The 72089-nt window shown below is 44.3% G+C and overlaps 1 long non-coding RNA gene across 4 annotated transcripts; it reads right to left on the bottom strand.

The window, feature by feature from the left end:
* Positions 1–33150: 33150 nt before the first annotated feature.
* Positions 33151–51371, bottom strand: LOC104002607 (uncharacterized). Of its 4 annotated transcripts, XR_001710129.2 has the most exons (5): positions 51109–51371; positions 46651–46707; positions 43867–44118; positions 42096–42132; positions 33151–33390 (listed from the first exon to the last, which is right to left on the bottom strand). It is a non-coding gene; the product is annotated as an uncharacterized LOC104002607 (long non-coding RNA). The 4 variants fall into 4 exon arrangements; XR_001710130.2 differs by lacking the exon at positions 42096–42132 and having other exon boundaries at positions 51109–51363; XR_674968.3 differs by lacking the exons at positions 42096–42132; positions 43867–44118 and having other exon boundaries at positions 51109–51338.
* Between the last annotated feature and the right edge of the window lie 20718 nt (positions 51372–72089).

Below are 72089 nucleotides of genomic sequence, written 5' to 3'. Positions count from 1 at the left end.
TTTCAGCCTGGAGGAGCTTGGGATCCGCTTCTTTATGGAACTGTCTGAGTATGGGGAGAATACACTCTTTCTCTACTAGTGTCATACAGACATAAACTATGCTGCTCTCTTTTCCTTTAAGATGGTCAGAATTGCCTTAGGAGCTGCTGGGAACTCTGAGGGATGGTATGGTGGGAAAATTTCAGGCTCTTCTATTCTCTTCCCAGTTCTGACCACTCGCCACCTTCTGATTTTAGGCAATAGCCTTCTTTGGGTTTGACTCCTCATTTCTTAAAGGAGTGATTTGAGCTTGATCAGGTTTGACATTATTTATGTCTCACTCATCCCACACATTTCTAGCTGATCTCTATGCTCTTTATTGCTGAGCCTAAACACAGCCTCAGAATCCTTCTCCACACCAAGCTAGATGATCTCGAAGTTTCTCCTAAGACTTAACATTATATGATGTTAAGACTTCTGGGCCAAGAAATAGACATTTTCACTAGATGTAGATTTTGAAACTTAATTTGGAAACATTCTCCCTTTTCATTAGTATTTGTGATTCCTTTATCCAGAGACATGGGGGCAGGGATAGAGGCCTTGTATCCTATCTCCAGATTCAGGGATGTCAACAGCATAGCTCAGTATTGTGAGATGGTGGCTCACTTAACAGCAGAAAGATATTTCCATAGCTCCATGGAGATTTGGAGGCAAAAAGACTCCATCAATTAATTCCATTATGCAGTTAATACAATTAGTTAGATTTATGTATAAAACCCAACATTTGTGACTCAAATTTTTTCATTGTTTTTTTCCCCTCTCTTTCCAAAGGTTCCAGTCTCTTAAATTTGTACATTATCTGTGACTGATATATCATTTATCTAGAGAATACAGTTGTCATTCACTTCATTTAATTAGCTTATGGGTTCTAAATTATCTGCTACCATAAAATGGGATTTTATACTGCAGATTACAAAGGTTTTCAGAAATTTAATATGCCACTTTTAATTGGTGAAAAGTACCCTAAAGGATTCATAATATTTTTTACTGCACTTGCATTTAGGCTCGAGAGAGAGAATGAAGATATTTAGGAAGAAATGGGATCTGTGTCAGTGACATTGGTGATGATTTATTTGGAATAAAGGCAAATCTGGAGAGATGAAGTTGTAAATATAGCCATCAGAGGGTTGTGTTCAAGCAGTGAGACCAGTGAGTTGAAAACTGAATATCTCCTGGTTTTCATATCCCAGTTAGTCACTTTGATGGGCTAACAATGTATTTATGGCATATGGCTCCACGTTTGCAGTCATGTCTACGAATAGCCTATTTTCTGTTCTGCTTTTTCAACCATTAAATCCATAATCTTCTATGTATATGGTATTACCACACCTTCTTTAAATACATTCTTGGCCTTATTGATGCCTCGGCTCAGTTGTACAGCTGGGCGGGTGTTTGTTCAGCAAAAACAAACAGCTGTTTTTGATCCTTAGACTATGGAAATGCCATCCGTGGTGGGGTTAGGGGCATCATCAGAGGCTGGGTCATTGGGGCAACTTCAAGGATTTCCACGTGCATCTGTCTTAATGCACTGCCAGTAAAAGTTCATAAAACATGACAATGAGCTTTACAAATCTAGAGCCTTAAAAAGAAGGGTTGGGAGGGGGGAAAGTCAGGAAATGTGAGTGAGGCCGGTGGTTTCCACTCCTTTCTGGGACCCTCCCTCTCTCAGAAACTAGGTTCCCATCAGTCTGTAAAATCAGCAAGTTATGAAGCCTAAACTTTTGCTTTTAGGTTAAGGTATTGAAGATCTCTGTTCAAAGTGAGTGTGGACCCACTATTGAGTCAATATATTCATAGTAGTTAATGTCATTGGTTGAGTTTGGCTATGAGAATCTGATTATTGTCTGTAAGGTTTTCCTGCGGGAAAAAGAAAAAAGAGAAGACTTTGGTATTGGGATAGGAAAAAGACCAGGGCTTGGAAAGGTCGAGCTAGAGTTGGGACTGAAAGAGGGGAGGTGCAGAAAATAATAACAATAATAATATTATCATGAATATACCATAACATCACAGTGATAGTGATAATGAATCACAGTCATAATAGTATAAATGCCTATGTTTTATTGAGCACCTACTATGTGCCAGGCACTGTGCTGGGCTCTTACATGCATTACTTAGCTATATCAGCTCCACATCCTATGACATAGGGTAAGAATATAGGGTACATTTTACAGACAGGCAAAAGGGGACTTGGAGATGTGAACTGACTTTGCTGTGGTCTCACAAGTAATATAAAAATCCTTGAAGTTGCCCCATAATCTAGCCTCTGATGATGCCCATAACCTCAACACGTAGGGCACTTCCATAATCTAAGGTTCAAAAAGATCCTCAGATGATATTATTATTGTTGTTGTTATTATTATTATTTTTCGCACCTCTTGTTTAGCCTCTAGCTGGACCTTCTCAAGCACTGGTCTTTTTCCCAATATCAAAGTCTTTACCTTTTTCTTTCCCCACCATGATCTCACCATTGGCAGAATTGGGATTTGTACACAAGTCTGTCTACTTTGAAGGCTTTGAAGGCCCATTGGGCTAAAGAGAATCTTCAAGTGCTAATAAGAAACAATAAGAGGTACCCTAGGTGAGGTTTCTGGCTCAGGCCAGCCACTTCCAGAGGGCAGCCAGGGCTCCCCCAGGTTAATTCCACCCTGATGAAACGTGTCCTCCTGGAAGCAGAACACTGCTCTGGGAGAGGGAGTCTGAGGGGAATGAGAAAGAATCTCTCTCTTTTTTTTTTTTTTTTTTTTTTTCTTTTTTTTGAGACTGAGTTTCGCTCTGTCGCCCAGGCTAGAGTGCCGTGGCGCGATCTCGGCTCACTGCAAGCTCCGCCTCCCGGGTTCACGCCATTCTCCTGCCTCAGCCTCCAGAGTAGCTGGGACCACAGGCGCCCGCCACCACACCCGGCTAATGTTTTGTATTTTTAGTAGACACGGGGTTTCACCGTGTTAGCCAGGATGGTCTCGATCTCCTGACCTCCTGATCCACCCGCCTCGGCCTCCCAAAGTGCTGGGATTACAGGCCTGAGCCCCCGCGCCGGGCCTAGAAAGAATCTCTTTCAGGACACAACATCCTAGCTCCTTTTGATTTTCTCTGTCTGGAATACACTCACCCTTTTTTTTCAGTAGGTATACGTAGGGTATGGATTCTCTGTGGTAAGCTTTCTTTTCCAGTCTGAAAATATCTTTGCCTTTTTCTCATAAAAAGTAAATGTATGGCCTAATTTTAGAAAAATAAGAAATATAGGCTGGGTGCAGTAGCTCACTCCTGTAATACCAACACTTTAGGAGGGGAGGATCACTTGTGGCCAGGAGTTCGTGATTAGCCTGGGCAACACAGTGAGACCCCATTTGTAAAAAAAAAAAATTTTTTTAATTAGCTGGGCATGGTATTGCTCACCTGTAGTCCCAGCTACTCAGGAGGCTGAGGTGGGAGGATTGCTTGATCTTGGGAGTTTGAGGCTGCAGTGAACTATGATCGCGCCACTGCAGTCCAGCCTGGGTGACAGAATGAAACCCTGTCTCTGAAAGAAAGAAAGAAAGAAAATAAGAAATATAGATAAGTAGGCCAGGCATGGAGGCACACACCTGTAGTCTACTTGGTAGGTTGAGGTTGGGAGGGTCACTTGAGCCTGGGAGGTCAAGGTAGCAGTGACCAGAGATTGTGCCACTGCACTCCAGCCTGGGCGACAGAGTGAGACCCTGCCTCAAAAAAGAAGAAAAAAGAAGACAGCCATAAAAAAGAATGAGTTCATGTCCTTTGCAGGGACACGGATGAAGCTGGAAGCCATCATTCTCAGCAAACTAACACAGGAACAGAAAACCAAACACCGAATGTTCTCATTCATAAGTGGGAGTCGAATAATGAGAACACATGGACACAGGGAGGGGAACATCATACACCGGGGCCTGTTGGTGAGTGGGGTGAGGGGACGGAGAGCATTAGGACAAATACCTAATGCATGTGGGGCTTAAAAACTAGATGACGGGTTGACAGGTGCAGCAAACCACCATGGCACATGTATACCTATGTAACAAACCTGCATGCTCTGCACATGTATCCCAGAACTTAAAGTAAAATAGAAAAAGTAATAGAGATAATTAAAATGAAGAAATAAATACAATTCATTATCTCACCACATACGGAGGAAAACAACTGGCTAGGTGTGCACCAGCACAGATGTGTGTGTGTGTGTGTGTGTTACCTGCTACTGCATTTAATAAGAGAAAATATGACATGCAGTGATTTCAATTTCACCCCTTCTTAACCTCAGATTTCCTACCTATAAAATAGGGCAAGTAATAATGCCTTTCTTACATGATTTTTGTGATTGCTGAATGAAACAAGTTGGTAAAGGACTTAGCAGAGTGGCTGCATGTAATAGCACTCAATAAATATTATTTATACTTTTTAGTATTATTATTAACACCATAACATAAACATTCCTTAGTGCTATTAAGTATCCTTGCATAGCATCACTTTAGCACAATTTTATTGTTTTTCATTATGCAAGCAAATATGCTTACTTATAAAACTAGAGATAAACAAAATGATAAACAATAAACCATCTGTAATCTTGCTGATGAAGAAATAACTACTGTTAATTATTTTTTTCTTTGAGACAGAGTCTCACTCTGTCGACCAGGCTAGAGGTACAGCGATGCCATCATGGCTCACTGCACTCTTGACTTCCTGGGCTCAAGCCATCCTCCCACCTCAGCCTCCTGAGTAGCTGGGACTACAGGTGCATGTCACTAGTCCAGGTTAATTTTCAAATTTTTATATAGAGAGGGGGTCTCACTATGTTGCCCAGGCTGGTCTCGAACTCCTGGGCTCAAGCAATCTTCCCACCTTGGCCTTCCAAACTGTGGTGATTACAGGCATAAGCCACCATGCCCGGCCATGACTATTAAATTTTAATATATATATTTCCAACCTCATTGCGTGTTTATATATAAAACAGACATATAATGAGGCTGGAAACATATATATATATGTGTGTGTGTGTGTGTGTGTGTGTGTATGTATATCACAATATATAAAGTTTTATACATAAAATAGATATAAATGCATATATAATACATCTGAGCCCATGTAGCATGTGTTATTATGTTACTTACTTTTTTGTCTTAAAAGTATATTGTGAATATTATCTCATGCAATTATAGGATTTTCTACACATGAAGAATTCCAATGACTAAATAATAGTCCATGGACTAGAATTAACATAAAATACTGAGCCAACTCCCTGTTGCAGACGTTTATGCTGGTCCCAATCTTTTGCTTTTGTAAACAACGTTGCAGTGAACAGCTCTGTAACCAAATCTTTGGGTTACAAATCTTGTTAGACTAAATTCCTTGAATTGGGCTTTCTGCGTCAAAGCATTTGCAGATCTTTAAGGCTGTCAATGAAGAAGCACCAGGTGCTCTCAGGAGACGTGGCATGGCACCGTAAGGTGATGATATTGGTGCATGAGCTCAGGGATTCCTCTGCTGCTCTGCAGCATATTTTGAATCCCAGCCTGGTTACTGTATTATGCATTGTGCTTCTGGGCCACTAACCCTCATGGTCAGCTGAAGAGTAATCAGCAAATGCCTGCTCCCTTTTGTGTGTGTGTTAGTCTAAGGATAGCAGAGGGCATACTTGAAAGAAATAAATGATTAGGACCGACAATGGAAAGGTAAACAGAGTCATATTTCATGAGATTCCCCATTGTTCTTTTCTGACTTGCATTCTATAATCATAAAGCAGGCATAATCGGCTATTCAATTCAACAGATTCTTATTGAACACCTACTTTGTCTAAGTCTGGGGAGAGAGGTGTGAAAAAGTAATACTGAATATTTGTACAGTGTTCACACTTGACAAAGTGCTTTCATATGCCTTGGGGGGAAAAAAAATCCGGAGCTAAGACTCAGGAGACCTGATTTCTAGAACTGTCCCTGCCATTTAACTGACATATGACTCCAGGCCAATCTCTCTGTTTCTTGTAAATACCAGGCTAAGAATCCATGACTTTTCTGTTGTACAGGGGTTGAGTGATGCTCGTGTGAGGTGTTATAAATGCTCCACAAATTTACAGAATTCCAGAAACTTCAAAATGGACAGTGGTATTTAAAATGTTTTTCAGTTAGCCCTAACCTGAAAAAGACCTCGGAGATCATTTAGGGCAGTGACTTTCCTAGCTGTGTTCTGGGGAGCACATGGGTGCTGTGGGGACCAAGGGGATGGAGGTTGAACAGGCAGAGCGTGGCTCTCTGCTGCCCACCCAAACCTGGCCCCAGAACCAGGCTGTTCATGTGTAGTTCTGGGCAAGTTCCTTAAACCCCTCTGCAGTCTCATCAGCTTTCCCATCTGTAATATGGACACGGGGCTGTTGTGAAGCTTAGTGAAGTTAATAAGTATACAGTGGTTGGGACCATGGAAGGCACATAGCTAATATTGCTCTTATTTTATGGTCCACTTTGGGTTTTTTTCCTAGGGTCAAGTTTCACTGAAAGTAATGTTTGAAAAAAAAATCACTGGCTTCTCTAACTTCTTTATTTTACAGATGGAAAATTTACAGCCCAGAGAAGCCAGTGTTCAAATGCACACTGAGAATCTAGCAAAAGCGCCCACCGATGTCCTCCTCCTCCTTGGCATCATCATCATTGCAATCCTCTATAAATTGCAGCACCCATCACCAGCCCCTGGTGGCTACTCACTCACCTGCTGGTAAATAACAGGACACGTGTGATGACTGGTTTATGTGCTATTTCTGGGGCTTATGAGCGGCCTCAGAAGACCTCACCATCTACGTATTGAACAGCAAAGCTCTTGTAATTGAGAAACCAATATCCTCTCTGACCGCACTCATGTTTCCAAATGCCCAACAGATATTAACCTTTGAGATCTAGGGACAAGAACTTGGAATTCCTCAAATCATAAGTTATTCTTAAAATGCTTTGAACATTCTTCATACTCTTTTCTTTAGTAATTATCACAAATATCTAAAAACATTGATGGATATATAAGAAATAGTAAGTTGAATAGGATCTACTGAGAGCTTTACAAAGAATTTATTAAAAAATATTTGCCTCTAGCAAATATTTAAATCCTGGAAAGTGCCAGTGAACATTACTGGGTAATATCTGAATAATGTGACATTCAGTTCTCCTAGCAAGGTTGAAAACACTACACAGATTCAAGAAGTTGCCACAGAACTTACTTTGCTTCCAACCTTGTAATTTCTTGGAACTCCACCCACAGGACTTGAATAAAGTATACTATACATATAAATACATTAATATTTTATTTTCTTTGCAAGAATGGCTCACATTAGCAGCCTACAGGACCACAAACACACAACTGCAAACAAGCCTGAGTAGGCGATGACTGATTTGCTCCTATGTACTCTGGTCCTGGTTCCTGGAAATGTCTTCAGCTTGGGCTTCATGTGTCAGTGCCTCCTGTTCTGGCTTTCTGCTTGACATCACTAGATTCCTTCCAACAAGTAATGCCTGCATATTGATTGCTAAGCTGTCATTCTCATGGGGGAATTAGAATATTTCTCATTTTCTCAGTTCCTTGACTAATTATCCTCAGAAGTTGGAAAAACATAAATTTCCCTAGAAATGCTGGAAAGGAATTCCCACATGGAAGCCCTGCTTGGTACCACCGCCTCAGCCCCACTAGGCAGAGCTGGAAAAATTCCTTTTGTGTTGCTGTGTCATGCATTACTGAGGGTTTCAGGTGAAGGATGAATGAAGGCATGTGCGCCAGGCCAGGGACCTGGTTCTAGTGCTGAGTCTGCCATGAACTCACCCGTGGCTTGTGGAACCAGTTGTAAAACCAGAGGAGGGTGTATACACAGAAGAAGTGTACAATTGTTTTAAGGCTGGGGAAAGCATTCCAAAGGGGACCTACTCCAGCTGATCTCAGGATGGCAAATGGCAAGTGTGAGTATGTGCTCTTTGCCCCTCACCCGAACAGACAGTGTTCTAAGACACCTGCCCTCAGCCCCTGGATGCCATCTGCTACGTAAATGTACTTCCAAGCTAACAGGAGACCTTGTCATAAGATGTTAATTCACTTTAGTTTGATATCTGCAAAGGGTAGAATCATTTCTTTAATGATATAGGTAAATATTTCCAACGGGTGTGTGCGTGTGTGTGTGTGTGTGTGTGTTTCTTCCTCCCTCCCTCCCTCCTTCTCCCTTCCTCCCTTCCTCCCTTCCTTCCCTTTTTTTTTACTCACTCTCCCAAGTCAAAGTATCCAAAAGCTCATGGCTGGATCTTCAACAGGACTTGTTGCTTCCTCCCTGTGACTTGTGTGTCTGTTTCATGACCTCTCCTGTAAGTCACAGCCCCTGCTCTGAAGGTATTTTCTGCCTACTTGGAAAAACAAAACACAAACTTGGAAGAGAGGAAGGAAAATAAAGAAAATTGAGATTATAGACCATGTGTTTTGTACAACCACAGTTACTATAAGTGTTTGGAGAGGAAGGAGCTGGTTGTGAGCCAGAGTAGCCCAGGAAGGCTTCTGGGAGGAGTGGTAGTTGAGGTAGGGCTTGCAGGATATGTAGAGTTTGAAAAGGTAGCAGAGTAACGAAGAGGCATCCCAGGGAAAGGAGCAGCCTGGCAAAAAGGGGAGGAGGAGACTGACTGCGTTTAAGAGACGGGCACACTTTGGGGAAGAAGAGAGTCAGGTCAGGGTGGACCAAAGAAACCAGATGTTATTAATAATATCCCAAGGATAGTAATGGATTGGTTTGTTTGTTGGTTGGTTGGTTGATTATTTTTACTAGAATCTTTAAACTATAAAAGTAGCACATGGAAGAAAATTCAAATAATTCAGAAGGGTATAGAGTGAGAAACGAAGGCTCCCCCACTTACCTCTCAGACTCCCAGTCCTAACCAGTGTTCTCTTTGAGCCTTACACAAGCACAGTAATAAATGAATACTCACTTTCTTTTTAAGCAAACACGGTCACATCAAACATACTTTGTTGCTACATGCACTTTTAAAATAAGAAACAAAATTTTAACATTTAGACCTTTTTCTGTTTCCACAGATCGCTCCTTGCCCTTATATTTAACTATCCCACAGTATTTTGTTGCATTGGCATACCAGAAAATGTTTACCTGCCCTTTATGAAAAATCCAGTGACATTGCTTAGAATACTTTTTATTATTAAAAGCACAGCAATTACTTCCCTTTGTCAAGTGGAGTGGTTGAGTCACATTATATGTACATTTAAAATTTTGAAAGCCATTGTCAAATGACCCTCCAAAGAGATTTTACCAGCCAGATTTTCATTTCCATCTACAGTATGGGAAAATGTTTCTTTCCATCTATGGAAGGCACACTAGTCAAGAGGCAGGAGTGGGTGTCAGTGAGCCTGAAATGCATTATTTCTCCTTAATCTCATTGCTGCAGGACCTTAGGAAATGTATTTAACCAACCTCTTCATATCTCCGTTTGCTCATTTTAAAATGAGGGTAAAAGTAGTGTTTATATCATAAGGTCAGTTTAAGTATTCAATGAGATGACGATACACCTAAATACTGAATTTGTGCCTTACACACAGCAAGAACTGAACAAATGGAACCTTGTTATTTATTTATTTATTTACTTTTTATTTCCATAGGCTTTTGGAAAACACGTGGTATTTGGTTACATGAGTCAGTTCTTTAGTGGTGATTTGTGAGATTTTGGTGCACCCATCATTCAAGCAGTACACACTGAACCCAATTTGTAGCCTTTTATCCCTCACCTCCTTCCCACTCTTTCCTTTCCAGTCCCCAGGGTCCGTTGTATCATTTTTATGCCTTTGCATCCTCGTAGCTTAGCTCCCACTTATGAGAACATATGATGTTTGGTTTTCCATTTCTGAGTTACTTCACTTAAAATAATGGTCTCCAATCTTATCCAGATCACTGAGAATGCCATTAATTCTTTCCTTTTTATGGTTGAGTAGTATTCCATTGTGTGATACACACACACACACAGTTTCTTTATCCACTCATTGATTGATGGCGATTTGGGCTGGTTCCATGTTTTTGCAATTGTGAACTGTGCTGCCATAAACATGCTTGTGCAAGTATCTTTTTCATATAATAGCTTCTTTTCTTCTGGGCAAACTTTGATAGAAGACTCCGTTGATGTTCTGATCCTATACCCTTTTAACTTTATCATTTCAGGGCATGCTGTCCAATGTCCAACTTCCCACTGTCAGCACCCGCAGGTCTTTGTCTTAAGTTTTGCTGGCTGTCCAGGGCTCACTGCAGGCCAAAAGGCTGGGGAGTTAATCAGCAGCCTCCCTCAGCAGCCTTTGACAAGTGTGTGACGGGAGCTGGTGTGTAAGTACCTCAGCTCCCTCTCCCTCAGAACCCGTAACTCTGACTGTTCCCTTCCCCTCCCCAGTCCCTTGTGGAATTAAGCTCTAGTGACAAAGGTAACTTGATTAATTTCTTCCCTTCCCTTCCCTCTCTCCCTCCCCATTCTGCTCCTGGATTTCCTGGGATTCCTCCCAAATCAACCACGTCTACTAAAACATCTCAGAGTCTGCTTCTGGGGGTTCCAAATTAGACCAAATTTTAAAACTTTGCCCATTTGCTTTAAAAATGCAATGTTTTAATTTTCATTACTTTCATTGTGAATAAGATTGGATTTATTTTCCTATGTCACTGGCCAAATGTGTTGCTTTTCTCTGCTATCTGCCTGTTCCTGTACTTTGCTCATTTATCTATTGGGCTGTTTGTCTTTTCCTTATTGATTTGTAAGAGCTCTTTGTAAATAATAAAAATTAGCCCTTTGTCTATTATGTGATGCTGTTTCCCACATTGCTGCTTGCCTTCTGACTTTGTTTAGGACTTTCTTTCTCTCTCTCTTTATTTTTGGCCATACAGAAGTTTAAAATTTTAATGTAATCAAAGAGAAGATCAGGTTTAAAATCACTGCTTCTTTCTATTTATTTTCTGCTTGGATTTAGTTCTTCCCATAAATGATGAATGGAACTCTAAGATGAGAAGGAGCCCTGTCAGAGTGCTCTTCTGTATACAGACAGCTATATACATACATACATATATATATATATATATATATATATATATATATATATATATAAAATATAAAATTACACACATACACACACAGTGAAGTTCACTGCTAATCTCTCTTTCCTGGAAATTATCCATGTGTGACTGCAGAAATTCTCTGTTCTCTGTGCATTTCTTTCTTGTTTCATAAACCGAGGTTTGCAGCATCAATATGCTTTTGTGTTACAGCCCGGTCTGGATGGAAGAAGTCCACCTGCATTTAACACCAGTTGTACAGAATTCTCAGTTCTCCTGTGTGCAACTGCTCAAAGTATTCAGAATAATCGACTGCATATTTAAAGTTCTATCCATCTCTCTTCTTTAGATCTTAAGAGCTAAGGTTTGTTTTCTCTCTCCGTTCGTTGCATTCTACAGAATGCCTGCAGCCCTGGTTTGGGCTGTTTGGTTGGTGCTGTACATCTAGACCTGACTTTTCCTGGCTTAGCTGTGTCTGGGACTTAGTCTAAGCTGTAGGGATGGGTGGGGAGAGGGCTTCACTGCACTCAGGCTGTGGATGGAACTAGCAGCTTCGGCTGGAAGGCTCGAGGGTGGTTCAGGGCATGGATTATTGGACTCTCTCTCTGCTCCATGTTCAAGTGTCCCCCTTGGCTGCTGACATTTGCATGGGCGTGGGGTAGAGGGAGGTTGCTCTTTAACCATTTCATGTCCACTGTAGTGTAGGTAACGCTAGCACATGCTACAAGTGAGGACGCCAAACTTGCTATTTCCCACAACTTCTCTAGGTCTCCAAATACAACTAAGGAATAGAAAGGCATTTCTTTCTGTTCCTTGACAATGTCTAGCTTATTCTCATCTCGGCATATCTACTTGCCCTCCCCCACTCACGTTATTTTAGTCTTTACTCAAATGTTCCTTCTCAGAGTGACAATCCCTGCCCACCCCATCTAGAGAAACCACCTCTCCCGCCAACCATGCTCTATCATTTTACTACGTTATTATTATTACTTTTTGCAAAGCATTGATCTCTACTGTGAACTGTGGTATGTATTGGTGTGCTTGTTTCTTGTAACCTGCCTCCTGGAATGTCCTCTCGGTGAAGGTACAGGCTTTGTCCCAGACGCTAACACCTGACAGATACACAAGGGGTGCTCCAAATGATACTAAACAGGATTCTTCCTCTGAAATGGAGGGGCCTAGGATGGATAGGGGGAATCAGTGCTGACTCCTCAGCTGGGGATGGCCTGGCACCCTCTCACAGGCTTCATGGTGATGGTGCCCACAGAACAGACACCTTTCATTCTCCAAAGAGGACTGAGGACCCAGTATAGACTTCGTCCAGGGTGTCACTTATGTTTACAATTCCTAAAGGGAAATGACTAACCCTGTGATGTCAAAAAGAACTTGAAGCCTGCTCTAGGAGGTGGAGCTAAAAGAAAAACACTGAGTTGCTAGAAAGGAAGGAGGAAAGTCATTTGGAGAAGGGACAGGAGCTTAAGAAGGTACTGTTTGAAAGAGAAGGAGATTCCACAGTAAGGGCCCCCCAAATGCCCAAGAAGAAGGGGTGAACAGCCTTTCAGACACCTATAAAACTTTCCAACGCATGGTCCAGTTGACATATGGCCAGGAAAGGACATGTACAACTTAAAGGGAACAGTCTCCTGGGCATAAGCTATTACTTTTCAAAGCAGCCTAGAGAAAGAAATTGCATCGTGTTATTCTCATTCTCTCCCTCAATGTCTTTCCCTCTGAATTTCTCTCTCTCTCTCTCTCTCTCTCTCTCTCTCTGTATGTCTCTCTGTCTCCATCCTTGTCTGTCCTACCCTTGTCCTGGAGCTCTCTATGTTCTCTGTGTGTTTTCTGATGTCTGCCTCTCTTCCCTTCTGAGATCCTTTTCTGATGGATGTGTGAACGGATGGTTTTGCATGCAAGCTCATCAGCAGTCACTTGAGTGGATTCTGTAAAAACTTCCTGAAACCAAATCAAATGAAAGCCAACCCATAAACCGGGGAAAACAAAAGGGCTCTTTGGACTTGAAAAGGTTAGAGAAGACTGCAGGAGCTGCACACACCGTTCGATCGTGTTCGAAGCTGGGGTTTTAATTTAGTTTTCCTATTTACCCCGTTGAAGTTCCTCACTGCTCAACTGCTAATGCATTTCCAACTGAAATTTTGTAAATTATATTGGGAAACATTCTCAGCTAGAGTAGATTGTGCAAGCTCTCATAATGGCTTCCTGCTGCTGTGTCTGGCAATATAAGGCTCTTTGGGAGCAATGTGTATGTGGACGCACATCTTTAAGAACTCTTTCCACTTTATCCCCCTTGGCCGGAGGCTCTGCACTCTCGGTGCCTGACTGTGAGCAGATCTGGACTTTCCATCAGCCCTAAAAGCAGGATCTTGGCACTTCTCCTTTTCCAACTTGACAGGATACCCCCTCAACCTTTTCTTGTTCATCTTTAATAAAATCACTCCCCCAACGAGTTTATGAGCTCTTCTAAAGTGTAGCCCATGCCTCTGCACTAAACCCTCCTAAGGCACCCTGCTGCCTACAAAGTAAAATCCTGGAGGTTTGGTTTTTAGGAAGCCATGTAAGGTTACTCCAAATTTCAACCCCGATCTATTTTCCTAACAACGTATTCCATTCCTCTTCTTCATGGATAAAATACATCTCATTGCTTGCACCCCTGTCTGTTTTCATCCTAGACAAAAGCCTCATCTCTCACCTGGACAAGTGTGCAGCCTCCTACCTAGCTTCTGCACCTAATCTCTGCCCCTACCCCTAACACACACACAATTCACCTTGCAAAGGACAGTCCATGATCAGGACTCTGGAATGCCCAAGAGGAAAGGGTGAAGAGACTTGTAGACCCCCGATATGGTTTGGCTGTGTCCCCACCCAAATCTCATCTTGAATTGTAGCTCCCACAATTCCCATGTGTCATCGGAGGGACCAGGAGGGAGGGAATTGAATCATGGGGGCGGCTCTTTCCTATGCTGTTCTCATGATAGTGAAAAAGCCTCATGAGATCTGCTGGTTTTATAAGGGGGAGTTTCCCTACACCAGTTCTCTCTTGTCTGCTGCCATGTAAAACACACCTTTTGCCTTCTGCCATGATTGTGAGGCCTCCCCAGCCATGTGGAACTGTGAGTCTATTAAACCTCTTTTTCCTTATAAATTACCCAGTCTCAAGTATGTCTTATCAGCAGCATGAAAGCAATCTAATACAAGCTCCTTCCTGTGATTTGCCAGGCTCTCCTAAGCTGCTTTTCTCAAACGCGCCAAGCTCATTCCTCCCACCCATCCAGGGCCTCTCATTTGCTGCTCCCTCTGCCCAGAACCCTCTTTCCTTAGGCAGCATGGAAACATCTACCTTAATGCATTTGCTCTCTGCTCAAATGTCATCTCAAGAGATCTCCCTGCCCACCTGACTTATGGTGTAAAAGTATGGGCCAGGCACGGTGGCTCATGCCTGTAATCCCAACACTTTGGGAGAACAAGGCGGGCAGATCACCTGAGGTTGGTTGACCAACATGGAGCAACCCCGTCTCTACTAAAAATACAAAATTAGCAGGGCGTGGTGGCGCTTGCCTGTAATCCCAGCTACTCGGGAGGCTGAGGCAGGAGAATCACTTGAACCCAGGAGGCAGAGGTTGCAATGAGCTGAGATGGTGCCATTGCACTCTAGCCTGGGCAACAAGAATGAAACTCTGTCTCAAAAAAAAAAAAAGTACATATTTATTGTTGTCTCTCCCCATGTGGGAAAAAGTGCCCCTCTAGATCCATCCTTCCCTTCTCCCTGTTAGTAATAAAACCCCCAAGTTTTATCTGTGCAGACAGCCACCCAGCTAAAGACTACATTTCCCAGATTCCCTTGCAGCTAAATGTGACCATGTGACTAAGATCATACTAATGGGATGTGAGCAGAATTGACTTGTGTGCAGCCCTCAGGTCAGGCCCTTGAAGGATACTGCCTGCCCTACACTGTCCTCTTTTCAGCTTTGATCATGTGGTTGACACAATGCTGGGAGCTGGCAGAGCAGGGTGGAAGAAACCTGAGCCCCTGGATGACTTGTGGAACAAAGCCACCTGCCCCTCAGATAGCCAACCAACGTAGGCTCTCAGTGAGAAAGAAATAAACCTGTCTTGCTAAAGCATCATTACTTATTTTCTGTGAATGCACCTGAGCTAATGTAGGAACTAAAATACACCCATGAACTACCAGCTCCAAGAGGGCAGGGGCATTGTATCATCAGCACTTAGACCAGTGACCAGGTGTCACAGGCACTTAGTCTCCATTTCTCCCGCTGTGAAATGGAAGTGTGGTAGCTGTTTAATTCCATCAGGAAGAGGCAAAGATGCTAAGGGGTGGGGTTACTTGGGAAGGACCAATGCCCCTGTGGGGGAAGGGCTGTCACTGTTTGACCAGGACTCAGACACTTCACCCTCTTCCACCAGAGCTCTGCATGCCACCAGATTACTTCCTGGAGGGAGCTTCCTTCCAGCTGCCGCCCATCCCACAGGCTGGGCCTCTTCACACAGAGTAATGGTGGATGGGTGTCCGGACTGCAAGGGAAAAGCCAGGCTTACTTGACCGGGAGAGGAAGGGGATTGGGTAGAATGCATTCGCTTTTGTGCAGCCACAGACAATTTCTCCAGGTCTGATTGCCAGAAACAATCAAGCCTGTAAACTGATAGAGGAAATACATATAATATATTTTTTTTGGGTGGGGGTGGGAGATGGAGTCTAGCTCTGTCACCTAGGCTGGAGTGCAGTGGCATGATCTCGGTTCACTGCAACCTCCGCCTCCTGGTTAAAGCGATTCTCCTGCCTCAGCCTCTTGAGTAGCTGGGATTACAGGCATGGGCCACCACACTCAGCTAATTTTTGTATTTTTAGTGGAGATAGGGTTTTGCCATGTTGGCCGGGCTAGTCTCAAACTTCTGACCTCAAGTAATCTGCCTACCTTGGCTTCCCAAAGTGCTGGGATTACAGGCATGAGGCACTGTGTCCATCAGGAAATACATTCTTAGAGAGAACCCCAGGCTTCCAATGAGAGTGAACCCCAAGACCCATGAGAGCCACATCCTGACCTCCCAGTGGTCAGCATCATCCACATCTGAGTGAAAAGGGGAATTTTACTTATTTACCCATTTGTTTATCTATTGATTTAGGAGGCTCAGCCACTCAGAGAGGAGCCAAGTCACTTTTAAAGTTTACTCAGTCATGCATCAAGCAAATATTATGTATCTACTGTTCCAGATATTATGCTGCCTTTGTATGTGCTTTATTATTTTGTCCTCAGAGTACCCTTATGAAGTGTATAGTGTTCTTACGGATGATAAAGTGGAAGCTCAGAGAAGTTAAGCAACTTGTTCAAGATCACACAGCCAGGAAGAAACAGAATGGGGCAGGGCCCTGGACTAGCCAGTCCCAAAGACCATCCCCTTTCCACAGCAAGTTCCTACTCCATCAGAATTCTTAGTCATTTGTTAATAGCAACAATAATTATTGGGCATCTGCTTAAACAGTTTTTATTGGAGTATAACATACTCCACATATCATATCAAGAACACATATCAAGCCAGGAGCAGTAGCTCATGCCTGTAATCCCAGCACTGTGGGAGGCCAAGATGGGTGGATTGCTTGAACTCAAGGGTTCAAGACCAGCCTGGGCAACATGGCAAAACCCCACCTCTACAAAAAATACAAAAATTAGCCAGGCATAGTGGAGCATGCCTGTAGTTTCAACTACTCTGGAGGATGATGTGGAGAATCATTTGAGCACAGGAGTTTGAGGCTGCAGTGAGCTGTGATCATGCTACTGCACTCCAGCCTGGGTGACAGGGTCAGACTATCTCGAAAAAACAAAACAAAACAAAACAAAAAAACACACATCATTAGGGTGCAGCTCAGTGAATTTTCACAAGATGAGCACACCCATGCAAACTTTGTTTCTTGTAATGAAACAGAAACAGATCATCAAAGCACCCACCAAGCCACACTTGCCTCTTTCCAGTTACTACTTCAACCCTTCAGAGGAACCGCTCTCCTGACTTCTAACAGCTCAGATTAGTTTTGAGCTTGGTATCAATGGAATCACACAGGATGTTCTCCTCCACACTTGGCTTCTTTCATTCAGCATAAAGCTTGCAAACTTCAACCAGGTGGCTGTGTATGGTTGCATTTCTTTCACCCTCATGGCTGGATAGGATCCCATTGTGTGAATGGACCACAGGCTATTTATCTGTTCACTGTTGATGGGCACGTAGGCACATTCCAGTTTTGTGCTGTTACAAATGGTGCTCCTATGAGCATGAACATTCCAGCACATGCTCTTCAGTAGACACATGGATACATTCTTGTTGGGTGTACAATGAGGAGGGATGTGCTAAGTGTCTTGCAAGCAATCTCTCACTGACCTTATGAGCTGGGACAATTATTAGTCTAATTTTACAGATGAGTTTAGTGATATTCCCAGATAGAAAGTAGCAGACCCCATATAAATCCAGGTCTTTGACTCCAGAGCCTGAACCCTTCATCACTACATTGTACTACAACATGCTGTGTGTCAGTTCTTCAACTATGAGCTTACAAAGTCCCAAACAGACAAAGGAGACTGACTTTAACAGAGGTGGCTAAGAGCGCAGACAGACAGCTGGACTGACTTGGATCTAAATCCCAGCTTCATCACTCACCAGCTCTGTAGCTCTGGACAAGCTATTTTACCTTCCCATGCCTCAGTTTCCTCATCCATAAATCGGGATTGTTGTGAGGACTGAATAAGTCGATGCATTTAAAATACCTAAAATAGCATGCCCAGCATGGGTGAAATACATAGTAAATATTAGCTGTTAGGACACTGTGAGGTAAGTAACATGTGGTTATGAACAAAGCAAAATTGCCCTAAAAGTAGCTTTAACATTGTGTGGTTTGCACCAGATCGTTACAATTGGAGGGGAGCTCTGTGCTCTCCAAATCCAAAGTCCCCCCTTTACAGAGGGGAAAGCTGAGACAAATGAAAGCAAAGAAAGGAGAAGTCTTACTCCAGGCCACCCAGCCAGTTAATGGTAGGGTGGGGACTCACGGATGGCTGACAAGGCTCTTTCATGACAGTGATGCTGTGGATGAGGGAGATCATCAGATTTGTTCCTTTTGCCCCATTAAAAAACTTCGAAACCAACAGCAGAACTTTTCGGTTCCCATTTCACCTTCCAGCCTCGGATCTCGGTCTCTCCTTTGTCAAGAGGCGCTTTCCAGGTAGGGTGACCAACTTGTTCTAGTTTCCTTTGGACATTCCAAGTTTTAATACTGGAAGTCTCACTTCAGTCCTGGGAAAACCAGGAGAGTTGGTTGGTCCCATCTCCTAGCCAGCCTACTGCCTGGCTGTTGTCCTCAGAGTTAATCATTCCTGGAGCCTGAGTGGTTTGCTTCAATGCCTTGTTGCTGCTGGAGAGCAAGAATCCAGGCAGCTAAGACTTGAATTGAAGCAGTTATTTTCCCAATAATGGACATGAGCTACCCTTTCAAAGAGGAGTGAACAGAAAATGCAATCAACTTTCAGAAATATGTAGATGGACACATGCATGTCACACATGGCATTCTGCAGCTTATCGCTAGCTCATGCATGTTTTCTCAGTTGCTGCTCACTCCACCCGATAAGACTGTTCCTATGTGTTCATGCACACATGTACACAGGCATGCACATGCACTCAAGTACCTATTTTGTTAATTTATACACACATCTGGCTTATTCTTCACTTCTCCCTTCAAGCTACACATAAAGGGTGCTCGGTAAATATTTGTCAAATGACTGAAAACATTTATGTTTGATGTCTTCAAGACTGTCATGACCCACTGGAAGAGCCACAGAATGGGAGCAGAGGAATGTGGCTTTGAGTCTCAAGTCTAGGGATTTTAAAGGAGCTCAGTCACAGATGGAAACAGGAGCCAGTAGGCAGTATTTTTAGAATCCATGAAAGAGGGGGATTAGACCATAGAGACTGGGGATCCCGTATTCTATCTAAAGGGGGCAGTCTCTACTCACTTCCAATATTTGTGCTGCCAAATAACAAACATGATTTTTTTTTTTTTGCCGGGGGGAGAGTTGGGGGAATGGGGATCAGTTTTGCTGATTTTTAAATATTGGAAGCAGACAAAAAGCAAAAACAGGCAAAAAAATAGCGTGTGCCAAATCAAACAGAACAGAGGCATCTGTTGACTTCTCAAGCCTCTGAGCTTGCAGCCTCTGATTTACAAGCTAGGGAAGCTTGGGCACATCACCGAGTCTCTCTAAGCCTCAGTTTCCTCAGCTGTAAAATGAGGAGGCGATTCCTTGCCCTGCTTTTCTCTCTGCTGGGCTGCGAGGCCTTTGCGTGAAAGCACACATAAGATATTATGACTCATCACCACCTGGGGCAGCCACTTACTTTTAGTATTGTGTCGGAAGTGATACACTTATTGGTGCATGCACATTTTCTAAATACGTTGCAAAGTTGTAATGCTTCTCCCACACTGTCAGCTCATAGCAGATTTTTTTTCTCCTTTTCTGCATTTCCATAGACATGTTGAGCTGATAGTTTTAGGTAGTAAATTTATCAACGGCTTTGAAAGAAGCCATTTTGCTGAAGTTAAAATTCCTCTAAATTTAAAGCAGACCCACCCAGTTGATGGAATGAAGGGAAACTGGAGACTTTTAGTAGAGTCCAGCCCCTGGGTCATGTGCAGGAGGATATAGACGCTGGCAGATACATTAGTCAAGTTTAATCAGGGAAGCAGAACCCACCAGGACATATGTGTGTTACATCAGTGTGACCTTACACACAAGAGAGCTGGTCAGGTGGGCTCTGTCAGGCCCTGCTCCTCATGCCTGATGCTGGGACTTGAAGTCCACAAGGCAGCAATTGGGAAGGGAAGATGGAAGTAAAGTGGGAAGAGCAGGAGGAAGCCAGATGCACGGTGTGAGCTGGAGCCCAGGAGGACAGACTGAAACCCCTGTCAACTCCTGTTGTCTCTGATCTCGGTGCTGTGGGTGTCCTGCAGGAGAGAGGACCCTTCATCAAAGTCCAAGAGGCTGGAGGAGGAACCAGGGGGAGGTGGGGCCTTGCAGGCTCAGCTGTAGCCTCACACCAACGAGGTGAGTCAGCAGATACGAGGTGAGTCAGCAGATCCATGAAGGCATGTGGGAGCCACAAAAAGGGCTGCTGCCTCCCCTCTGACCTCCATGTCTCCCACAAGATGCTCCTTTCTGGCCTACCCTCACCTGAAATCTACAGGGAAGGGCATTGTGGGAAATGCAGCTCAGCCTGGCTAAACTGACCCTTTACAAAGTCATCACAGCAGATAAGCTGGAATTCAATGATGGCAAACAAGAACATGTTTTCTCCCAGTGATGAGGCTAGAAAGTCAGCAGCTGGACACTGGATGTCTGGTTGTTCTTATGTCCAGAGGGTTGGGTTTGGGCCAATTGGTCACATGCAACAGTTCTCCAGACAGAGAGAGGTGAGGATCAGAGCAGAGGGGAGGTGGGCCGAAGGCTTCTCTAGTAATCCTGGTTCTAGCTCCAGGCAGGGCCATGCAGGAAGAAGAGCCTTGCTGAGCGGGACAATGGTGGCAGCTGGGGCGTCTCACTCCTCAGAGGCCAGAGGTGGAAAAGCAAAGTGATTCACCATTTTTAAGCAACAAAAAGGGGGATGTCAGGGAGGTAGAGCTCTTCAGAGAGTGAAGAGGAGGGTCCTTGGGGCGAGTGGTGATAATGTCTAAAGCTTGGTCACCACCTCAAGAAGTTTGTGGCACGAGAAAGACCAACTCGTGGTCAGTAGACGATAGCCTATTTCAGAGAAAAGGATCACAGGGTTAGAAAAATACAGCAAACAAAACAAAATAGCCTGCGTGTAGCATTTTATAGTAATCTCCTCCTTCTCAGAAGCCAACGTAGGCAACCTCACCCAGTCTCCAGCCTCCCTCAGCCCCCTCAGTGACCAGTGACAGCCTCAGGTTGGGCACCTGGCTGGAGAGTGGCCATCACTGATGTGCTGAGCTGGGCAGGTTCCCCTCTCTCCTAGGAACTTGAATTAGGAGATACTGAGAACCAAGAGGGAATTAAGCAGAGGACCATAGGGCTGAAGCAGAAAGGCTGGCAAATAGAAAGGGCCAGCTGGTTATTAGAGAAAGTGGCCATCTTGGGCCCTGCCTAGGCTGGGGTGTGATGGGAGAAGCCACTCAAAAGAGGGCCAGAGGGAGCAGAGAGGGGCAGAGATTGCCTAAAAGGAGGTTCTCTCCCCAAGCCTCTGCACCCCAAAAGATATACCCATTTTAGGGCTTTTCTATTTTTTCTTTTTCTTTTCTTTTCTCTTCTTTTCTTTTTTTCCTTTTCTTTTTTTTTTTTTTTTTTTTTTTTCATTTTTTTTTTGAGATGGAGTCTCACTCTGTCACCCAGGCTGGAATGCAGTGGCACAATCTCGGCTTACTGCAACCTCCGCCTCCCAGCTTCAAGCAATTCCCCTGCCTCAGCCTCCCAAATAGCTGGGACTACAGGCATGCGCCGCCACACCTGGCTAATTTTTGTATTTTTAGCAGAGACTGGGTTTCACCATATTGGCCAGGCGGGTCTCGAACTCCTGACCTTGTGATCTGCCCACCTCAGCCTCCCAAAGTGCTGGGATTACAGGCATGAGCCACTGTGCCCAGCTGCTGCTGCTGCTGCTGCTGCTGCTGCTGCTTCTGCTGCTGCTGCTGCTGCTGCTGCTTCTTCTTCTTCTTCTTCTTCTTCTTCTTCTTCTTCTTCTTCTTCTTCTTCTTCTTCTTCTTCTTTTTTGAGACAGAGTCTCGCTCTTGTCATCCAGGCTGGAGTGCAATGGTGTGATCTTGGCTCACTGCCACCTCCACCTCCCAGGTTCCAGTGATTCTCCTGCCTCAGCCTCCCGAGTAGCTAGGATTACAGGCTCCTGCCACTATACCTAGCTAACTGTTTTGTATTTTTAGTAGAGACCAGGTTTCACCATGTTGGCAAGGCTGGTCTCGAACACCTGACCTCAGGTGATCCACCCACTCGGCCTCCCAAAGTGCTGGGATTACAGATGTGAGCCACGGCGCCCAGCCTCTTTTTTTTTTTTTTTTTTTTTTTTTTTTTTTGAGACCAGTGTTGCTCAGTTGCCCAGGCTGGAGTGCAGTGGCACGATCATAGCTCACTGCAGCCTCGAACTCCTAGGCTCGAGTGATCTTCCCACCTCAGCCTCCTGAGTAGCTGACACTACAGATGTGCACCACTATGCCTGGCTAATTTTTTTGTATTTCATTTTTAGAGATGGGGTTTTATTATGTTGCCCAGGCTGGTCTCAAACTCCCAGGCTCAAGCGATCCTCCAGCCTTGGCCTTCCAAAGTGCTGGGATTACAGGCATGAGTGACTGCGCCCGGCCCTCAGGGCTTTCCTAGCCCCTATAAACTAGTTCTTATTGATAGATGCCTCCAGAGCCCTGTAGCCTTATAATAACTCCCACCCACCTCATTCCCTTTTCTTTAGCTCCATGAGGATAATTTCTGTTACTGGAGCAAGAGCTCCTTGATGGATCAAGGCTACACTTTTACCTCACCCCATCCTCACAACAAACCTAGGAGAAAGAGGCCATCGGGATCCTTCTCTGGAAAACTCGGGTACTAGGGCCAAGGCCAGATAGGGCGTAGGGGGAGCTAGGACTCAGACCCAGGCCTCCAGGTCATAGTCTTTGCTGTTCTTCTTCATTATCTGGCCCTCTAGGGTCTGGACAGTTGAAAGATGCTGGGCAGGCAGGATGTGTTTGTGCCTTTCCTCTTAGGGCTGAAGAGGGTTGAGGAGAGCAGAGCCCCAAGGGCTTATGGAAGATGCGGGAAGCTGGCACACCCTCCCAGCTTCTGCTTCTGGGGTGTGGTGGGGGGAGTTCACATTCAGCAGCCACATGTGTGAGCCCTGCCGGAGGCTCTGGAATGAGGTGACAATTCTGAACTGACGTGAAGAGCCTTTGGTTCTAGCTCCAGGTTGCTGCCCCTCACTTTCCACTGACGGGAGCAAAGTGGGCCCTCACATCTGCTGAGGGGCATTTAAGAAAGAGTGACATCTGAATAATAGAGTGCAATGCGGTCACGCTGATTCCGAAAGATGCACAAAGCAAAAGGCTCAGGGCCTTAGAATCTTCCTCTTGGGGCTTATTTTAAGGAATAAATCCAGAGAAAGAATAAAAAGTTCTGCATGCAGAAAGATGTCCAGGGTGTGTGCTGTTTTCAATCAGGGCCCTGCTTTCAGGTCTATAAAATGAGGTCTGTGAGGTAAAGGCGCCCATCACAGTCACTCCCTGCGGAAGTAGCACTGCTGGGCCCCACACCAGCCTCCCCACCCAGATCCCCAGACCTCCTGCCCCAGACCCACACAGGAAGACGGCCTCAGGCTCCTCAGGCTAGGGGCTTCTGCCTCCTGAGTTGTGCCTGGTGTTGGGCCCACCAAGCCCTTCATGAGGCTGCTGCCTCCTCCCACCTCAGGCCCCACCTCTGCCTGGCTGACTAGGATCCAGCCCCAGCCACATTTCTGGTCTTTCAACATACCAAGTACTTCCTTTCTTCAGGGCCTTCCTACCTAAATCTTTTTGCCTGGAACTTAGATGTCCCCTTCCAAAATACCACCAACTGGGTGGCTTGATTGATAGAAATGTATCTTTTCCCAGTGCTGGAGGCTGGAAGTGCAGGAGCAGGGTGTCAGCAGGCTTGGTTTCTGGTGAGGTCTCTGCCCTTGGCTTGCGGACAGACACCTTCTTGCTGTGTCCTCACATGGTCTTCCTTCTGTGCGTGCATGTCCCCCGGTGTCTCTCTGTGTGTCCAAATTTTCTCTTCTTATATAAAAACACCAGACACATTAGATTAGGGCTTACCCTAACAGCATCATTTTAACTTAATCACCTCTTTGAAGATCCTATCTCCAAACACAGTGACATTCTGAGGTTCTGGGGTTAGGGCTTCAACATATGAATATGGGGTGAGGGAGGGACAGAATTCAGCCTGTGCCACCACCCTTCAAGTCTCTCCTCCAGTGGCATTTTTCCAGGAGTGTCACCAGAGGCCTCTGCACAGGGCTGTCTGGGCAGTTCGCTGCAGGTGCTGCATGTCTGAGCCTTCTTCTGCTGGCCAAGACCCTTGCACTGCGTGGAGCTCCACCCATCCAGGGAAAGGAGAGCCTTTTTCTTTGCCAGAGGCGCCGTCTGCTCATGAAGCCATGCATGGGCTCTGTCTGCCCTGGGAGAACCCTATCTCTAACTCTAATACAGGACCCCCATGAGCACCTGAAAACACAGATTTCCCCTCTCCACATCCTGCCACCTGCACCCTTTCAACTCTCCCGCATCACCCTGTATGTTTTCTGTGATGCATGCCAATAGCTCGTCCTGGTGGTTCAGGGTTCTGCTCTGTATTTGACTGTCTTAACCTCTGGAAAGGATCTGGCCCTATTCAGTGTCACATCCTCCTTTTAGTGCCAAGCCTGGCATCTAAGTCAATCAACGGAGGAAGGAAAATGCTCTGCTCATCCTTCGGAGCCCTTCCTGGCAGATGCCAGACTCCCCTCTGCCCACATTTGTTCCCAGCTCCGATGAGCTCATCCCAGGAGGAAAGAGCAGTGAGTGGGAGAACCAAGGGGCTGTCCAAGGAATGGGCAATGGGAAGAGTTCACCAGAGGTCAGGCGGCTGCTGGCTGCCTGGACCCCAGCGGGTGGAAATGCTGAGTGAGACGGAAAAATGTCTCGAGCAGAGAGGAAGGAGCTGAGTGAGCCTTGGAGACATATAAGGTGCACTTATGGGAGGAGAGGGAAAGAAAACACAACAGCCGTGTGAAAGAACCCACAGTCTGCGGGAAAATGCCACCAAAGGCAGCCCTGGCCTCAGATGGGTAGGAAACGTGCAGGGCCCGGAAGACCGGGGCCAGTGCCTCTGTGAGGGCAGCCCATAATACCTGCAAGGCCGGCATGTAAATCACTCACGTGCATGGCATGTCGCAGAAGACATTAGCCTCTAAGGAAAATCCCTTCCTGACCCACCGGTTCATCTATTTTGTGGGTGTTATTTTTGGAATAATTTTGGGCATAGAACTTGCAGGAATATCATTTGGATATTTTTCTTGAGGCCTAGTGAAAAAAGGATTGGCCAGCCAGGTCACTGCAAGCCCAGAGGTACCTTTTTGAGATTTCCTTTTCATGGCTTACAGGGCCATTGTAAATCCAGGGTAATATTTTTCCTTGCAGGTGAACATATTCATTTTTTGGGTTGTTGCTAGGTCCCACAAAGTCCTAGGAAGTGGCCTATTGTTCAGGATTGGGAGGCAAAGGCATATAAGTAATGACATTCTTATTAGAGGTTTGATGAATGAAATGCAATAATCGAGTTTCTTTTGTTCTGCCTATGGGGCCCACAATTGTTAATCTATAACTTGCTATATGGATTCAAACTTATTAATCATTTTAAAGCAAAATTCCATTTAATGACTGAAATAGAAAATGAGGCCTTGATGAAATGAAATGTCAGGCTGGCCCCATTGTTCTCCCCAGTGGATGCCAACTGGCAGATTCTTGAACTTCCTTGCCAGAGGGGGTTTGGAGGAGCTGAGGCTGTTGAGACAGGGGAAGGTGGGTGGAGCTCATGGGTGAAGTGTCATCTCTGCCCCATGCACAGGCTTCAGGTGAGACCTCTGGTGTCTCCGCATCCGTGTTAGCAATGGCTTCCTTGGAGGGTGGGCCTCACCCCTTTTACTGCCATGGTTTGCCATCAGGACTAGAAAGCTGGGCTGAAAAGGGTTCAGTCTTCCTGGACAGAGACCACCAAGAGAATTCTAGTTTCTTTTCTTTTTCTTTTTTCATTTTTTTTTTTTTTTTCTTGAGATGGAGTCTCTCTCTGTCTCCCAGGCTGGAGTGCAGTGGAGCAATCTCAGCTCACAGCAACCTCTGCCTCGCGGGTTCAAGTGATTCTCCTACTTCAGCCTCCTGAGTAACTGGGATTACAGGCGCCCACCACCACATCCAGCTAATATTTGTATTTTTAGTAGATATGGGGTGTTGCTATGTTAGCCAGGCTGGTCTCGAATTTCTGACCTCAGATAATCTGCCTGCCTCCACCTCCCAAAGTGCTGGGATTAAAGGCGTGAGCCACTGCACCCGGCTGGGAATTCTAGTTTCTTATATCTGTAGAGCTCTTTAGGATCTGTGAAATATTTTTACAGCTGTGTCCCATGTAACCTCACAGCATTCTTGGGAGGTAAGTAGGACTGGTTTCTTGGCCCCTTTAAGATAGGTGAGTAAATCGAGGAACAGGGTAGCAAAGTGACTTGGCCATCACCAGATTGAGGACTCCAAGCCAGGTCTCCTCACTTGTAGTCTAGTGCACCTTCCTACCCCACAGTGCACCAGGCTGGGCCCATCCAGGGACTCCAGCCTCAGTCCCTGGGGAAAGGAAAATGGACCTGCCTCTCTTTACAATGGGCTTGTGCAACAGAGAAAGTCCTGGTCCTGATGGTTTGCAAGAAGTGGGTATGGCTTATTTGGTTTCTTGCCTGTCTCTACCACTAGAAAGTGAGGAAGTGAGTGGAAGAAGGGACATTGGTCTGTTTTGTTTACTGTGTTTCCCCAGTGACTGAAAGAGTGCCTGGCACATAGTATGTGCTCAGTAAATATTCGATAAATGAATTAGTGGATGAACAAATGAATGAAGCAACCTATCTCAGGACTGAGGCTCCTCCATATCCAGACAACGTCTAATAGTCCTTCTCTGGATCCTCAAGACCCTTCTAGCTCTTTCCTTTCTGAGAGGTTCTATGCATAGGGACCAAGGATCCCTGCTTAGAAAGCAGAGTCGGCACCTGTCAGCACAGCCTGTCCTAGAAGGGGAACCCCCTGCTGCGACCCCCATCCCATCTCATACTTCCCAGACATTCTATTCTTCAACACTTAAAAAAAATCAGCACAATATTGGTTTGTCTATTTTTTGGAATCAAATCAATCAATACAATTATTCTGCAAACATTATTTGAGCAGTACCTCCGTGGCGGGCCCTGCACTTGGCTCTGCAGGAGCTGCCGGGAACAGGCTGGGCCCCCGTGTGCCAGGCCCGCATGTGCAGGAGCTCTGAGGTCACAGAGGGAGAGAACCACGGCCACTGCCAGCCTAGCCCCTTTCCCCAGAGCTCCAGCTGTCTGTGTTGCATAACACTCTACCTTCAGTTTAGTGGAGTAAAACAAAAATGACCATTTATTATCATTATCTTTCATGGCTCTGAGGTTGACTGGTGCAATTAGGTGGTTCTTGTCTGGGGCCCCTCATTTAATTTTTGACAGGCAGTGGCTGGAGTCACCTTGAAGACCTCTTAATTCTCACATCTGGTGATTTAAGTTGGCTGCTGGCTAGAACCCATGAGGCTCTCCATGTGTCCTGGGCTTCCTCACAGCATGGCCAGTGGGTTCCAAGAATAAGTTTCCCCAGAGAGCCAGGTGGGAGCTGTATCATCTCCTGAGACCTAGGAAGTCACTTAAAGTCACCACTGCCTTGCTCTATTGATTGAGGCAATCACAAAGACCCACTCAGGCACAAGGGGAAGGCACAGAGATTTCACTTGATGGAGGAGTGGTAAGGCCTCACTGCAAGAAGAGTCCGCAGGATGGAACAAAGTGTGTGGCCATTTAGGCCAATCCAATCTGCCATACCCAGAGATCCTGGGGCGGAGAAGGAAACTTTGTTCCTTTATTTTGTTTCTTTCTTCCTTCCTTTCCTTCCTTCTTCCTTGTCTTCATTCCTTCTCTCCTTCCTTTGCTTCTTCCCTCCTCCCTCCCCTCCTCCCCTCCCTTTCTCCCTCCTTCCTCCCTCCCTCCTTCCCTCCTTCCCTCCTCCCTCCCTCCTTCCCTTCTTCCCTTCTTCCCTTCCTCTTTCCCTCCTCTCCTTCCTACCCTTCTTATTCCCTCCTTCCTCCCCATCCCTCCCTCCTTCCCTCCTTCCTGCCCTCCTTCTCTCCTTCCTTCCCTCCTTCACTCCTTCCTTCCCTCCTTTACTCCTTCCTTCTTTTCTGCCTTTGCTCCTTCTTCCCTTCCTCCCTCCTTCCCTTCCTTCTTCTTTTCTTCCCTTTCTGCCTCCCTCCTTCCTTCCTTTCTTCTTTCCTTCCTTCTCTCCTTCCTGCCTCCCTCCTCCCTGCCTGTCCCTGCCCATGCTAAGTCCAGGCTGGGTGGGAAAGGGCTCTTTTTCACCCAGTTTCCTGAGATAGCTGCCAGGTCCATGTGGCTGCAAGGTCAGCATTCATGGCAGGCACCATGGAGACCTTGTCTCCTCAGCTGTCAAATCAGAGTAAGAGGAACAGCACAGGCCTTGCCTTCATGATATGATTGTTGTCATGAATGTAGGGGCCAGAAATAGCAGAATATTTAGAGTCTGGCAACCTGGTGGTTGTGAATCTCAGCTCTTCTCATCCTAACTCTGTGCCTTCAGGACAACAGCAACTCTAATACTAAGTATTTGTCAGGCCCAGGTGCTAGTGAAAGCTCTTCATGTGTATTTTCCTACTTAAACTTTATAACAACCCAATAGGTGGATATCATGGTGCCATTTTTGTAGATTAAGAAACAGAGGCTCAGAGAGGCTGAAACACTCATCTCAGGTCACACAGCTAAGTGGCAGAGCCAGGCCCATCTTACCTGAAGTTTGAGCTGCGTTCTTCCCCCTCCCCACTGAGCTACCCACGTGGACACGGGGCTTCCTCATTGAGGATTACTGGGCTTATTCACACCCACTGTCCAGGCTCGTTCTGAGAGAGATGGGGCGAAGTCACTTTGGAAGAGGTCACAACAGATGTCAGCCAGGACAGCCAGCTCTGTGCAGAGCAGAACCAAGGCCCCAGAGCCTTCGGAGCAGCCCATTTGCAGGTGTTCCAGCAGTTCGCTGCTGCTTGCCTCTCCTCTCCCCACCTTTCCCCTGCAGCCTCAGTGTCTTGGTCCTCTGGGCTTTCCAAAGCAGCAGGGCTGGCAGGCTCCTCACTGCCCTCAGCGGGAGAAGTGGCCTGGAAAGGGCAACCGTATGAATGGCCATACTGAGTCGATCATATTTGCCAAGCCCCTGACACCCCAAAGTCCTCGCCTTGGTTAGCGCTCAGGTCAGTGTCCTCTGCCAGTCCTTCTAACCTGGCTCCCCTCTTCTTCACCCCTCGGCCTTCTCCTGACACACTGACCTTCCTCTTTGCCAAACCTTTCAAGTTCTCCTCCTCTCAGGGATTTTATACTTAAACTTCTTTCTGCTCCACCCCAAGCCCCCTAGCCATCCTTCACGCGGCTCTCTCTGCTTTTATATCACCTCCTCCATGCAGCCCTCCTTGATCACTCTGCCTAAAGTAGCCACCCTTATGCCAACTGCTTCAATCTCTTTACCTTGCTTTACTTTCCTTCATGGCTCTTATTTTTATTCCCACCTAAAATTATGTTTTTATTATGTTTACGTCTTTCTCCCCCAGCTGGAACTCTCGGGGCAGGGAGAGTGTCTATTTTGTTCACTTCTGTATGTCCAGCATCAACAACATTGCCAGAACATGGTAGGATCCCCCCAAATATTGCTGAGTATATAAGTGAATAAAAGAATGAAAATCTCCCTCTCAAAACTGACTGGGGCTGTATAAAGGAGTCAAGGACCACCGCAGTCAACGAGAGGAGAGGGCTCTCCAGGAAGTCACACAGTGGGAGGGGCAGGGACAGACGGGTAAGGAATTGGTGGTGGCAGCAGCTCAGCAGCCCTGCCTGAGGACTCCCACAGAGCTGGAAGACCACCAGAGGCCTCATCTATTTCTGATGCCGGAGTCATTCCTTGGCCGTGGAAGAATCGTAGGAGTTAAGTAAGGAATTGGGAGTCACATCCCAGTTCTGCAACTTGTTAGCTTTGTGCCAGTGAGACAATGAATTAACTACTCCCAGCCTCAGTTTCTCCTTCTATAAGGTGGTGTGGAACACAAGGCAGCTTTTGTGAGGATCAAACAGCAGGTGCATATCAAACGCTTAGACTCGGTGGATGTGCCTGTCTGTCACAGAGGCCAGCCTCATACTCACTGCCTTGGTCATCTGGGAAGCAGGATCTGAAACTCAAAGCCTCATCTCTACCTGAGGGGATGGCATTTGCTCATCAGAGTATGTTTTTCTTTCCTTTCATGTTTTACAAGAGTTTGTTTGTTTCAGGGGGAAAGCACAAAATCTGCCTCAGAACACCTGGGCAGGGTCTCAACTCTGCTGCGGAGCCCTGGACCCATCACTTTGCCTCTCTAAGTCTTGCCTTCCTCATTGCACTGAGATGAACAATGGTGCACTGTCCCCTACACACACCACATTGAATTGCATATTAGCCCTTTATACTTAAAATTCTGCATCTTTCACTGGATCTTAATTTTATATTTATTTCCACAAAATATAAATTTGCTTTTTATAAATATTTCATATATATGTCTATCTATCTATAGTTTATAAATCATTATATCTACTTCTAGAATCTCAGATATTTACATATAGAGGGGCAGCAGGGTGTGAGAGTGAAGAGAGGGGACTATGGAATTAGAAAGTGTAAGCTCAGATCACTTCTGTACTTCTGGCATCAACAACAGTGCCAGAACATGGTAGTTACCTCAAAGGACCCCAAAATATTGCTGAATATGAATGAATAAATGAATGAATGAATGAAGTGGCTCTACTGTTTACTAGAGGTGACCTTTGACAGGTGTGTTACCTTCTTTCCACCTCAGGTTTCAACATCTGAAAATGAGAAGGTATGAGGACCTACCTTGTAGATTTGTTTTGAAGAGTAACTGACAAAAACCACGTGAAGTTGTGCATTGGACTTCATATCAGCATTATCTGTAACAGCCAAAAGGTGGAAACAGCCCTAATGTCCATGAAATAAACAAAATGTGGAACATACGTGCAACAAAATATTCTTCAGTATTCAAAAAGATGGAAATTCTGACGCATGTTATAACACAGATAAATTTTGAAGACATTACGCTAAATTAAATACACCAGTTACAAAAGGACAGGTATTGTAGTATTCCACTTACATGAGGTCCCTAGAGAAGCCAAATTCATAGAGACAGAAAGGAGGATAGGGGTTGCCAGGGGCTAGGAGGAGGGGGAATGGGGAGCTGTTGTTTAAAAGGTAAGGAGTTTCAGTTTTCAAGGTGAAAAAAGTTCTTTGAATGGATGATGGTGATGGTTGTACAACGGTACTAATGCACTTAATGCCACTTAACTGTACACTTAAAATAGTTAAAATGGTAACTTTTATGCTATTGTATATATGCATATAAAAACATACAAATAAAATATAAAACCTATATAAGATACTCACTGTGGTGCCTGGCATAATGAATATTAGGTTTAAAACTAAATGAATGAAATAAGATACCCTTTGCAAGAATGAGTGATATCAAAGAGTTTTAAAATCTGTAATGCGCCATCAAAATACATCATGTTCCCACCATGCTTTACCTGCAAGGTGAATTCTAGTGGCAGTGGATCGCACCCAATGTGACGGTCAGTCACTTCTGGAAAGGCTTCCTTTCCCACCACTTCCCTGCACATCAGCTTCTCGGCCTCTCTGCTGATGGGCAGTGGATGCCCCTAGAAACCAATGCAGACAGGTGTTTGGGCATCCCACTGTTGACGGGAAACCAGAAGCAAATCATCCTCTAATTTGTTGGCCAATGAGTTCAGATCTTCGTGATTCATAATTTGTTGGATGTTGTGTTTCAAAGCAAAGCTCAGCAGTGTGTGATTTTGGTAGTGTGGGAGAGAGGGCTTCTCTGAGTGTGGGGAATGTGGGGAACGCAGCCAACCACCCAGTCTTCGGAAGACTTGCCAGTGTTACTGCTGATCCCAGTGCCGAAGGCGGGTTTGCATTTCAAGTCCCATGTCCACTGAGGAGGGAAAGTGGTCTGGGCTCTCTGGCCAACTTAAGGGAGATCAGAAGTTCTCTTTTTTTTAAAAGATTCTATCCCTACTTGCCTCAAAAGGTGCTGCCACATCCGCAGTGGCACAGGGCTATTTAGGCTCAGGGATTGTCCCTGGGGTTTAATAATGTCCTTCTTTTCCCTTTAGGCAGAGCCCAGGCCCAGGAGGCAGGAGACCTGGGTCCTGCCCTGCCACCTGCCATCACCATCTCAGGAAACTTGCAGAGACGCATCTAACTGCCCTGCCCCTCAATCTCTGGTACTGCAAAACTGGGACTCATCGTTCAGAGGCGAGGTGGGTTGAGGAAAGGAGAAGGTGCTGGTGATGAAGAGGGCCTTGGAATAAGAGTTGGGGTCACACTGGCCGCAACTTCTCCCATTCTCTGCTTGAAGTTCCTTTATGATTGGAGAGGCTGGCAAGTGAGGGAGGCAAGGCCATCAGCTCTGGAGTCCGATGGCCCAGGTTTCAGATCCCAATTCTACAACTTACTGACCTGTTTCAGTTTCCCCATCTGCAAAAGAGATTAAAAACACAAAACAGGCCGGGCACGGTGGCTCACGCCTGAAATCCCAGCACTTTGGGAGGCCGAGGCAAGCAGATCACGAGGTCAGGAGACCGAGACCATCCTGGCTAACACGGTGAAACTCCATCTCTACTAAAAACACAAAAGAATTAGCCGGGTGTGGTGGTGGGCACCTGTGGTCCCAGCTACTCGGGAGTCTGAGGCAGGAGAATGGAGTGAACCTGAGAGGCGGAGCTTGCAGTGAGCGGAGATGGCACCACTGCACTACAGCCTGGGAGACAGAGCGAGACTCAGTCTCCAAAAACAACAACAACAAAACCCTGCCTGCCTTGTGTCATTACTATGAGGATTAGCTAAGTTGATTTTTGTTAAGCAATCCACACAGTTCCTGGCACATAGTAAACCACAGGCGAGCACATGGTTTCCTCGTCCCTGTTGCATTTGACAGAGGACTTGCCTTAGTGGCAAGCTCTCTCTCCCCTGATCTGTGCAGCTCTGGGATGTGGCCTAATAGAAACAGATCTAAAGGGCTGGTGGGGATTGGGTGGAAAAGAGATTGTGAAACAATGATCAACACAGAAGCTGCCCTGGAGATTTTCTAAAAGGTTCTCGCATTCCTTTAATTAACTTCCATGAGGGGAGGACAGAAATCAAATTAATAAGTCAGGAAAGAATGCTGACATTTAGGGAAAGAAATGAGCTTTGATGTCAAACAATCTTCAGTTCAGATCGACAATCTCGCTGTGTGGCTTCAGGAAAGCTGTTTAACCCCTCTGAATCTCACTTTCTGTATCCAAAAAGTGTGCATAGCATTCCTTTCCATTCAGGGATCCTGTGAGAATTAAATGAGATGACGTAAGTCAATATCTAGCTTAGCCCTGTTGTCTTAAATTGAATACTCCTACAAAATTTTGCAGCTCCTCCTATCAAGAGGTGGGGTTTATTTTCCCATTGCTGAATATGGGTTGACCTTGCGAGTGGTGTTGACCAGAAGAATGCAGTGGAGGTGACATCATGCAAGTAGACCTTAAGAGACAGTGCAACTTTCACTGGGGCCGTCCTGAAGCACTGCCCAGAAACCTCAGATCAGGAAATTTGTCTAGCCTTCTGGAAGACGAGAGTCCCCAGGGAGGAGCCTCAGGGTTTCCAGTCAAGTGTCCCAGCACAGCTGCTAGACATGCGCCTGAGGCCATCTTGGGACCTTCCAGCTGAGACAAGCAGAAAATCACACAGCCAACTTAACAAAATGTAAATCAATTCTAGTTGATTTAAGTCGTCAAGTTTTGTGGGGAGGTTGTGTTATATAGCAAAGCCCACTTGAAATAGCCCTCAATATAGACTGGTTGAATTGAATAACTGTAGAAGTGAAAATCCCTCGAAAAATACAGCACATGCTTTTAAGCACAAGCTGCTATTATTATTCATACTGACTAGTTATAACAAGAATACAATAAGAGTTAACAATGTAATAATCGTGGTTGTTTGATGACTTCTTATTTCCTGTCCCTTGGGAGAAGACCACAGTCAGTTGGAACAGGCTTTGACAGGCTCAAATAAGCAGCAACCTTCTTTGCACACAAACATTTTAAATCTCTCTGTCTTTTCCTGTCTGTAACAGCTCTGCATCGCCTCACTGGGCCACCTGGGATGGTGCCACAACTCCTATTAATATTGCCATACGTGGCAGCATTGCACTCGAGTCCCACGCTCTCAGCTGCCTGTGTGTGGCACAGAGCCTATTTTTAGAGTTTTACATCTATAATTATGTATGTTTCACTGCCTCTCAAATGCATATTTGCTCTGGGGAGAGGTTATGCTTATGTAATCTCAGCTATTTTTGACAGGACAAAATGTGTTATACCAACCTGCTAAGTCTCATTCAACCAGAGCAAACAGTCCAACGGTCTCTTCCTCACTCAAACTCCCATGTAAGCAGGGATGATACTTGAGACATTTTGAGTACTGGTAAAACATTGTCACTGACAAATCAGAATAGAACCAGCCATTACATCACATTGGTGTTTACAGCTCTGTTCTTAAGGGCCAGTTCAGACTACAAATCTATTCATGATTTTTACAAATTAACATTCCCTGCAAGGAAACAAATCAACTGGGAAGGGGAGCTCAGTGTGATCCTGGTGTTATCCGGATGACATCAGCCTTGTTGACTGCCTGGATCAGTTTCCCAAGGTGTCATGTCCTTGGCCAAGAAGTTTTTCCAAAGGAGTTTTCTAGCTCAGAAGGAAGAAGAACTGGCAAAGTCAAGACCAACTTGGTGGGCCTTAGTGATGGAGATCTGGGGCCCAGGCCTAGCAGATGAAGCAGGTGACCTGGGGAGGCCCCCACTGTGGGGATGCTGCGGAGATCCAGACAGGGAGAAGGGTGAGGGTCAAAGCAGCTAAGCAGCTGACGGTGGGAAGCAAGCCAATAGGGGCAGGATCCCAGGCCTGCTGAAATCAGGAGATCTTAGATGCCCCAGGAAAGGGGATTCTGCCTAGGGGAAACACAAAGTCTTTTACTCATTCACTTACTCACTCATTCATTCAGTGGACATTGACGGAAGTGTCTACTGGGAGCCAGATACTGCCCTAGCTGCCAGGGAAACAGATAAAAACTTCTAGCTTACTTATAAGATATCGGTTTTTCTCTATGTATTAAAATGTTTAAGTAGCAAACTTAGAAAATACAGAAAAGAATAAAGGAGAAACCCCATCTTCTGGATTGTCATCTTTTAAAGACCATCCTTGTTAATGTCTGGCTTATCTCCTTATTTGTACATGGTATATGCTTTTTAACCTCAGAATTGGGATTGTATCCTATAAACTATTGTTCACTCAGTATTATATTTCCAGAAGCTTCTTACACCTCTAATAGTTTTTCTGAATATGACTTTTAATGGCTGCAGAGAATCTCATTTTGAGGACTTGCTATAAATTATTTAAGGTCCCTCAATTCTCATCAATGTTGTCTCCAAATAAAAAATTTTATATCCCCTTAAAATTGTCATTTATGGCCGGGCATGGTGGCTCATGCCTGTGATCCTAGCACTTTGGGAGACTGAGGTGGGCAGATCACCTGAGGTCAGGAGTTTGAGACCAGCCTGGCCAACATGGCGAAATCGTCTCTACTAAATATACAAAAGCCAGGCGTGGTGGCACATACCTGTAATCGCAGCTACTCAGGAGGCTGAGACAGGAGAATCGCTTGAACCCCAGGAGGTGGAGGTTGCAGTGAGCCAAGATCACATCACTGCACTCCAGCCTGGGCAACAGAGTGAGACTCCATCTCAAAAAAGAAAAAAAATTGACATTCATATGCCACAAAAACATGCCACCTAGTACCTTCATGAGAAGTGAAAATAAATAGAGTGGTGGTCTCTGCTATTTGAGAAGTATATCAGAACACAAATGAGTGAAAGTTATAGTACTATATCAAATAACCTTAATTTGCTCTAGTTTGTACAAACATTTTCAAACTTCCATACTTTTTCATACATTATTTTCATTGTTATAACTAGCAAAATGATAATAATTGTCATTGGCAAGAGTACAGAGAAATGAACACTTATATATTTCTATTGAGAGTTCAAATTTCACTGTGTTGAAAGATTTTTAAATGCTCAGACCCAGCATTCACCTTCTAAGAATTTATGTTAAGGAATTAATATTAAAGATGTGTACAAAGATTTATGAAAAACAATATTTATATCGGCATTATTTTTGTGCTTAATACATAGTAACTTCTAAAAATGGAAGCTATAATTACCAGTACTAGCATCACCAATTCCTTTTCCAGCCCCATCTGGCTTTTAGAATAAGAATATTATAATTAATACATTTTTACATTGGGCTTCATCTCTTTCCAGAATTATTTTTTGACACTTGCATTGTTTTATAATCATGTTAACTGCAATTATTAAGAAATTAACTTGAAATTTTTGGGTTCTCTGTTAAGCAATGTTTCTTTTATATTGCTTTTCCTCATATCTGAATTATTTATTTTGCTTCATTTTTCAGCCACCTGGAGCGTTTCTTTGATGATTTTTGTTTTCAAGAAGTAATAGTCACAACATATGTTGTTTATGAATCTGTCCCCATAAGATTACCCGCACACTTTCGGAGGGCTGTGACTGGGATTGCAGACACCACCCCAGGAGTGGAAGCACAAAAAAGATTACGAATATACAAGAATGGCACCTTGGCTGCATATAGTCTTAGTTCTCAATCTCAATCCTCTGAAAGTTTTTGGATTTTGATAACATTTTATCTTAGAATTTGCTAAGAAGTGTGACCTAGTGCAATTTCTTTCTTTCTTCTTTTGAAGGTAATTTGGGTATTTCTACCCTCCACCCCAGAGGACTAAATGATTATAGGATTCTAAATTTTTTATCCTTGAAATGCAAACATTTTAGCCATGTATGCATCGAAGAACTCTTAGAGAGGATAGCAGATCTTTTCTTAGAAGGCCATACAGCTTTCTAAGTAGGTCATAGGGTCTGTAGTGGCCAGCATGCAATTCTGCTGTTGTAGCAGAAAAGCCGCCAGAAACAATGTGTAAATGAGCAGGCATGGCTATGTTCCAATAAAACTTTATTTGCAAAAGCAGGTGAACAGCCTGCTGGGGCAGTTTGCCTCTCGATTCTACAGACACAAGTCTTGCTTCGGCTCAGGGGAATTTTCTGTCATATCTTGAGTTATTTTTTCTCTTTCATTTGCTCTGTTGCCACCATTTAAAATCTTACATAGAGAGTTGATCTGTAGCTGCCTTTCTAGCTTCCTCTTTCCTTTTTCTTTCTCTCTCTCGTCTTATTTTCTCCATTTCTTGTCATCTTTTCACTGATTCTGGGAGGATTCCTTGAGCTCACTTCTAAATTCACAGATTCTGTCTTCTGTTCTATTCAATCTGCTCTGTATTGCCCTAACAACACTAGAACATTTCCATGATTATGCTTTTCACTGGGAAACTATCTTTCTGGATTTCAGGGATTTCCATTAAAAGAAACAATATCTCTAATCTTATGGGAAATACCAAAATTAGAGATCACTTTTACCCTTGTTTATTGGGATAGTTTTACATCATGAGAGAGTATATGTTTTGATTTCTCAAAATAAGCTCTCTTTTTTAAATCACAGAAACTTTTCCTACCTCTGTTACATTTTCTTTTATTGTATGTATTTGCAGAGGGAAAGCTGTTGATCCACTGTTACAACTTGAGAATAATTCTGTTAGAAACTTATTTAAATATGTTACTCACAGAAGGGAAAAGAACTTCTTGGTCTATTCTGTAGGTTTTTTTTAGTTTGGAGGTTCAGTTGATTATGAGGAGAAGAAAGTGGGTGAGTGGGAAGGTGCAGCAGGAAAATGCACCATTTCCTGGCGGTTTCTTTTCACCCTGTGCAGGCATTGGGGCAGCAGCATCCACAGTCATCTGCAGGGCTGATATTTGCTCACTCCACTGCTCGGGACCCTCTCCTGGTCGTCCCCACCTAGCCTTTCCAGGAGAGCTCCATTTACTCTCCTATTGTGGCAGGAGGCAGAACTCAACTCTGGAGGTGGGGCTTGGACACCAGACCTAATTGAGGACTAGCTAAAACAGGTCAGGGCCAGAAGCACCTCCCCATAAGACACACCCATCAGTGGGCCATGTCAGTTTACCAGTGCCATGGCAACGCCCAGGAGTTACACCCCACCTTTTCATGGCAACACTCGACAACCCAGAAGTTACCTCCCTCATTCTAGACATTTCTGCATGGACTGCCCCTTATTTTGCATATAATTAAAATTGGTTATAACTATGAGCACAGTGGCACTTCTAAGCTGCTATTCTGGGCACACAGCTTACAGGACAGCCTGTCTTCTGCTGTACATTGCTGCTTCAATAGAAGTGGCTGTTTAACACCACTGTCTTGCCCTTGAATTCTTTCCTGGGGAGGCCAAGAACTCTCCTGGGCTAAGCCTCAACTTAGGGGCTGGCCTGTCCTGCATCAATATGGCAGGAAGGTTTATTATTGTCCCAAGCATGTACTTCTCTGCCATGACTGTACTAATAGCCCCAAATCAGGGCAGCAAATCCTTGCTTCCATTGAGTCTCCTTAGCAATAGTTGTTTTTTCCTTCCCACACTATTTACATCACGTGAAGCCTGGTGTGAGTGGTGCTTTTGGCTGTTCCCTATCAGGGGCAGTGGTACAATTCCTCAAGTCCTTTAATCTGCCCCATACCAATTACCCTGGGGTCCATGATAGTAAATAACATGAACCCAAGGTTGAGGGGCTTTTGCAGCTCTTGGGGATCCCCTCCACTTCTGCGGGGGCCCTTCCCATGCCTGCATTAGACGGCAGCCTTCATTCAACCACTTTCCTTCTCCATCAAATCCTTTAAAGAAAAGTACTCAAGAAAACCTAGGCAATACCATTCAGGACATAGGCATGGGCAAGGACTTCATGTCTAAAACACCAAAAGCAATGGCAACAAAAGCCAAAATTGACAAATGGGATCTAATTAAACTAAAGAGATTCTGCACAGCAAAAGAAACTACCATCAGAGTGAACAGGCAACCTAAAAAATGGGAGAAAATTTTCGCAACCTACTCATCTGACAAAGGGCTAATATCCAGAATCTACAATGAACTCAAACAAATTTACAAGAAAAAAACAAAAACCCCATCAAAAAGTGGGCAAAGGATATGAACAGACACTTCTCAAAAGAAGACATTTATGCAGCCAAAAAACACATGAAGAAATGCTCATCATCACTGGCCATCAGAGAAATGCAAATCAAAACCACAATGAGATACCATCTCACACCAGTTAGAATGGTGATCATTAAAAAGTCAGGAAACAACAGGTGCTGGAGAGGATGTGGAGAAATAGGAACACTTTTACACTGTTGGTGGGACTGTAAACTAGTTCAACCATTGTGGAAGTTGGTGTGGCAATTCCTCAGGGATCTAGAACGAGAAATACCATTTGACCCAGCCATCCCATTACTGGGTATATACCCAAAGGATTATAAATCATACTGCTATAAAGACACATGCACACGTATGTTTATTGCGGCACTATTCACAATAGCAAAGACTTGGAACCAACCCAAATTTCCAACAACGATAGACTGGATTAAGAAAATGTGGCACATATACACCATGGAATATTGTGCAGCCATAAAAAATGATGAGTTCATGTCCTTTTTAGGGACATGGATGAAACTGGAAGCCATCATTCTCAGCAAACTATCACAAGGACAAAAAAATAAACACTGCATGTTCTCACTCATAGGTGGGAATTGAACAATGAGAACACACGGACACAGGAAGGGGAACATCACACTCCAGGGACTGTTGTGGGATGGGGGGAGTGGGGAGGGATAGCATGAGGAGATATACCTAATGCTAAATGACGAGTTAGTGGGTGCAGCACACCAACATGGCACATGTATACATATGTAACAATCCTGCACATTGTGCACATGTACCCTAAAACTTAAAATATAATAATAATAAAATAAAGAAAAGTACTCAAGTTTCTAGGTTATCCATGGCTTAGTTTCTAGTGCTGATAGAGATTTTCTTTCTTTCTTTTCAGTTTTTGTTTTTTAATTTGGTTATAATAAGGTTTGGAGAGGCAAGGGAAGTAAACAGATAAACTCGAATCGCTTTCTGAAAATGGAAGCCACAGTTTCTTCTTGATTCCTTCTGACAACTTGAATTAACAGACTTGGAAAATTTTCTCTTGTGTCCTGCAGTAACTCAATTCAGTTGGGAGGCACCTGTGGTCCTCCTTGTCGTGAACAGTTCTGTCTTCTCATGCGCCTGTGACTTTTCTTTGCTTCTCTTCACTAACCCATTGCTAGGAGTTCTGTCAGAGATTGTGCGGTTCCCTGTGTGAATAATTCAGGCCGCGACGATGGGAGAATGGAATGTTTTAAACTGGATGGAGTTCTCTTTGGCTGATTCGAAGATCTAGATGCTGAAGGAAGAAGAGGGAGCTAGAAGAGGCCAGGGTAAGGAGGTCAGCCTGAACGGGAGCGGTGGCAGGAAGTTTGGACTCCCTGCTCAAGGTTCCTTTTCAGTGTTTGGTATTTGCACTGGGGGTCTTTCTATTGTGAACACAAAGCCCAACTTAGAGGGAGGTAACTGAGGAAGGGAAACCGAGGAGTAGTTCTGGTTTCAAGTAGAGCTGAATTTAAAGTCAAAACAACATCCTTGACAATCCAGTTTCTATCGCTTCCTTGTGCTTCCTGCTGTGTTAGATTGATTCTTGGGCTCACTGTAGTGGCCCCTAAAACTTCTGGGTGATAAAGTGGCTACAACAGCTCCAGCCTCACCCCTCCTCCTCCCATCAGCTCAATTCCAACAGCATAGAGCTTGGATCTTTCCCTTGGTTTCCACTAAACATTTTTTTAAATTAATAAGAGCTTTATTGAGATGTAATTTACATACCATACAGTTCACTCACTTAAAGTAAAATTCAGTGATTTTAGTATATTCATGGAATTATACAACCATCAGCACAATCAATTTAAAAAAAAATTCATCACCTCAAAAAGAAACCCCATTCCCATTAGCAGTCACTCCCCATCCTCCTTTCTCCCAGCCCTAGGTAACCATGAATCCACTCTCTGTCTCTATGGATTTGCCTGTTCCGGACATTTCATACAATACGTGGTCTTTTGCACTAGGCTTTTTTTACTTTGCATGATGATTGACAGGCTCACCTATGTTGCAGCATGTGCCTGAATCTTATTTCTTTTCATGGCTGAATAATACTCCATTGTATGGATGCATCACATTTTGTTTATACATTCACTGGTTGAAAGATACTTGGTTTGTTTCCACCTTTTGTTTATTACAGTGCTGCTGGGATCATTTGTGTGCATTATGTGAACATTTGGTTTCATTTCTCTAGGGTAGGTATTGAAGAGTGGAATTGCTGGGTGACACAGTTCACCTTTTGAGAAACTGGCTGTTTTCCAAAGCAGCTATACTATTTTACACTCACATCAGCAGTGTCTAAGGGTTCAGTTTCTCCACTTCCTTGCCAGTCTTGTTCAGATCTCTCTATTTGGCTGTAGCCATGCTTGTGTTGTGAAGTCATATCTTATTGTGGACTCCCACTAAACTTTTGAGAGCCTTTCTGATTGGACCACCCTGGGTGGTGAGACCATTCCTGAATCAATCACTGTGTCAAGGTCCATTTAGTGCTGGATTGACCAGACCTGAGTCAAGAACCTCATCCTGGAGATCCTTCCAGACCATGTGGACTCAGAATGAAGAGAAGGGTTGACTCCAAGTTCAAAATCAGAGTCATTACTAGAGTAAGAGGATCTGGGATGCTGGGAAAATGAGAATTCATGTCTACTAAAGCTCAGCCGCCAGCAGTCTGCTGGGGCTGTGCCCTGACCCAGGCATGGTGGAAGTTGGCTTCAGAGTTTAGTCCCAAGGAATTGCTGGTCTGGGGGTCCCCTTCACTGTGCCCCTGGCACCATGGCCACTTATCCATGGCACTGACCAGTTCTAGAGGCTTTAGCCCACTCTCACCTCCAGTTTTCACTGCAGCAGGGCTGTTGGTGAGGATCTGCAAAGACAGTTTTGAAATTTCTGTCAAACAGACCACTCCTTCCCATTCTGGAAATAATGAATTCTTCAATCTGGCCCATCTGCCATGTATCTAACAGATGTTCCTCAGACCTCCTGGCCTATAAATACCACCCTTTGCTAATACCCAGTATGGATAAGTTTTTTCTTATTTTTATATACAGTTGGTCATTTTCTGGGGAATCTGGGAGATAGATAGGTATGTGCTTATGTTGTTGTCTTCCTGCACTAGAGAAGTAACTCCAGCGTGCTTCCTGGAAACAGCTTATGACTCAAGCTATCTATTTCAAGACTAGGTTAAAAATGATGCTACTTCTACTAAAAATACAAAAATTAGCCAGGCATGGTGGTGTGATCTTGTAGACCCAGCTACTAAGGAGGCTGAGGCAGAAGAATTACTTGAACCAAGGGGGCAGAGGTTACAGTGAGCCAAGATCATGCTACTGCACTCCATCCTGGGTGACAGAGGGAGTCTCTGTCAAAAAAAAAAAAAAAAAAAGGTGATGCTACTTCAAAACACATCATGTCTCATTGGACACTCTCCACATGGTCAATAATATAATAGAAGTCAGGTGTCACCTTCTAAACCATGAAGGTTTACTACATGGTGGACACTATGGAAAACATTTTCATGTATTACCTCATTTAATCATGAAATCCCCATGTTATTCTCACATTATAGGTAAGGAAACTGAAGCTCAGAGAAGTTAAGTGACTTGTCAAAAGTCACACAGTAAACCACAACGATTCACATGTAGTGCTAAAATTTTTAAGTGACCCTGCCTGCCACTGTGATTTTCCCATCACTTTATCTATCCAGACCCTCCTCCAATCCTGCAGAGCCTCCTTGTGAATACGAGAAACCCATCCCCCGACCTGCTCCTTTCTGGTTTGGCCATCATCAGGGTCTGCCTGGCCTCTGGAGTAATCTGCTGTCTGGCTCCCTGACCCCAGTCTTGCTTCCTGCAATCCATCCTTTGCCCTCCAGCCAACATGAACTTTCTCCAGTGCAACACTGATTGTATCACTGCCTGATTCAAAAGGCTTCAAAGCCAAGAGTTGAAAACTCCTCAGTGCAGGGCACGGCCAGGCTCCTGTGATGCTGTCTCTCTTGCTGCCTCCACACCCTCTGCTCTGCTGCTCGTGTGAACCATTTGCAAGTCCATCAATGCACCAGGCTGCTTCTCACTTCTGTCTTTGCACCACTTGTCATTTTGTCTTCTTACCTCTGTCCCCACCCCTTACCCCTCACCAGTTTTACTTCTCTGTGCTCTTCATCCTTCAAGGCCAAGTCTATGTAGCAGCCCGTAGAAGAATACACTTCTTCAAAACCACCACCACAGACACAGCCACCAGGCCTTTAGTCAGGGATGCAATGGCCTTGTAGCTTTGAATCACACCAGCCTACCTGGTTGACCTGCTTACTAGGTTGTCCTCAGAGTCAGAATAGAAAGACTGCTATGGTCATCTGGTCGACCCGAAACCCTTTTCTTAACAGAGATCAAAGCTTAACCCATATTCCATATGGCCCAGCTCATGTTCCCTGGACCATTTCAACAACCCAGGCATAAGGAGCCTTGGCCAGTTTTTCCATCTGCAAATTGAAAGGGAATGTTTCCCCCAGATAATCTCCCAGGCCCTTTTCTACTCTAAATTTCAGGATTGCACGTACTGTCTTATCTTAGGGTCTACAATGAGTTAAACATGATCTCACATTTCCCCATCTCTCTCTGTCTCCTTGCCCCTTGTTCCTTGTTTACTTTCGGGGTACAGCCTGCTCCTGGAAAGTCGTCTGGGCTGTAAGGAGTGGTTACTGTACTTCCATTATTCATGAGTCCCAGGGCCGGCAGTCCTGCAGTTGGAGGATTTGAGCCACGGGTCCCCAGCAGGCTGCATGTCCTACTTAAGCAGGAATAAAAGGCCAGGTTGGATGCCTGCAGGAAGGGTAAACAAACCCATACGTTTTCTACAACAAAAAAAGAAAGAACGAATGAAAAGAAATATTGATTATGTGGCATTGAAGTGCCTGGGGCTTTAACAGACATTCAAAATTGGATGCATTGCTCAAGATCAATAGTAGGTTTTATGCTTCTGACCTAAAAAGTACCAGCTCTATGTAATTTAAACACCGACAGCCACAAGGATATCTCCTAGCATCTGGCCTGCTTTCCTCAGCTACCCCGGACACATTGGCTGGCTTCTCTGCAGCCATTTTCCTTTTCTTTTTTTTTTTCCCCCGGAAGATGACAGTGGATAAATAAAAGGATTATTTTTGGAAATGTGGAATCAACTGCTTCTGATATCATTGCCTGAAATGATAGCCTCAGACAGCGGTGTTGCATGGCTGAAGATGGGGAGGTCAGCTCGTTGACAGGAGGCAGGGAACAGGGGTGGGTTTCTGAGGTTGGAAATGAAGGACAGGAGAGGTGAGTGCTTCCTGGCCAACCTCCCAGGCCTGGGGCTATGCTAGGTGCACACAGGTTCTCCCCCTTGTCTTTGTGCCAGCCCATGGGATGGGAGGTGCCCGGTTTACAGAGGAAAAAACACAGTAACTTTCTTGATTGAGTGGGGATTTGGCTGCAACTAAGGGGGTGGCCAGATGATTTCTAGGGGAACATTTGTGTCTAAGAATTTTTATACGTGCATATGCACACGTATGCAGACACACACTCACACATACTTCTTGTTGGCTGGGGGACAAACAGAAGCAGAAGAGGACTGTCACTGTTATGGCAATGGGCTCTGATGGCCTGAGATTCCATCCTGACTCCATCAATTATTAGCTCTGACTTGAGACCAGTTACTTAGTTTACCTTTCTCTCAGTTTCTTCATATGTAAAATGGAGGTGATAATCATAATTAATAATAATAATATCTACAGTTTAGGGTTCTTGGGAAGATTAAAAGGGTCTCTACAGGTAAAATTTAGCATGGAACAAGCACACGATAAGTGTTAACGAACTTTAGTAACCAGTAGGCAGGCAGGTTTGGCAGAGAATGTGGCTGTTTCAGGTTGCCAGGATGCAGGTTGAGATGTTGATTTCAACAGCGAGTCCAGTTCAGCAGGGCCGAGGTGGGCCAACACCCACCCCAACATCCCAGGCACATGCACACAGGTAAAGCATAGCACCAGCCTTTCAGGAGGTAGGTTCCTACCTGTGGCTCCAGCTGCCCTCACCATATCTCAGGCAGTGCCCTCGGGTCCTCACTGGAGCGGGCACCTTAACTGGGTGAGCCTGCAGCTTTTCTGGGTGCCTGATTCTCTTAACCCCCACCCAGAGACAATCTATGGCCCTTCTGTGCTGGCTTTGTTTATGGGCACAGAGTGCATATGTTGGGCAGAGTTGTGTAAAGTTCTCTTTCCCCCCCTTAATTTTGTGGCAGGATAAGACAGTTAATCTGTTTTGACATGCTATCTAAATGGCCCTCAGATCAGTGTATGGAAGAAACCATCCATAAGTCATGTCTTTTATACTCATGTACTGGTGTGTACAAGAGGGAGAGTTATATTGGCTGCAAGAGGCAGAATAATAATGGCCGTTATTATGGCGATTTCAGGGTCGCCACATTCACTCCACATATCAAATCCTCTTTCAATGAGGCCAGTTCCATCAGCTGTCAGATTCTATTAAATATATCCCTCAGACCCACTGACCAGCTGACAGGAGAGAAACTCAAAACCACACACCCCCCATTAGCATCATAAAATGTGAAGTCAGCTGGAAGGGATGATAACAGAACTGAAAACAGAAGAGATGAAAATCTGCAATGCCCTTGTGTCCTCCTAAATAGAAACCCCAAGAGTTACAAACAGACCCATAAAATACCAAGGTGAAACAACAACAACAAAAACAAAAACATGACAAAGATCATCCTGTTGTATGCTTCATAACATAGAATGTTTCTTTTACCTTTTGTTAATGTGAGATTTGCATAAATGTTTCATGAGGTTAATACAATGCATAAACCAAAACGTTTATTAGGCAACATCTGTGCTGTTTTCCCAGATAATGCAGTGTTTCTTCCAAGTCAGTGAAATATAACCTATCATAAGGTTGGGTTGTTAAAATACTTGTGCAAAGGCTGTGATCATATTTTATGCTTTTGCAGATGCTCTGGTTCTACCAGAGAATTTCTTAATCAGACAAGAGCTTAAGATGGCTGGCACCTTAAAAGAAGGTGTAGAGGTTCCCTTGGAGACAGAGCAAGAGAGGAGAAGAAAGATTTCTATGAGTTGACTAGATTTGCTTCTCCATTTCTTCAATCTAGCTTTCCAAATTTGGATTTGTTTGCAGAGATATTCGCTTAATACTTGAAGGAAAAAATAATTAGATCTGTACTTAGAATCTACCAAGAAGCAGAGAGTGGGTCAAAATGCCCAATGACTTTATGCAGCTACAATCCTATCACAGTATTGGTTCCATATGGGACTCTTTAAAGGGAAAAACAAAAAAAGTTATGAGACCAATAATTTTTAATGAAACTTGGCTTAGCTCACAAGCAAGTCCAACAGATGAAACAGCAGCCCAAGCTGGAAACATGATTTTTCTTCTTCCTGGCAGGGATGAAAGAAAGCATTGTTTCAATTAAGAAAGAACCTAATAGAGATATGTTTTGTATTATCAATTTTACACAAGTAAAGATTTAGACATTGTCTCTCTCTCTCAACATCTTTGAGGGAGTCCCTCTCTTTCTCTGATGGCTGTGTGAGATCGTTTTAAATGTGGGAGCCTTCCTGACCCTGCTTTTTGGGTTGGACTTTTGATGGAAAGTTTTAGTAAAAAATTGTTGAAAGCTCTTGTCTCCATCAATTTGGGGCAGATTTTGGAGGTAGAGAAAGTTACCAGAAAATGAGGATGGCAGTCTATCTATCATCTATCTGTCTATCTATCTATTATCTCTCTACCTCACTGTAGCATGAGATTTCCCAGTAGTGAAATTTTGGGCTAGATAATTATTTATTGTAGGGGGCTGCCCTGTGAATGGTATGATGTTCAGCAGTTTCCCTGGCCTCTACCCATTAGATGTCAGTAGCATTCTTCCCCCAGTTTGTGACAACCCCAGAAGCCTCTAGATATTGCCAAATGTCACTTGGAAGGTAACACTGCCCACCAGTTGAGTGTTTTAGTATTTTCCATGAAACACTTGGACATTTGTTTACTGCCATATCTGAGTGTCCTGTGTAGGATTATTTGCTTAAGGACAAAGGTAACTTTTTATTTAGGTAGCATCTGAGTCTGCTCATATCTAGTGGCCTAGCTCTGTCTGGGTTGGAAAAACTCCATATGTCAGAACACAGAAGAAGAATACGGGTTGTAAATGGCAGCCCATGCTGCCCATGCCACTGTGGAATGAAATGAGCTACAGAAGGAACCTCTTGTCCAGGTTCCTGCCTTCAGATGAAACAACTAGGCTCAAAGAGAGTTGGTTCAGCCATTACAAGTGTTCAACTGGGGTGGGGGATCTTCCCGGCACCTCCATCTTGTCTCTGCCTTGCGCATCACTCCATTTTATATTTTCTTGAGCTCTTACTGCTATTTGAAATGATCTTGCTTATTTATGTGTATACATTTGCCTCTATTTTCAATTGACTGTCTCCCCCACTAGAATGCAAACTCCATGAGAATAAGGACTTTACTTGCTTTAAGTGGCAATGTAGCCCTTTTTACAAACTTAGGGGCTTTAGTGTCAGACCCAAGATCTGCTGCTTATTAGCTACACTGACTTTGGGCAGCCATTTAGCTTCACTAATCTATATTTTCCTTCTCTGTAGAATAATAATAATAATAATAGGATTGGTTCCTATATGATGGAATTAAATGAGATCATACTTAACACATAATACGTGCTCCACAAATACAAGCTCTTATTGCTCAACCACCATAATTATACCTAACACAGTGGTTCCTGGCATGGAAAGAAACACAATAAATATTAGTGAAGTATATGAATGAATGAATGAACAAATTTCCTTGTGTCTGTCTCTAATTTTATTTTATTTTTTTAAGATGGAGTCTCACTCTTGTCACCCAGACTGGAGGGCAGTGGCCGGATCTTGGCTCACTGCAACTTCTGCCTCCCAGGTTCAAGCAATTCTCTTGCCTCAGCCTCCCTAGTAGGTGGGATTACAGGCACCTGCCACCACGCCCGGCTAATTTTTTTTTTTTTTTTTCCTTAGTAGAGACAGGGTTTCACCATGTTGTCCAGGCTGGTCTCGGACACCTGACCTTAGGTGACCTTAAGAGGACACCCACCTCGGCCTCCCACAGTTCTGAGATTATAGGTGTGAGCCACCGTGCCCGGCCTCTAATTTTAAATTTCTCTTGTCACAGTTTATAATTTGCTATCAAATCCCCTTTTCTACTTTCACTGGAGCTGGAATGCCATGGTCTAATAGAATATTTGTCTCTAAGCAAGTAATTATAGCAATCATATATAAATAAAATATATATTGGGAACAATATATACCCAATTTTTTTTTGGTAACATCCCAATTGGTGGTATGTCTTCTCTTAGGAAATATCATTCCCGGCAAAGGACTTCATTATTTTCTGAAATTCAATTTTGTGCTGACCCAGACAGTCTTCTCTTTCTCATGGGTTTGTGGGGAATCTGTCAATGTCCCGAACTAGGGGAAAGTTGGAGAGGGACAGTGGCAAGTGGAGTGCTTGGGTGAGAGGCAGTGGAGTTCTGGAAGGGAGTGGGGTGCTTGGGTGAGAGGCAGTGCAGTTCTGGAAGGGAGTGGAGTGCTTGGGTGAGAGGCAGTGCAGTTCTGGAAGGGAGAGGAGTGTGGGTGAGAGGCAGTGGAGTTCTGGAAGGGAGTGGAATGCTTGGGTGAGAGGCAGTGCAGTTCTGGAAGGGAGAGGAGTGCTTGGGTGAGAGGCAGTGCAGTTCTGGAAGGGAGAGGAGTGTGGGTGAGAGGCAGTGGAGTTCTGGAAGGGAGAGGAGTGCTTGGGTGGGAGGCAGTGCAGTTCTGGAAGGGAGTGGAGTGCTTGGGTGAGAGGCAGTGCAGTTCCGGAAGGGAGACGCAGTGCTTTGGTTGCATATGACATTGCTCAGCCTCCTCCCACATCCGAGTGGCAAATCACCATGTGTGAGAAATATGCTCAATCAGAGAGGAAAAAGAGATGTAATTATGTCATTTATAATGAATTCTGAAGGAAACAAAGAATTTAAGAAGGAAAACTCTGGAGACAACCAGAGCTCCGAAGCCTTTCGGATCATCTGAGCTGCCCTGGAGAAGACGCATAGCTGATCAAACATTCGTGCCGATCATAGGAGGCCATCCCAGTCCCTGAGAATGCTCGGGAGGAAGCAGAAAAACTCAGCAGCCCAAGCAAACACAGTCCAGCTTTTATTAAAGAAATTATACGCTCCTCTCAGCTTCCACCCACATCGATAATATCAACTTTTGGACAAACGCATCTCTCTGGGGAACAGGTTCTGAGACTGGCTCCTAATCTTCTTTCTTTGAAGTATCCAAGGGCTTAAAGGCATGTGTCAATATCTGGGGCCTCTGGCCTTTGTAGGAGGGGGTTTGAAAGGGTCCTGCTGTGGAGGAGAGTAAGACCACCAGCGTCCACATCCCCCTTTCCAGGCTGACTGTTTCCATTCAGCCAGCCTTCAGCCTCAAGACCACCACCTGCCCACGCTGCAGTAAGAACTCCCTGAGGATCCTGCCTGGTGTCTCATAAAGAGGTGGTCACCATGCACCTCCTGTTTTAACACAGGCCATGCTCAGGGGGTCCCACTTTCAAGAACTAAATATTTCTAAAAGATTGATTACAGCACTTGTTATATCATATGATATGGAATACCATTAATTAACTCTTTTGAAAATTATAATGAGAATTGAGTTTATGAATATCTTTGTGTATTATTGTCTTGACCAGCATTTCCCCAGTGTGCTGCTGATGTAACAGCCAACATCTACTTCCTGTGTATTCTCTCACAGGCTCTGTGCTAAGCACACGCTTCATCAGATGTGCTCTTCACACCAGCCCCAGGAGATAAGTATTATTATGCTCATTTTACTGAATCCAGATCCCATATTTTAACCTAAGCTTTTGTGATCAAGTGAGTTTGTAAAAGTCAGAGTTAACCAAGATTAATGGATTTTGTTACTATAGGAATTCTCAGCTTTTTAATATGTTTATATCCATTAGAAATCTCCAAGAGGGAGAATAAAATATGTAAACTTTTCCAAACATACTTTACCATGGAACACTTTTTTCCCCTAGTGTTATTTCCAGGGGTTAGTTTTCTATAGGAACCTTGCTAGGGAGGGTTATGTCCTAAAGAGACACAGACTCTACTTTCTGGATTAGTCACAAGGCTACAAAGTGGATCATTGAGTGAGTTTTTAATGAGTTCTTATGTTTCTATAAACTACTTTCAAAACGGCAATATCAGAATTGAAAACTTGATACAGAGCCAGGGTTATACCATGCTGGATATCAAAAGTCATGGGAATACTTTGGCAGAATTTTCACTGCTTATAAAAACTCTCACCAAGCTCCTTCATTTTACCCTCTAGTTACCAATTTCCTAACTTACAGGATCTTTTCCCAGGACTAGAAGAGATTCTTTCAGCAGAAACTCTACAGCTTACCTGAGAGCAGGGGCTAAACTGTCCATAGACTAAATCTGGCCAGCTGCCTGCTTTTGTAAATAAAGTTTTATTGGAACACATCCATATACATTCCTTTACATAGCGCCTAAGTTGCGTTCACACTGTAAGGGGCAGAGTTGAGTAGCTGTAACAGGAACTATACAGACCACAGAGTCTAAAATATTTACTATGTGATCTTTTTCAGAAAAATTTGTCAACTCTTGCCTTAGAGCAACATATTTACAATGATTACAGAGCCTGGCTACAACAGAAAACTTCTTCAGTAGAAGCCACTGCCTAATATACCATAAATTCAATTTGAAGCAAGCTATTGCCATGGCTTACCCATTCTTTAAGTTCAGAGATCCTATGTAAAGCATGTTTTCTGCAGAAGGAAAAAGGAAAAAGACACCAGCATCGATTGAGCTGTGATTAGGTATCTGGAATGGCACATATACTGTCCCATTTGTAACAATTTAGATAAGCAGATGGTGACCCCATTTTATGCAGAAGAAGATTAATTCAATGAGGTGAAGTCATTTGATCAAGGCTATACAGTAAAGGATTTGCATCTCAAACTCTGACTCAAAGATGGGTGCTGATTCTATAGAATGGTTAAGAGTGAAACATCTGGAATTACCTGGCCAAGATTCCAATTCTAGCTCGGTCATGAACTAGCTTTGTGACTTGTGCAAGTGACATAACTGTGTGCCTCCATTTCCTCACCTGTGAAATGGGAAAGAAAAATACTATTTTAATAGGGTTTTGAGAACTAAATGAGTTAATTCGTGATACCTGGCGTATTAAAGGTACTGAGCACATGTTAGTTGTTGATGTTAAATGGGGAGGGGCATCAAAGGATGGAGGATGACATCTAAACTTCTGGCTTGAACAAATTCTGAGTTGGGATGGTATATTCGTCTTATCAGATATATAAGTGAACCTCTTGAGAGCAGGGAATATTTTCTTGTGTCTTCCGTACACCCCCTGTCCCCTCAAGTGCCTTGGACAACATATTCCACTGATGCTTACTGGTTAATTGAAGGTGGAATTGAGGAAAGAGGACTATCAGGAAAGTGAAATTTTTTTTAATTTTTAATTTTTATAAATTTAGGGGGTACAAGTGCAGGTTTCTTACATGCATATATTGCATAGTGGTGAAGTCTGGGCTTTTAATGTGCCCATCACCTGAATAGTGAACGTTGTACCCAATGGGTAATTTTTCACCTCTCACCCCCTTCACACACTGTCCCGCCTTTTGGAGTCTCCAGTGTCTGTGATTCCGCTCTGCGTGTCTGTGTGTACCCACTGCTTAGCTCCCACTTATAAGTGAGAACATGTGGCATTTGACTTTCTGTTTCTGAGTTATTTCACTTCGGCTAATGGTCTCCAGTTCCATCTATGCTGTTGCAAAAGACATGATTTCATTCTTTTTTATGGCTGAATAGTATTCCTATATATCTATATATCCTATATATCTATATCCCATATATCCAAATCCTATATATCCTATATATATATCACATAGGAAAGTGGAATCTTGAGCTCCTCAAACTGTTGGCAGAATGAGCTAATGTGGGGAGCTTTGTTGGCACTAGTGACTGATTTTTGCTTCAGCTTCAGAGGACTGGGCCTTTGTCTAATATTTCAGCGATCCCACCATCCCAAGCTTAGTGCCTTAAAACAACAATCATTTATCATCTCTCCAAGATTCTGTGGGTTGATTGAACACTGTGGCGGTGGTTCTTCTGTTCCAGGTGTTGCTGATTAGAGCTGGAATCCTCTGGGGACTCAGTTCTGCTGGAGCAACCAAGAGGGCTGTCTCACATGGTTGCAGTTGATACTGGCTGTGAGCTTGAAGTCCATTCGGGGCTGTTGAGCAGAGCACCTTGATTTACCTCTATGTGGCCTCTCCTTTGACTTGGACATCTCACAGTGTAACCATTGGCCTCCAAGGGAAGAAAGCTTAACTGTCTTTCTCAAAGTCTGCACTTGGAAGTCCCAAGACAATTTTTGTGCCCAAATTCAAGGAGGGAGGAAAGGGACCGCCTTTGGATGACAAAGAATTAGTGGTCATCTTTAAGCCACCATATTGAAACTCCTGAACCCATGTCTGACCTTGCCCTGGAGCTGGTCACCTGCAGCCAGCATCTTCCTCGCAGACAAGTCACTCCCATTATTCTGTTTGTGAGGTTACCCAGATCTTAACTTTCAGTGGGCTTCTCAGTGTGTGACCACTGCAGTCTGTTCATAAGGCCTGAAGGAGGGTATTATCACGCCCCCTCCTTGCCCTTTCATTGAGCTTCCTAAAGCAATTTCAACGTTGCCCACACCTCTGCCTCTTCAGATCTTCCTCCTCTACACCTAAATAACTCTCATTTGCCCTTCCTGTCTCAACTTAGGAGCCACCTCCTCCAGGAAGCACTCCCCTATGCTCTCAATGCATCATGATTTAACCCCTTACCTGGCCCTGCCCATCCAATCATTGCATTTTTCCCTCGAGTTGTCACAGGCTGCTCACTTCTTGATCATCTCCATTAGACAGAAGGTTTTACAGAGGGCGGGACTGTGCTTAATTCTCCATCGTGTTCTCAGAGCCTCACATGGTGCCTGGGATCTAGTTGGTGCTTAATAAATGAAATATCCCCATTATTTCCTACTGTCCTACTCCCAGAATCCATGCCACCAAGAAGGCTAAAGATTGGCAATTGGAAGAGGGAAAGCCAAGGAGAAGTTAGTAGGGAAGGCCTGGGAGCCCAGGGGGAAGGGAACTGAGAGACTCTAAGAACACAGTGCAGGTAGGGGACCACTTTGCTGGGCCAAGAATTCTGGTATCATTCACTCAAAGTCAGACACTTGTGTCCCAATGGTTTCCTGAGCTTTGGTAAAGTCTTAAACCCCAATAAATGTTTTATTCACATCCAAGAACACATTATACCTTGGGGTGGCTCAAAGACCCTGCCTAGGAAGGAGAAGGGGGCACTCTGAGAAGGAGACCCTGCCTAGGGAGGAGAAGGGGCACGCTGAGAAGGTCACATCTTTGGGCTCCCCCTGAAAATGTTTTTCCAAAGCAAACACATGTGAGTTTATAAAGGCAGGTTCATAAAAAAGAAATCAGAGGGGAAGTCGTGGATCTAATAATGCCCCAAGCCCTTATACTTTCCCACAGGCGTCTGGGGCCTGACCCCCCAGTCGGATTGAGCCACCCACCCAGATGATAGCTGGCCTCTAAGCTGAGGGGCCTGGGGAGGCTTCAGTGATCCCTCTGCTGTAAATGTTGCCTCGGCTGGCCTATAACTCTGGGGCTGTGGAGGTGAGTGTTTATTCATAATAAGTAGCACCTGGCTGAGCAGGGGGCCTCTCCCACCCCCAACCTTCCAGGTCATACAGGCAGAGCTCAGGCTGTGGTCTTCTGGGGACAGGTTTCAAAGCAGCTCCTTAACGGCCCTCTCCTGGGTACTAAACAAAACTGCTCCTCCTCTCTGTATTCTCTTCACCCTGACTTTTTCCTCCCTAAGAGCCATGTTCCACATCCCAGCTCACAGCATTGACCTCTTCCTTACTTATTCTGCACAAAATGCAAGTGTGTATTTCCTGCATGCCTTGCTTTTGATATCCCAGAACAGAGAAGAGGGTCTGAACTAAAACTGTAGGGGCAGAAAGAAAAAAAGCAGCTATCATCCTTAGCTTCCCTGGGCACGGCATTCACATGCCAACATTTGTCACACGCAAATGAACATGATTTTCCCAACATGAAAAATTTCACTTCAGTCCTGCTGACTTGGGTTTACTAATTGCCTGATAGCATTTTCTTTGTTAAGCTTCACTGTGATCATCACACTTTTTGTTGAACTGACAGTAGAAATATTCCGCAGCCAACAACCCAAATGCAGCCTAATGCACGAGGACACTGATCTTTCATGATGGGGGTACATGCAGGTACAAGTGTCATTGTACAGGCCTCCAAGCCTCCAGTCTCTGAAACTGATGTCTGTGCAGGGCTTCCTGGGGCTGCCATAATGCACAACTTCAGGAAGATGCCATTCACACTGTGCTCCTGTGCCCAACGTCCCTGGAAGTGAGTGGGGTACAATTGTGCACACTACCCAGTGGCCCTAGAATACTCCATTCTGATTCTGGGGGTATGGCTGGGCAAAATGCAGGGAAACTAGTGAAGCTGTTTACTAAAGGCAACTGGAGCAGGGCCCAGGGAGAGAGCACCCATATTCACAACGTTGTTCTAGGTTGTGTTTTTTAAATTCTGAGCTGCCTGCCTCCCTCCCCAAGGCCCTTTGATGGAGGCATCATTAGTTTTACTGGTCAAGTCCAGTTGTCAAATGATACCCAGGGAAAGAGAGACAGCCTGGATACTAAGGGATGATTAGAATACAACTGAGGTTTGGGGAGAGTAAGGGGAAACCCTGTGGAACTTGGGGGTCCCTTCCCTGTGGGGGCAGTGACAGAGTGAGCCACAGGGAGATCTCCTCACCTAATCTGCACGCTCCCTCCTAGCAATGAGGTGCAGCCTTCTTATCAGCTGAAGAATTCAGCCAGCCGGTCAGGGTCGCATACCACACAGTGACTGGGCCTGGCTCGGCTGTCTAGCCAAGAACAGACTGGTCTTTGTTCCTGTGTGACTGGGGGTGCTACTCAGGGATGGAGAATCTAGGGTGGGTGCAATTATGAGATTTTTTTTAAGGTATAGAAATTGTATCTCCCATCTTGTACCATGGGAAAATAAACTGAAGGAGTATGATGTTGAAAGAGGAGAAAGTGGGGTCATTTTCATTGCTGGAAATTCATCTTCCCAAACGTGAACCATGAGTTCACCTGCCTTCCTATTGTTGCAAGAGCTACCACTGGGGTCAAAACAGTGCACTTAACTTTCAAATCTGGTTCAACTTCTCCTGAAGTCATATCCCCTGAGGACTCATAATCCCAAAGTCTTGGCATTTAAAGAATTCTTATAGGTCATCCGTTCATCCATCCATACATCCATCCATCAATCCATCCATCTATTCATCCATCCATCCATCCATCCATCTACCCACCCACTCATTCACCCATCCATCCACCCCCCCGTTTACCCACCCATCTACCCATCCATCTATCCACCTATCTATACATCCACTCATCCATACATCCACTCATCTACCCATCAATCCATCCACCCACCCATTCATCCATCAATCCATCCATCCATCCAACAACCATTTATTGAGAACATACTATGTGCCACCCAGTGGTGAACAAGAGAAACAATGAACCTCCTGTCATGGAGCTGACATGCTATTGAGGGAGATGGACAGTAAACAAGTAAACAAACAAATAAGCAAAATAATTACCAGATCATGGTAGATACCCAAAGAGAGAAAACCAACGAGACATGAGAAAATTAGTGGAGAGGCCTGGCGTGATCAGGAAAGGCCTCTCCAAAGAGGTAACATGTAAGCTGAAAACTAAAGGACAAGAATAAGCCAACCATACAAAATAAAAATGAAAACAAAACAAAACAAACAATTGAACAAAAAATGGGAGAAAAGCATTCCAGGCAGAGAGAATAGCAAGTGTTAGTTAAGAGGATTCTCTCAAGTGGGCAGAAGCTTGGCAGGTTTGAGGGGCAGAAAGGAGCCCAGCATGGCTAGAGCAGGGGGAACTTTGCAAAAACCTTTTGTTCCAATGAAAATAACACAAAATCTAATATAAAATAAATCAGAGCAGAGGGATTCAGATAAAGTCTGGTTAAAACCACTGATAAGATTCACCACTGCCAGAAACTAAGATTTCCCCTATAATATTCAGTATTTATTTGAACTATTTGGTGATGCCAAACCATTACCTCCAAAATCAAAGTTTATGGGCACCTCAAGAGTGTATGAGTCTCAAGGGAGCAGGGCTTATGGCAGGCAGGGCTTTCCTTGGGGTAACATCTTCCCAAACAAAAATTCTGCATATTTGCTGAAGGGTTGACACTCCGTCGGCCAAATAGCATCAGGCTGTGGGTTCCCCCTCCCAGCCAGCTGTAGGCTTATCCAGCTGGTTCTCGCTGAGCAGTGCACAGGACATATTTCAGACCAGGAGACTTTGAAGTATGTGTTATCTTAAGGCTTAACAATGTCAGGCTTCATAACCCAAGAACTGGCTTGCTAGCTTCCTACTTTAAATTGCTCATAATTTGAAACATGCAAACATTTCCACTTTATCAAGCAGGGCTACTAAACATATTATTGCTGGAACCTGCATGTTTTATGGTCTCCATACAGCCAGGGAGCTGAGTTTTATTAAAATAGACTGTTAAGAGGCTCAATTCATTATGGAATCTTTCAGGCCCCAGAATGAAAGAGTTTTGTTTATTCTAAGGGCAGAAAAAAAGGGTTGGGAAGAGAGTGAGGATAACTCTGTGTGTGCATCTCTGTGTATGTGCACGTGAGTGTGTGTGTGTGTGTATGGCAGGGGAAGAGGTGGGAAAAAGGTAGAGACCACCAACAGTCTCAGCCCTGGCCCTCACTGCCCCTTCCACCTCACTTCTTGTACCAGCTGCCTGTCTGAGGTGGAACATTTGTTTGTGGGTCTGTTACTTATGGTAGAGCTGGGTCTGGCTTCAAGACAACTGGAATTTAGCAAAGAAGGGTGATCCTCTAGGGGGAACAAAAGAAGCTCAAGGGCTCCTCTGAGAGTGGGCACACCGAGGATTTAAAAAATGGAATCTAGTCAACAAACAAGAACTAGGCACAAAGCTATTAAAAAGGATATTGATGGTGCAAACAGGCCAGGCTACATCTTTCCATTCAGTATATTCCTGGGATGGGGGCAGTATTTAATGATTTTAAGGATAAGACCATGTAATAAAGCCATTCCTATGTATTCAGGTAACCTTCATTACTTGCTAGAGCAGAGATATGGAACTTCTTGTAGCATGTTGCTCCTAGCCTGCTATATCTCATTGGCATGCTAGTCCCCATGCTTTCCTGGTTATAGAGGTAAGGTCTTGAGACTATATAGGGTGGTAAAGAGGTATCCACCTGTCCTCGTATCCAAGTTAACCCTGCAGTTAGATTCTAGCCCCAGACTAGTATCTGTCTGGCAGCAATTGCATGACAGACCCCAAGTGAGACCAGCAGAAGAGCCACCCAGCTGAGCACAGTCAACCCATAGAAATAGGAGAGATAATAAATAGTTGATGTTGTTTTAAGTCACTAAGGTCTGGTTTGATTGATTATGTAACAACAAGTAGTCAAAACACCACATTTCACTCCCTTCTTTTACTTGGAGGATTTGGGGGGAAAAAAAAGCAGTTCTCACAGGGTAGACAAAGGTGTCTTCCAGTCATGCTGATTATAATGATGATGATAATAATAATGATAGCTGTCATTTATTTAGCACTTAGAATGCACCAGACACTATTTCTAAGTGTTTGATTTTATATGTCACCTGAGTTAGGTTCTACTATTGTCTCCACTTTACAGATAAGAAAACTGAAGCTCAGAATCTGAGTCCACAGTCCTGGCTAACTCTACAGTCCAACTCTTGCAGCCAGGCCTGAAACCCTGTGACACTGCTGTCAACACAAGTTTCCGCACACGGGAAGTGCTCAGCAATGTTAGCTGGCACAAATTATGCCAGCAAGTCCTCTGGACTCTCCCTTCATCCCGCCTTTACTAAGTATTGCCTGGTTGCCAGGAACTGTGCTGGATTCTAGGAATGTCTCCAAAGCCTGGCATGAAACCCACTGGCCTCCCTCTGGAGAGGCTGTCACAGGCCTCTGGGCATCCTTTAATCTCTGCAGCCACAGTGTCTGATGCAATGGCTGATCCTGCATTAGTGAGCAGTGTTTAGGAAATGGGTTTATGAATAAATCACATATGAATAAACAAGGGATGAGTGGGCAGCTGGATAGATGGACAGATGGAGGGATGTACAAATAGAGTATATTATGTTGCACATACATTTTAAGCCTCCTCTGGAGTATCTCTCATAGTGCCTTTAATTTTATAGTGTCATTCTCATCTCTCTATGATTTTTTTCTCTATTTTTTTTTATTTGGTCTAGGTCCAGGGCAAATAGGGTAGGGGAGTCGAAGCTGGCCATGCTGGAGGTTGGAAAGGTGTTAACAAGCTATAAATGACCTTCCCTGGCCTATTCAGGCATAAGTAATGTCTCCAAATTGCCTACAGTCAAAACTGCCAATTCCAAGCTGATTGCAATGAATCAGGCTCCCCCTATACGCAATAATGTGATCAATTTCTCATTTCGCTGAATAAATAAGCTGGAAGATGGGGAACTGTCTCTGACCCACCGTTAACCTTCTGCCTCGTTATTCATATCAGACCTATGACATACATGTAAGAAATCCCTGGTTCAATTTTAGCTAATTATTTGTTAGGAATGAAGGCTCTGTGAAGTGTTACTGATGGTACAAGTGTCCAGGGACCTCCGGGCCGAGAAAATCAGGCTGAGAAAACCTTTGTCTAGAAAGAGGAAGGCTGGGAAGCAGCTTCCTTTTCTCTCCCCAGCCAAAAGCTTAGTGTTGGTGTGTTCATGTGTTTGTGCACATTTATTTGCTTCCAACTGTGATGCCCTGGGAATTTATGACAGTGTTGACTATTGTTATCTTACATCTTCTTATTGTAATTAGTGCAGATCACCCTCACAGATCAATTCCTTCATTGGGAGTAAATGCTGCAATAGTCTTTCCCCTCCCCCCTGCCCCACACACTGTCCCCCTGGTGTGGACATTGAGGGACCAGAGCTTTGGGAAACATTAACAATGTTCATTTAATTGGCTGGCTGCCTCTAGAGAAATTTCTGGGGATGCTGCAGAATTATGTTTGTGCTTACTGGGAGGGGTGAAGCCCATGCAGTGGCTTTGGCAGGTGCTGCCTGCAGAAGTGCCAGACTCTGTTGACCTGGTCCAGGGGACAATGGTGGCTTCCTTCCCTGAAACAGGGCACTGGTGGTGGGACCCTGGACCCGCCCCAGAGGCAGCTTGGATGGAAGGTTATGACTGTTTGCCCTTGCCAAGGCTCTATCTGAAATCAGCTTGGTAATTCCCTTGAAATCTCCCAAGACTAGCAGAAAACATGCTATTCTTAGGAGCATTTGTGTTTCCTTAAGAGAATAAAAGCCTCTGTCACACACTAGCTGCTTTATCACCTTTGTAATGTTCTAGTCCTTTTCCATTTTCAGAGTTCCTGAGAATTTTCCCCAACCACTCTCACCTCATGAGACTTATTCAATGAGCAGGTCCATTTATTTTATTCAACATATACATTCTAACACATGTCAGGCACTGCGTTTGACTTTGAGGGTAGAGTATGGAGGAATAGCATTATCAGGAATCTTGTCCCAGTGGAACTTTCAGTCTAGTGGGGAGACATAATATTTAAGATAGCATTGTGATAAGGAGTGAGGGGACATTCATGAAGGTGTGGGGCACAGAGGAGGTGACGGATTTGGGGGTCAGAGGGGCTGACCTGATGGTCATTCTAAAGTATGAAAAGCTGGGATTTAGGGGAAGAAAAATATAGGGGTTGGGCTGTAACTCTGAAGGCTGTCCCATTGCATGTGAGATGGGTCTCTTGAAGACAGCATACTGTTGGGTCTTGCTTCTTAATCCAACTTGCCACTCCGTGCCTTTTAATTGGGGCATTTAGCCCATTTACATTCAAGGTTAATATTGACATGTGTGGATTTGATCCTGTCATTGTGTTGTTAGCTGATTATTATGCAGACTTGTTTGTGTGTTTGCTCTGAAGGATAAAAAGCTGCACTTCATGAGAAGAGGTAGAAAGTGGGTGGGATGGTGGGGAAGAAGAATATCTACTAGAAGCAGCAGCACATGGGATGTCTTGGAGGGAAGGGGGGAAACAGTGGGATGGAAGACAGTTTGACTGCAAAGAGGTAAAGAAAAGGTCAAAGAGGTGAGCAGGACCAAGTCATGAAGGGTTTCATCACTCCACTTCCTGATGTAATGTTCCAATGCTGACAGCAGATGTGGGCTCCGTGAATAATGACTCTAGGTCTCAGAGTCTAGGATAATAGACTCCAATCAGGACTGCCTCAGACAAACCAGTGTGTAGAGTCACTATATTCAAAAATCATGTCCAGGAGCTTTGATTTCTAGGATTTTTATCCCAAGGTCTCTTGAAAGCAAATGAGAAGATCAGCTTTATACCTTAGGAAGATCTCAGTCTCCTGTGGTTGATGGTTTGGACGAGGGCAAAAATGATGGAGAGGGATAGGAGGACCCTGTGTCTTCCATGAGGTGGGCTGGGGCATAGAGTAGATAAGATTTGCTCCATTTTGCAGATGCAAAGACTGAGATCCAAGGAGACAAAGGGGCTTTCCAATCAATAGCAATCATTGGGTGATCAGCTTCACCCAATCAGTAGAAATGAAAGTTCCAGTGTGGACCCAGTTTTGCTGTTTTCCACAGTGGAAAACCTATTTTCTGTTTGGGTCATGAGAGCAGCCCCAAACTTAATGTTCAGTATATAAAGCCCAAGGAAAGCGGGGGGGAATTTGTCACCTTTAAAACAGAATGGATCCCTGGGGACCAAAACCTGTGAATCTCAAAGGAACTAAGAAATCTGTATTCTACAACACAGTAATGTGACATTTTAGATGATCAAGAACAGAAATATCCTCTTTCCCCTGGAATATGGATGATTGGGCCAGGGTTCCTCAAGTTGTTATGAACCACAGGCCTGGTCAGAGACCTCTGAAGCATGTGTCAAGCACCCTCTCCCTCAGGGCTTTGTGTGTGTCTTCCCTCTGCCAGGAACATCCTTTCCCTAAAGAGTCACATGGTTCATTCAGGTCTCTGCTCAGATGTGGCCTTCTCCAGGACACCTTTCTTGCCCATCCTGTCCAAAGTTGCTTTACTCTCTTTACACCTGATTATTTTTCCTACCTAACACCATGTGTCCTGTGGTTGTCATTTTGTAATCTGTTTCCCAACAGATTGATATGAGCTTCCCAAGGACAGGAGCTCTGTCTCACTCACTCTGCATCTCCAGTGCTTGTATACGGTTGGTACTTAATAAATATGTGAATTGCATAGATCAATATTGAAGTCACTGCTTCCATGAAGGATTCTTAGAGGGGCATCTCCAAGATGCTGAGAAGGGTCAGTCACATGAGGACAGACACCAGCACTTAGCTGCCCTGGTGCCGAACTCAGCACACCAACCTCAGACCAGAGGCTCCCTCTCTTCCTAGTCCCTCTGCATCCTTAAGACCAAGAAAGAGCCAGGCACAGACCACAAGCCCAGTAGAGGTCTGTTTGAATGATGAATGACTGAACAACTTGAGTGAATGACAACATTAAATCTCCTCTGAGGTCAGGACCAGAAGCAGACCCCAGCTGGAGGGAATTGTGGAACCATGAGGAATAATAGCATTATCATGACCAGAGCTGCCATTTATTGATTGCTTATTATGTGCCAGACACAGTATAATCATTTCACATTCATGATCTCATTTAATCCTCAGAAACCCTTATTAATTGCTACTGTTACTATCCCCATTTTACATATGAGCAAAGCAAGACCCAGTGAGGTTAAATAACCAGCCGAAGAGGACACAGTAAGGGCATAGCACAGTCAAGATTGGAATCCAGGACACTCGCTTCCAGAGCCAGTTCTGGGCTGTCCTGTGGGCAGGGAGTGCAGGAGCAAGTGCTAAAACCCTGGCTAATGGCAGGTCATATTCAGTCAGTATGCACAGTGGGAAGGCTTCCATACATAGCTATCTGCAAAGAAGAGGGAGAAGAAGAAAAGCTCAGCTTGGGGATCCATGTGTCTGACAGGGGAGGCATACCCTGTGTCCCCCAGCCCTTTGGGAGATTCCAGCTGGGGAAGAGAAACCATTCCTCCATTTGATTTGTTTTTGGTTTTTGTTTTGTTTTGTTTTTAGAGGTGAGTCTTGCTCTGTCATCCAGGCTGGAGTACATGGGTGCAATCATAGCTCACTGCAGCCTCCAACTCTTGGGCTCAAGTGATCTTCCAGCATCAGCCTCCCAAGTAGCTGCAACAACAGGTGTGTGCCACCATGCCCAGCTAATTTTTGTATTTTTTTATTTTTGTGAGACTATAAAACTCACTATGTTGCCCAGGCTGGTCTCAAACTCCTGGGCTCAAACAATCCTCCTGCCTCAGCTTCCCGAAGTGTGGGGATTACAGGAGTGAGCCTCCTCGTCCAGCCATCCCTACATTTGTATTAATAACTATGGAACAGCAAGCTCCTTAAGAAAAAAAATATAAATGGGTTTAGACTTCAATCCTTTGTTTGATCATTCATTAATTCAGCCATTTGATTGAGTTCCTACTATGTGCCAGGCACTGTTTTAGGGGCCAGGGTTTCAGCAGGGATCCTATCAGGCAGATAGGATTCCCACCCTCCTGGAACTTACTGTCTCATGGGAAAGATAATAACAATACAAGGGGGCAAGCATGGAGCTGGGGACAGTCCAGGAGCAGGGAGAGCAAAGAGCACCTGAGCTGAGGCTCCTCGAGAGGCATCCACTGGAAATGAAGGGAGAGCAGGAGTGGGCCAGGCAAAGGGGCCCGGGGAAGGGGCACAGAGAGCAGCAGCCTCACGAGGGCAGTGCAGGTGGGAGGAACGAGGTCTCTATTTTGAAGAAAGGGATAAAGCTTAAGCTCAGACTTAAGAAGGAGATCACTTGCCTAAAGATACCCAGTCAAGGCAGGGAGTGTGGCTGAAACCCTGCTGAAGAACCTGCTTCAGGCCAGGCACAGTGGCTCACACCTGTTATCCCAGAGCTTTGGGAGGCCAAGGTAGGAGGATCGCTTGAGGCCAGAAATTCCAGACTAGCCTGGGCAACATAGCAAGACCCACTCTTCATAATAAAATTTTAAAAAATTAGCTGGGCATGCTGCACATGCCAGCTACTCGGGAGGCTGAGGTGGGAGGATTGCTTGAGCCCAGAATTTCAAGGCTGCAGTGAGTAATGATTGCACCTCTGCACTCCAGCCTGGGTGTCTCTGTCTCAAATAAACAAAAAAGGAACCTGCTCCTAGCTGATATTCAGGAGCTAAGTCCACCCAGAGCAGATACCTTTTTTGAGCTCACACCCTATCTCCTGTGGGCCAGCAGTGGCTCCCATCAGATAGCTTTATAAACATGCCCCTGGCGTGTTTCTACTCTCCAGAAGTAGTTGGGCTCTGGAGGGTGCCAAAGCAAATATTTTCTGAGCCTGGATGGTGCGGCTCCAAGGTAGGGACAATTTATGGTAAGGTGGCTGACTTAGGGAGATACAGCAGCCTTCCATCCTCAAACCAGGGCAGGCTGGGAAAAGCCTCCCAACTCTTTTATTGGAAGAATTGGCCCAGGGCCACTTCTTTATCCCATCTTTAAGGTCCCTTTCATAAAGCCACCTTCAGATGTGTTTCAAATTCACCACAAACTCTATTTTTAAATTGTTCTTGCTTTTTCCATTTCTTAGGATTCCTCCAAAAATTAATGATAACTATTCACTAACGGGCTTCTATTGTTGAGATCCAGGTCCTGCCCCTGAGGGGTCCAGGCCAAGGATAGGTCCTCCTAGGGCTGAGCCATGGCCTGGACAGGAAGTGAGCATCAATGAAATTTATACAGAGAAAAAGGAAAGCCCCTCTCTCTACCATTTGGCATCCCCACTGTCTGCTCTGACCTGGAGCCAGGGATTGGTTGGTGACCAGTATCTCAGTGGCTGTTTTCCATGACAACTGTTTCTGTCTGAGCTCATTCATCAATTTCTATGCAACAAAATCGGTTTGTGGAAAACTTGCATGAGTCCCTGAAATCTGGGGGCAAAGGCGGGGCTCGGAGATACAAGACAGGTTTTTCCTGGGATGATGGGAAAATTCCCAGCTCCCTCCAGGCCTCTCTTCTGGTCTCCAGCCATAGCCTCACTTTTTCCATGGCCTTATCAGTTTCCGATAGGCAAGGACTAATCCAGCATTCAAGGGAGAGGAAACCCTGGGAAAAATAAAGCCCAGCAGGTCCCCCCACCACACACACGGAGACCCACATAGAACTTCCTGGAAACACAACGCCACCAAGGTTGGTCACATCTCCTCTTTTGCTGCACGTGTGGACTCTGGACTAGGGAGGAAGCCAAGCTGAACAGGAAGTCCTCAGTGATAGAAGGCCTCAGATAGCCTGAGAAGCCTGGGTCAGGCCTTTGAAATGGGGGAGGGAGAAGGGACTCCTTGAGAAGGTCTTTTTTTTTTTTTTTTTTCTGGAGACAAGTCTCACTGTCACCCAGGCTGGAGTACAGTGGCATGATCATAGCTCACTGTGGACTCTAGTTCCTGGGCTCAAGAGATCCAACCTCCCAAGGAGCTGAGACTATAGGCACACACCGCCACACCTGGCTAATATTTTATTTTTTGTAGAGATGGAGTCTCACTATGTCGCTCAGGCTGGTCTTGGGCTCCCGGCCTCAAGCAATCTTCTCACCTTGGCCTCCCGAAGTGCCAGGATTATAGGCGTGAACCACTGTGAACAGCCTCCCAGAGAGGGTCTTTTGGGAGCTGTGTGTAGTTAGTCCATTTGGGCCACTCATCAAATATTTCTGGTTTTCTCTCTTCCTGGGCTCCAAGTAAGATCATTAACACTTCCTGACCCCTGTGTGAGTGAGTGGGACCAGTGCTAGCCAGTGAGTTGCTAGTGAAAGTGACATACAGACCTGCATTGCTTAATAATGTGGATATGTTCTGAAAAATGTGTCATTAGGTTATTTCGTTGTTGTTGAAATACCAAAGAGTGCACTTCTGTTAACCTAGATGTAACAGCCCACTACACGTCTAGGCTGTGTGGTATAGTCCATTACTCCTAGGCTACAAACCTGTACAGCTTGTGACTGTACTGAATACTGTAGGCAATCATAACCCAGTGGTAAGTATTTGTGTATCTAAATATATTCAAACAGAAAAGGTGCAGTGAAAAAAAATGGTATTATAATCTTATGGGACTACTGTCATATAACCAAAACAACATTTGTCATTGACTAAAACAATGCTATAAAATGCACAGATAACTGTCTAATATGGTAGCTGCTGGACACATGTGGCCATTAAGCACTCGAAACGTGTCCAGTCTAAACTGAAGTGTTCTGTAAGTGCATGATACACAGAGGATTTCAAAAACTCAGTAAGAAAAAAGAATATAAAATACTTCATTAATAATTGTTGTATTCATATTATAATGATAATATTGTCAAAATAATAACAATTTGGATATACTGGGGTAAGTTAAATATACTATTCACTTTAATTTCAGCTGTTTCATTTTAGTATGTCTTATGTGGCTATTAGAAAATTTTAAATTACATTTATGGTTCAATTTATACTGATCCAGAACAATGCTTGGCCTATAGTAGTTATTCCATAAATGTTGAACTGAGACAGGTAGAGCATCCTGGCTTACAGAAGAGCATGTCCAGAATTATCCTAGGGAACTGCACTAAGAAGAAAAGAAAACATCTAATATGGGCAAAATTGCAGAAATGGTTTCAATATGAAAAAGGAAATGCTTCTCATTTTGATTGTGCATTGCATTAGTCCGTTCTCACGCTGCTAATATAAAGACATACACAAGACTGGGTAATTTACAAAGAAAAGAGGTTTAATTGATTCACAGTTCTGCAAGGCTAGGGAGGCCTCAGGAAATTTGCAATCCTGACACAAGGGAAAGCAAATACGTCCTTCTTCACAGGGTGGCAACACGGAGAAGAATGAGCAAAGTTGGGGAAAGCCCCTTATAAAACCATCAGATCTTGTGAGAAGTCACTCACCATCACGAGAACAGCATGGAGGTAACTGCCCCCATGATTCAATTACCTCCTACTGGCCCCTCCCACAACACGTGGGTATTATGAAAACTACAATTCAAGATGAGATTTGGGTGGGGACACAGCCAAACCATATCATGCATGGAGATGAGCGACTATGCATTTCTTCTCTCATCTTCTGTCCCTGTCTACTCTCCCTTAACCATGACGATGACCGTTTCTCAGGCCTCAGGGATGTCATTTTCTGTGGCCACGTCTGCCCTCCCACTAAAGAAGGCCCCATATCTCTTGTGGTCCCCATTTTATTCTTGGCATCTATCATGGTACCTGGCTTAAATTAGGTATTCAACAAATGTTTGTGCAAATAATAAATTATTCCTCCAGAGGATCTTTGGACTCTTACGCTCTTTATTTATCTCCAACTTTTAATATGTGTGCAGTGTTTTATAAGAGCAAGAGCTTAAGATTCAAGCTGTGCGTGCTTAAGCAAGAATACAGCCTCTTAAACTTCGCTGTTTCCATCTGTTAAATGGGAATATCACTACTTCTCTTAATATTTACTTCACAGGGCTATTGTGGGGCCACATATCGAAAGTAAAGAGTGAGTGAAGGAGGTAAGAATTGGGAATGTGTTAACTCAGCAGGCTTGGGCCACAATCCCAAAAAACACAGCCCTAGATCGCATGATACAAAATGTTGAAATCTTGAAATTCAAAATCCTGAAAATATAATTCTGAAAAAAAAAATTTTTAATTATTTAAAGACATTAATTTACCTTTTTGAAAAGAAATTTATTTCAAAACATACAAAAACATGACAGAACAGTTCATGGGCCACTTTATACAATAAAATAGACAATATTTTATTGCCTGTTTTATTTTTGCAAGCATCAACAGTCAGGTATACTAATGACAGTCACTTGGGTTAACAGCTATGAAGAGACAAACCATACACACAAAGAATTAGGTTGAAAACCAAGATGTATAAAGGCATATTTCTATGGCTGGTAATTGTGTGCACCCGCTTTGTAACTGTGGTCATCTGAAATACTATGAAGCACAACCTAGAGATCGCGCCACTGCACTCCAGCCTGGGCAACAGAGCGAGACTGTGTCTCAAAAAAAAAAAAAAAAAAAAAAAGATTGGTCAAAAATTGCAACGGGCACATAAGCATTTGCCCAAAGAATTGAGATCTCAAGAAATTTATCTCTTCACAAATGCACATGTACAAATCAGATATCTCTTTATTTATTGAGGAAGTTTCAATGTTTTTGCCTACATGCACAATGCTCACACACAAGTCAACGTTGTGACAATGCACTTTCATGAATTCAGATTTGCCAAAAAAAAAAGCACAAAACAAAATGAGAACCTCTAAAAGTCGTTACACAATTTATACCTTCAGTATTGGAAATGATGAGCAGATGAAGTACACAGCATAGTAAATTGTAACAAATAAAGCTGACAATTTAAAATAATGAGAAAAAAACACTATCAAAAACTAAAAAGAAAATTTGACATATGAAAAAGTGAATTACAGGGATAGGTTATGGGCAATTGCACGGAGGTAGTCCACAAAAGTTGGCGAGCCTCATGATCACCAACTATATTTTGAAGGCTTGCGTCATGATGAATAGCTGTTTATTTTCTTTTAGGACATGGCTTCTCTCAGGGAATATGTTCAAATTCACTTTGTACATGGCACTGCTCTTTTTGAAATTCTTCTATGATTTAATACACACCAACATGTGCACTCCCTATTAAATTTTCCCATCTTCAGCCATGCTTCTATGCTGTTTGGGGTATGTGGAAATTTATTCAACATGCACTCATACACAGACCACAGATTTGGTGGAAACAATATTGGTGATCGAACAGCAACACAGGTTTGTAAGTGTCTTCTTATCCTACCATGCACGTAATTATTTTTGAAGCCATGAGTAAGTTCGCTGCCTCCTTCAGGCAAATGTGGCTTTAATTCCTTAAAATCTCCTGGAATTTCATCAGCCGGAAGGAATGCCAATGCAGACAAATGACGCATTTTTAAACTGAAGTTTTTCTGGTTGCCCTATTGAGTGGCCAATCCCCTTATCTGAATTTTCTGCCAAATGCATTGGGCTGAACGGAAAAAACAAAGTTTATTGGTGACACCTTGAAATTCACTTTTAGGAGCCTTGCTTGCACCTAATTCCAAATCTGCCATGGTTTGGGGATTCAACTGAAATCCATTTGCTTCTGCAAAGTCTACCAAATCTTCAAATAAGCATTTATAAAGTGCTCCACTTTTCCAAGTCATTAATACATAAATAAGCAGATTTATTAAAATTTTTAATTTTAGAATTTCCAGTTCCAACAGGGGCATAAATGGGATAATTGTTGATTTAAAAAAATAGTTGGGAAAGTGTAATACATTAGCCAAAGTGAAGGGTGCACTAGTTTCTTTATGTTGGCTTTAATGGTAAATATAAGAAGTCTATCTTCTTCAACAGTCAAATCCCTAACCAAGAACAGTTCAACCTCTAAAACACTAGGGGAACCTCTGTATCAGCAAGTGTTTTTGGTTCTGGAAGTTGTTGAGCTTATTGAATTTTTTGTTGTTGTTTTTTGTTTGTTTTTTAAAATTTTTTTCGTGTGTACATAGTGGGTGTATATATTGTCAAATTGTTTTTATTCTCTGATGAAGGGTGTTTTTTGAAAGCAAACATGGAGATGTGTGCGAAGAGGCAGAAGCCATACATGATTGAACAAATTGGCAAGGGAAATTTCATGCATTTTTCACCTGTGGTTTCACTTCTTCTATGTTTGAAACACTCAAACATTGAGAGCAGATCTTCCCACCTTGTCCACTCAGATTCACACAGTAATCTCTGGAAACACTCTCACAGACACATCCAAAATAATACCTTTACCAGATATTCCTTAATCTAGTCAAGTGGATATGTAAAATTAAGTCCACAAGTCCACCTCTTGTCAACTTGGCCTCCCTTTAAATCTTCTTGAACTGTGCTTAATTTCCAAATAAAGACAATAACTAGGTGATAATTCCACCTAATGTAATGCAACTAACATGACGCAGCTATCCTGCATACAACAAAATAAGTGCCCATCCCTTCCCCGGAATTTCACATTCAGGATTTCAACTTTCAGGATTGTGATTTTTGGGATTTTAGACTTTAGAGGTTTTGATCTTTTGGGATTTCACCATTTGGGATTATGGTGTTTGGGATTGTGTCTTTCAAGATTATGATCCGACCCCATAGAAAGATGGATTTGTTGGAGTGGGAGATTGCCTAACTTGTAACAGAACACTTGAATTCAATTCTGGGTTTCATTCCTTTGGGTCTCAGTTTCCCCAACTGCAAAATGGGGGCGGGCTGGTCTCTGTTCTGCCCATTTTGAAGAGTCATTGAAAGAAGGGCCATAAAGACGGATGTAAAATCACTTTATGAACTGTGATACCCTTTACACATGCAAATGATTATTGATTATCCTTAGAGCATCTGTCAGCAAAATAGCCTGCTTTGTGAAGCTGTGTCAATTGGCCAAACAATGATTTGGAGCAAGACTGGGTCTTGAAAACCAGGTAACATCTAGACATCTGAGTCCGAGACAAAGAAAATCTCCAGGCAATGTTGAAACCACAGGAGTTTGGCTGCCGCTGGCTACGGAGCAGGGCTGGGTATGAAGCATTAGTCCTGGGTGGATGGGAGCTCAGTCTCCTGCTTGCCAGCCTCTTCCTTGGGGCACCACTGTAGCCTCAGAATGCTCAGGTCTGAGCCTCTCTGCCTCCTACAGCTCCATGTTCTACATTAAAAACCGTGCCCTGCAGATATTGGCTTCCCCATGGGGACCCAGGCATGTTTCAGTTTGAGGGAATGATGGGTCGAATGCTGGAGCAGAGGGCCCTCTCATAAATGGCTGACATGGCTCTCTGAACATCAAACAGCTCTTAGAAATAATATTTCGAAGAGTTAAGTGTAAATGAATGGGAAACACATGGATTAAATTTCCATGAAATACATATGCACGTAAAAATGAAAGAAAGGCTTTCAGGCACTGCATACTGGGACTCATTCTACCTAGAACATAATAAAATACAATAAAATGCTAACCTCGGAGGCAAAGGACATATCCCAGAAGGATTCTCTTCCTCCAGGACCTGACAGCACCCTCCAGGTCTGATAAGGTAGAGGGTGAAGAAGAAATGAAGCCAAGGGAGAGAAAAGGGCAGTGCCCCAAAGGACAGGCCGGGAAGCTGTCCTGGGGTGTGGCTGCTAACTCCTTCCTGCTCCTTAACCCCCATCACCTTAGAATGGAGGGCACTCACAGGAAAGCCTCTCAAAGCTCTAGCTGCAGAACCGCTGGTAACTGGCTGTTTAAAAAGCCAGCAGCCAGTCCCTGGGCCCTGCTCAGCGAGCTGCAGAGCTGATTGTGTGATGCATCAGAAGAAATGCAAGCTAAATAATGTTTAACTGACAGAGCAGATTGTTTACTTTCAAATAATTGCACTAAATTGCAGTGCTTAAAAAGTACTTAGACTTTGCGACTTGGCCTGCTCCAGTGGGGCTGGGGGAGGGTGGGCCTGGGGGAGGGGTGGAAGACCCTTGGGATGGGCAGAGGAAGGAATCAACTGTGGGGAAGATCCCAGGGGTGGGCTGGTGGGTTGGCCACGAGCCCACACCCTTCTTGGCTCTGCTGCATCTCACTAGTCAGCCTGCAGCCCACCTGGGCACTGGTTTCTCATTGCACCTTGTAAGACTCTTCTCTTCCTGAACAGAGTGGTTTGTCCTCAGTGAATGGATCCCTCATAGCCCTGGAGGGTTCTTGGTACCCACACAGTGGGGTTAAATGTTCTGAACACCTGCACTTTCAGCAGAAGAAGCATTCCCACAAGGACAGGGGAGCCAAGGATCCTGAGCAGGAACCCGGGGTCCCCAGGAGCTGGGTTTTCGCAGGTCATTAAAACATTGAACTATTTCTGCACTGGTTGGGACACAGCTGCTGCCTGCCCTCATGAGTGCCCCCTACCTTCCTGCCAGTCCCAATCCTTTCTCTGGGACTCCCAAGATGACTCCACATTCAGAAACCGAGGAGTCAACACCTGGTGCTGAAGGGATCCTTCAGGATCCTGCTCCAGCTCATGGGTGTCCATTCCAAATAGCTGATGCCCACATCGTGATAGTTATCCCATGCTGTGATGTTACTTTCGCGACTGCCCATGGCCAGGTTTGTGGCTGTGTCTCGTGTAAGCCAACAGGATGGGGACACCTGATGGTAGAAGATGTTCCTAGATTCTAGGATGGTGCTTGTCAGAACCCTGACCAATGCCACCCTTTCCCAATCCCTGCCACCTCCATCCCAGGCTCGGCTCTTTAAAACATCTGGCATCACAGGCATAATATCTAAGCTTTATAACATGCTTCTCAAGGGCCTGTGAAAATATCTGAGAACTGAAAAAAAATATTTTGGCTCTAAAATATGAAAAGAAAACCACTAAATTAAAATTAATATATGTTTAAATGTCTACAAA

The sequence above is a fragment of the Pan troglodytes genome, chromosome 18 (genome assembly GCF_028858775.2).
Source record: "Pan troglodytes isolate AG18354 chromosome 18, NHGRI_mPanTro3-v2.0_pri, whole genome shotgun sequence".
Taxonomy (NCBI): Eukaryota; Metazoa; Chordata; class Mammalia; order Primates; family Hominidae; genus Pan; species Pan troglodytes.
Note: the sequence above shows the minus strand (reverse complement) of the source record. Positions and strands in the feature narration are given on the sequence as shown.